We start from the raw sequence: 72089 nt of genomic DNA, 5'->3' as shown, positions 1-72089 counted from the left end.
CATGTTCTGGTGACCTTAAAAATTAGCCAATGGAAAAAGGAGCTTTCAGAAATCTGTTGTATGCCGATATTGTGGCTTTCGATATAGCTTTCTCTCACTCTCATTAAGACGATACAAACTGATTGCTTATTACAGTGCTTCTTTGCTGCATTCAGAATTTGCGTTCTTATTTCAGAAAGAAACCTCTAAGAAAATAAGGATCTCTTCAATATATGAATAAGCTTAACATAAATATAACAAAAATAAATAAATAAATAAACACACAAATGAATTGAAGTATTTATATACGTACGTATTCTCCTTTAAGACTTCATTATATTCTACTGCAGAATTCGACAATAGTTTCAAAATTCTTATATATTTCAAATTATATATTGAAAATTATTTCGTAAATTAGACTTAGAATTGAAACCAGAAGTAATATAAAGCACTTGTTTTAATTAGTACTCTATAAAGATCATAAAAAAACTGTAGAAGAAACCGTTTTTAATAAGCTTTCAATTTTCTACCAAATCCTACGATATTACATCGTTTTGAATATTGTGAAGTTACCTCGAATAATTATTATTTAAAGTACATATATTAACCGATATAGTTTAGCCGCACTCATTTCATTTTGCCAATCTCTTTTTCAAGTTGTTACCGTGCTTAGCATACATTCATTTTATATCTTACAATAAAATACAGGTTTCAGACTGTACTCTTAATTATAGGTAAATCATGTCTATGTATATGCCCTTTTATCTTTTTTGTCGCCGTTTTGAATTACAAAAACTTCAGCCAGCAATTTAAACTCAGTCCAAGGCAATATATACATATTGGCGCCAGTTTCGTATTTAAATTATTGCAGAAAAGAAATTAACTGCGGACAGCGTTTGACAATATTTGAAGTTCCCCCGTCCGTTTACACAACCCTTGATTCCCACACACCGACAATAAGGTTTATTCCCCGTATCATTTGATACATACGTGATAGACTTTGTAATTCGCATTTGTGCATTAATTACTGGACAAACTAACTGCTGTCACAGGACTATGTATGTAAACATCCAGCAAGTAGACTAGTAGAATGATGTCTAGAGTTTAACATGCCTTAAATGCCATATATTGACTAATGTAGGTGACATGCGTGTTATATTACCTTCAAGCAGCCCAAAATATTCCGAAAACGAGTTTCTCCATAAAGAATTATATGAATTTAAAGTGGAAATTGCATCTTATCTGTTTTCATTAAACATTTTTTCCTTCTCTGCCATTTTCTTCATATGCTTTTCTGGTTCATCCACCAAGATGAGAATGAAAACAATCATTGATTATTGTAATAATTTATATTATGTTTTGGCAATAGCTTTAAGAAGCTGTTTAAAGTTGTGGGTTTTTCTTCTCCTATTATCTTATCAATCCAATTATCGTGTTTGTTGTTGTTGTTGTTGTGATGATGATGATGATGACGACGACGATGATGATGAGCAGTAACAATAGCAATGTAGCTGTTGTTTATTATGCGAATATCAGACTTGTTTTACCATTGCAGTTCAGTTTTATAAAATACTTAAAGGGTTGTTATTAGTTAATCATTTTTTATATTAAAATAAGTCTTCCTGACCATGTGAGCAGTTTGTGTCGTTTATTGATGCTATAGAATTCATCCAAATATCAAAATGACAGCTTTTTAGAAGTAAGTGGTGTTATTACTCGCTAGTCGAGCGAATGAGTGAAAGTTGCATCTGACTGGTTCCTGGATTTGATGGAACAGCCAGATGTGGCCATGAAATTCGAAATGGTGATAAAGGGTAGGGTCGTGTTCGTTTACGTGGATTTACAAGCTGTCAAACTGGGAATTTGATTCATACATATTCTGTATACATTGCCGAAACTCCCTTTCAACCATTAGTAACTTAAGGGCGCGAGAAGTCTAGTCTAACGGTGTCTAGAATCTACGCTGCTTTGTTGCGGACATACTTGTCTGCATCATTGGCATGATTTTATCGAGATAATATCGTGATTGTATTAAACTTAAGAAGGACTTACATTTCCTCCAATCAGATCGTTGGGTTCTAGTTATAAATTAAGAGCTAAACAAAAATCGTTCCAGATGTAATGAAACAGTATTACATTTTAAAGATGTGACGATGGGAGCGAGTATTATGTACCTTCTACATCAATATTATACTAGTACAGGTTGATGAATGGCAAAGATATGACCTACCTTCTACATTACATTGTTTCCATTTCATGAAGGAACAAAGATTGATCTATCTTCTATATTACTCTGTTACAACTTGATTTAGGAACCAAGTATGATCTACCATCTACATTATACTGTTACAGCTTCATGAAGGAACAAAGTATGACCTACCTTTTACATTACACTGTTACAGCTTGATGAATGACACACATATCACCTACCTTCTACATTACACTGTTACAGTTTGATGAAGGAACAAAGTATGACTTACCTTCTATATTACATTGTTACAACTTGATTTAGTAACCAAGTATGATCTACCATCTACTTTACACTGTTACAACTTGATTTAGGAACCAAGTATGATCTACCATCTACATTACACTGTTACAGCTTGATGAAGGAACAAAGTATGACCTACCTTCTACATTATACTTTTACAGCTTGATGAAGGAACACATATCACCTATCTTCTACAGTACACTGTTACAGTTTGATGGAGGAACAAAGTATGACCTACCATCTACATTACACTGTTACAGTTTGATGAAGGAACCAAGTATGATCTACCATCTACATTACACTGTTACAACTTGATGAAGGAACAAAGTATGACCTACCATCTACATTACACTGTTACAGTTTGATGGAGGAACAAAGTATGACCTACCATCTACATTACACTGTTACAGTTTGATGAAGGAACCAAGTATGATCTACCATCTACATTACACTGTTACAGCTTGATGAAGGAACCAAGTATGATCTACCATCTACATTACACTGTTACAGCTTGATGAAGGAACCAAGTATGATCTATAATCTACATTACACTGTTACAGCTTGATGAAGGAACAAAGTATGACTTACCTTTTACATTACACTGTTACAACTTGATTTAGGAACCAAGTATGATCTACCATCTACATTACACTGTTACAGCTTGATGAAGGAACAAAGTATGACCTACCTTCTACATTACACTGTTACAGCTTGATGAAGGAACAAAGTATGACCTACCTTCTACATTATACTTTTACAGCTTGATGAAGGAACACATATCACCTATCTTCTACAGTACACTGTTACAGTTTGATGGAGGAACAAAGTATGACCTACCATCTACATTACACTGTTACAGTTTGATGAAGGAACAAAGTATGACTTACCATCTACATTACACTGTTACAGGTTGATGGAGGAACAAAGTATGACCTACCATCTACATTACACTGTTACAGTTTGATGAAGGAACAAAGTATGACCTACCATCTACATTACACTGTTACAGTTTGATGGAGGAACAAAGTATGACCTACCATCTACATTACACTGTTACAGTTTGATGAAGGAACAAAGTATGACCTACCTTCTACATTATACTTTTACAGCTTGATGAAGGAACACATATCACCTATCTTCTAAAGTACACTGTTACAGTTTGATGAAGGAACAAAGTATGACCTACCATCTACATTACACTGTTACAGTTTGATGGAGGAACAAAGTATGACCTACCATCTACATTACACTGTTACAGTTTGATGGAGGAACAAAGTATGACCTACCATCTACATTACACTGTTACAGTTTGATGAAGGAACAAAGTATGACCTACCATCTACATTACACTGTTACAGTTTGATGAAGGAACAAAGTATGACTAACCTTCTACATTACACTGTTACAGCTTGATAAAGGAACCAGTTATGACCTATCTGCCACATTAATATTTTACTGTTACAGTCTGATGAAGGCACAATTATGACTTACCTTTTACATTATAATGTTACAGTTTGATGAAGGAGCGTGTGTGCGTGTGCATGATTTATATTTTTAGCGTAGCTTTAAAAATTGTCCAGACATATCGCTACGATATTTGCAGTGTGGCAGTTTAAAGTGATGTCTAGCAATGGGACTACATGCCGCAGACATGTAGCATGATGTCCCACCCAGTCACATTATCCTGACACCAGGCCGACATGTCCTAAAATTAACTTCTTAATGCTGAACGCCAAGCGAGGCAGCTGTTAATACCATTTTAGACGTCTTTGGTATGACTCGGCAGGGGTTCTAACCCACGACCTTCCGCATCCGGGGCGGACGCTCTAACCACTAGGCCATCGGAGGCTTTGATGAAGGAACCAAGTATGACATACCGTCTAAATTATACTGTTACAGTCTGACCAAGGGCCCAAGTAGTACGTGCCTTCTACATGACCCTGTTACAGTTTGACGAAGCATAAACAACTTTCTACGTTCCACTGTAAAGATCCTAGAAAGGGCCCAAGAATGAAAGCCTTTTAATAGTCGAATCTAATGAGAAGAAATGTTCACCCGAAATGTAGACCAGTGGAGAAATCTTTCAAACTTCACTCGATCAAATTCTGTGACGTGATTCCTACAAACATATGGCCATATTGCCTACTGCCCTTCCAGTTTCGTACGAATCCGTATCCATTAGAAGCACTAGCGATTGTTGGTGGTAATCGTAGTGAGGATATTTCCTACTTGTTGAGAGGATGTTGGTGTTGATTCTTATGGCCAAAGGTTTAGTTTGTAATTTACCCAGGGTAAGAGGAGTTGCACAATGTTACAAGAGCAAGCACTAAAGCACATACGGTCGAACATGATGGCAATGTATATTACTCGTGCTTCCTCTAAAAAAAATAAAAGTCAGACCATCAGTGCAGCTGGGAAACGAACGGTTGGCTTTGCGCATGCATTCGAATAAGCCATCCTTATTACACGTGCTAATATGTCGCTAACTACATGTCGGGAACCAGTATTGAGAACCAGACCTGAGTGTAGGATGTATAGTCCTCTATGAGGCGCCGTAGCGGACAAAAGCTGGTCTAATGAGAAAGTTGCAGTAGAAATTTCGATGTCGTATGTCGAGAAATTCAATATTACATGTTGGATCAAATTGCATTTCCTTAAAGTTCTATTTTCTAGATCGAGATTTTAGATTTTATATGTTGAATTATACAGTAGTGGTTTAAAGTTATATTTCCTGTTACAGTGTATGTTTTGAATTACACAGCGGTAGTTGAAATTTCAAATATGTCGAGAATCCCTAATTCACACGTTGAATGTAATTGTTTGTGATGAAAGTTTCATTTCATGCGGCTAGTATTTAGATTTCATCTCTTAAATTTCACAGTAACGAGAAGCAGTCTCCTTGTTTTAAAATAACGCGGTCCGTCCATTCACGAGAGCGACCTCTAGCGAAGAAATTCATAGTAATTCTCGACCTATGAATGGTAACTTTCAAACTGTAAATGCACGAAATGTAATGGCGCCTTATAAATGAATACATGAATGATCTATCTTAATATTCGATGTTATTTTGACTTGTTAAAGTGGACATTGTGTAACGATACTTTTAACACCAACAAATCATTTCACCATATAAAAATAACAATTCTGACAAGCACAATAAAATGTCCAATCACCGGTGTAATTCAACAGATACAATCTAAAAACTCAACATATGAAATGGAACTTTGAGCACCACCAATGTGATTCAACATGTTAAATTGAAACTCTTGACATATGACATTAAAATTTCAGGAACCGCCGTGTAATTCAGAAGATACAATCTAAAAACTCAACAATGGACTTATAATTTTCAACCAGCACTGTGTAATTCAACAGATGAAATCTAAATACTCAACATATGAAATGGAACTTTCATGATAAACTCTTTGAACCAATACGTAAATTAGGAGTTCTCGACGTATGACGAAATTTCAACCACCGCCGTGTAATGCAAACGACACAGTCGAAAACATCGACATAGAAAATATAACTTTCAACCACTACTGTTTAATTCAACAGACATAATCTCAAATCTAGACCTAGAAAATGGAACTTCAAGGACAAGCATTTTTGATACAACATGTGAAATTGGAATTCTGGACAGGTGACATTAAAATTTCGACGGCAACATTCTGGTTGGACCAGCTTTTGTCCGCTACGGCACCTCATAATTCCTCCTCACTGATCCGTAAGTATGATTATTTTATGAACGTGGCTGCTGGAGAATATGGTCGACATTGCTACATTTTGTTTTATATTTGGTTTATTTGTGTTCATTTGAAAAATAATAATAACAATTGTGTATTTAGTAAATGTTTATGTACAATGTTGTGAACGTCGAAGTAGGTTAAACAATTGACTTGTTTACAGAATAATCCACATGTTGAAGAAAGTAATAAATTCCTGCGAAGTTCGTCATGGCGTACAACATGAAGGCTTTTCTTTAGATTTCGTGTATGTACTTCGATACTGGCGCCAACAGTGTCATTACAGTTATACTAATCGACGTATGGAACGGTTACATGGATATGTACGACAATATGTCTACTTTTTGTCGATACAGCGGGCGCATGGGGCGACAGTTTCTTTCAAATTACGCTAAACATTGACAACTTATGTCGTTTTTGCTAAGACCTCACACAATTGAAAAAGAGCGGTCATAATGGAGACCGTACAGGTTTTATTAAGTAGGTAAATCTTCGCTGTGTGGTGCTAGGGTTTTTATTAAATATTTTTTCACAAAGAAATAATATCAGTTGATACAATCAGCGTGGTTATCAGAAAAGTATTGTTTAAAGCCGATACTTTAAAGAGTTGCAGTTAAAGCTTAGTGTCTTGCAAAATACGGGAACAAAAATCACATGCACCTGAAATAGGGACATATGAGCATAGAACGAGTGGTTGAAATTCATGCGCTAACGTAATAATTCCACAGACAATGTTGGAACATACATGCATATGAAAAAGAAACAAAAAACGTGAATGAAAAAAGACCAACATCGGAGAATTTGGAGTCCGAGTTTGAGATTAGTCTCAACCCTTATTTTCACGTACAACGGTAAATAATTATATACCCACGTAACAGAGGTTTTGAAACTTTTAAACTCAAAACATCTGGGAAGAGCTCATATGTGTCACAGATTTTGATACGTCGCCCTGTTTCACAATTCCTTGCATTATGCCGTCCTATTTTATATGAGGCGCCGTTACGGACAAAAGCTGATCACCTGAGAAAGTTGCACTTGAAATTTCACTGTTGTAAGTCGAGAATTCCAATTTCACATATCGAGTTAAAGTGTTGGTGTTGAAAGTTGCATTTCTCGAATTTTGCAACTTCGTTGAATTACATTGCGGTGGTTGAATGTTCCCTTTTCTGTGTCTATTTGTAAGATTGTATGTTGACTTGCACATCGGTGGTTGAAATTTCAATGATGTATGTCGAGAATTCAAGTTTTCAATCAAATTGTTTGCGTTGAAAGTTCCATTTCATATGTCGTGTTTTAAAACTGTATTTGTTGAATTACACAGCGGGGGTTGAAAATTTAACTGTATATATTGAGCTTTTAGATGTTAGGGTTTGAATTACACAGATGTGGTTGAAAGTTTAGTGTTTTATGTCAAGAATTCCAGTTTCAAACGTTGAATCAAATGATTTGTGTTGAAAGTTCCGTTGCAAAGGACGAAATTTTCTATTTCTCTGTTGAACATCACAGCGGTGGCTGAAAGTTCCATTTCCTATGTCGAGATATCCCCATATGTATGGAAGACATTGTTTCATGTGTACTCATTCATGTATTTATTCTTGCACCTTTTTTATCTGAATGGTGTTGATTATATTACATAATATTTTGTAATGTTGTCATGGGACGACTCTGATCTGTTATCGGGCGAAATGACTGGCTCCTCCCCCCCCCCCCAACAAAACCCATGCCTGAAAAAGGTCTCCAGTGACTCTTAAGGTCTCCAGTGACTCTTGTTATATTTATTAATTTTTTTAAAAAAGTTTTGTACCTATACAATGAGAGTCTACTTTCGGTTGTTTCTTTATGTCAGTTCCTCTCGCATTGTTATTCCCAGAGCAATACAACTTTGTATGCAGATGCATCAAGGTGAGTACCACAACTCTGTATGCAGATGCATCTAGGTGAGTACCACAACTTTGTATGCAGATGCAACTAGGTGAGTACCACAACTTTGTATGCAGATGCATCTAGGTGAGTACCGCAACTTTGTACGCAGATGCATCTAGGTGACTACCACAACTTTGTATGCAGATGCATCTAGGTGATTACCACAACTTTGTATGCAGATGTATCTTAGTGAGTAACACAAATTAGTATGCAGATGCATCTAGGTGAGTACTATAACTTTGTTTGCAGATGCATCTAGGTGAGTACCACAACTTTGTATGCAGATGCATCTTGGTGAGTACCACAAATTAGTATGCAGATGCATCTAGGTGAGTACCACAACTTTGTATGCAGATGCAACTAGGTGAATACTATAACTTTGTATGCAGATGCATCTAGGTGACTACCACAACATTGTATACAGATGCATCTAGGTGAGTACCACAACTTTGTATGCAGATGCATCTTGTTGAGTACCACAACTTTGTATGCAGATGCATCTAGGTGAGTACCACAACTTTGTATGCAGATGCATCTAGGTGAGTACCACAACTTTGTATGCAGATGCATCTTGGTGAGTACCACAACTTTGTATGCAGATGCATCTTGGTGAGTACCACAACTTTGTATGCAGATGCATCTAGGTGAGTACCACAACTTTGTATGCAGATGCATCTAGGTGAGTACCACAACTTTTTATGCAGATGCATCAAGGTGAGTACCACAACTTTGTATGCAGATGCATCTAGCTGAGTACCACAACTTTGTATGCAGATGCATCTAGCTGAGAACCACAAATATCAACTAAAGTAGGTCAATGTAATCTTTTTTTTACCCTTCAGGACTTCAATCAATTTTTATTTTCGAACCAATGTTAGTGGGAAGCCAGACATCATCATCATCATCATCATCATCATCATCAGTCTCATGACCTAGTGTGGTCGTTGAGGCACTGTGCTGCTGAACATCTGACCAGTTCCCTCCACTTGTCTCGATCATGTGCCAATGCCTGTGTCTCCGCAAAACTTTTCCTGGTCCATTCTGTGATGTTGTCAGTCCACTTTTTTCTCTGTCTACCTCTCCTTCTGCCACCCTGGAAGCTGCCCTGCAGGACTGTTGTGGATAGACTGTTGGCTCTAGTGACATGGCCATACCATTTCAGCTTTCTCTTTTTGACGGTGGTGAGGAGGTCCTCATATTGGCCTACTTCGCGCCTGATGGTGTTACGCACTTCTTCATTTGTTATGTGGTCCATGTAAGAGATGCCAAGGATGGTTCTGTAGCATCTCATTTCAAGTGACTGGATTCTTCGTTGTAATTCTGCTGTCAGGGTCCATGCCTCACATGAGTACAAAAAGACTGAGATGACTAGAGCTCGCAATAGTCTGATTTTAGTTTTCAGACAGATATTCTTGTCTCTCCAGATGGGCCTTAGCTTTGACATAGCTGCCATTGTTTGTGCTGCTCTTGACAAAATTTCTGCTCTTGATCCCTCTTCAGTGATTATGGAACCAAGATATTTGAACTGGCTCACTGTTTCCACTTCATGTCCTCTGACTTTAATCTTGGCTGAGATTTTTTTGCCACTATTTGTCATCAGTTTTGTCTTCTCAGCGCTTATCTCCATGTCAAATCTGGAAGATGTTTCATCCAGGTTCTTCACTAAGGTGGCTAGCTCGTCTTCACTGCCTGCCAGCCCATCAATGTCGTCTGCAAAGCGGAGGTTGGTGATGTTACACCCTCCAATGCTGACTGTCCCACAGTGGTTTTCCAGGGCTTCGCTGATGATGCGCTCTAAGTAGATGTTGAAAAGCGTGGGTGACAGGAGACAGCCTTGACGCACTCCCACTGTTGTCTGGAACCAGTCTCCCACAGCACCTTGGGCAATTACTGCACTGGTAGCCTTGGCGTACAGCTGCTTGATGGTATTGGTTAACTTTTGACCCATGTTATACTTCTTCATTGTGGCCAGACATACGAGTCACTTTTCCAAGGGCGGCATCTTTGTTGTCAACAGTTTAGGGTTTTTGTTACACCTTTTAATCTGCATCCATTCCCAAATCACCTCTGTAGATTCTCATATACTTGGCATAAATAATTAATCACCTAAAACAATTCATTCTTTAACATTCTTACTAGCTCCTTTTTCCTTGGGTTCAAGTTCACAGAAAATGTGCGTTAAAGCCTTGGTTGTTTTTTTTTTTTGTTTGTATTTTTCTTCTTCATTTTACCAATATTTCCTAAACTCCATAATATATTTTCATCTCTTCCCGTTCATCGTTATAAAAATAAGACAATTCATTCTGCGACATGCTTGCTTGCCGATGTGAATTTGAAGGCAAGGTCCCAGGCGTATAAAGTTTACAATAAGGTGGTTGGAGCGTTTTCATTCGCTTTAATTTAGTAAACTCTTGAATGGATTTATTCGTTGGAATCAGATATAACGAAGCTAAGGATTTATTTGTTGACATATAACACATGCCATTTGACCTTACGGTTAAGGTCACAATAATAGAAAATTTGTGTCAAGTTTTTTGTTCAAGATGGGTTTGTGTGTTGGTTGGTTATACTTCCTGAAACAGTTTTCTTCATAACGCGACATATGAAATGGAACTTAGCTTCATTATTATTAACAAACAATACAGACCAGAACAAATCACCATGGTTACAAAAACCACCAAGGATTAACATTGAAGCTACCAAATTAGGCAATAAAGAAGGACAAGAAAACTTAGAAAAACCTGTACTGGTAAACGAAATCAACCAAAAATATCCGGACTATGTTAAAATATATACCAATGGATCAAAAACAAACAACCCACCAAGAACAGCAGCAGCAATAGTCATCCCTGAATTCAATATACAAACGGGATCCAGATTACCTGACTATTGCTCCATTTACACCACTGAATTCTGGGCTATACTTGAATCACTACAATGGATCAAAGACAACCAAATACCTAAAGCAGTCATTATAAGCGATTCCCTAAGCGTTATCAAATCGATCCAAAATCGCAATACACACTCTAGGGAACAATTCCTCGACAGAGCATGCCAATTAATCGACGATATCACCACAGTACATCAATTAGTCGAGTTCTTGTGGATACCGTCGCACATTGGAATCTCTGGCAACGAAACAGCAGACAAAGTTGCAAAAACCAAACTAGGAGATCAAAACTCTATCAAGCTTAACTATAGCTCTACAGAAGCAATAAGCTTCGCACAAACATATATAGACCAAACATGGCAAGATTTTTGGAACTCCTCCACAAAAGGTAAAAAGCACCATGAAACCCCAAAAAACGTAGATAGGAACATACAGCTACCTAAGGGTACCTATTTAGAACAGAAAACCATAAACAGGATAATAACTGAAAAAACTGAACTAGCAAGCAGTTTTGGAAGGTTTATAGGACCCAAACCAGCAACCATTAACTGCTTTAACTGCCACACCACCGAAGATCTACACTACGTATTCAATATATGCCCAAAATATCAACCAGCTCGGAAAATATTTATCAAAAACCAAAAAGAGATTGGATCACCACACACATACCCAGAGTTACTTATGGACTCTAATAAAAATAAACAATCAGCATATAAAAATATAAATCAATTCATAGACTCAGCAGGACTTAGGAACAAAATATAATTACTATCCCCACAAAACCAAAAGACCCAGTAACTAGCTAAATAAATTCAGAAACCACCACATAAAAAACCATAACATATCATTCAATTTTATAAAAGTATTAATAAATAATTCACTTACGAAGCACCTATAAAAAACTAAGGAAACCGCAAAATCGGATGTCCTAGATGTCCTTAACGAACCGAGTAATCAGCTAGGATTCCTGCCCTAGATGTCCTTAACGAACCGTGTAATCGGCTAGGACTCCGGTCTCTTGCTAAATAAAGTATAAATAACATTCAATCTCTAAAAACATCAATTAATAAATAACTTAAAGAGGTAATATCTAAAAACTTATAAATAACATAACGTAGGAAACACACCTTAAACACCTCGACTAGTAATCCCATAATAACCTTGAAAATCTCTCTTCATACATGATATCTACTAAGAACCTCTATAAACAGCATAGAACATCCCCCCTCCTTTTAGAACATTTTGAAGAAAATAAAAAAAAATCTCGAAAAAAAAAAAAACACCAGGCAAATGCAACAAGAAACCAGCGATGTAAAGCAAGCAGGACCGTTCCCGAGCTCTCCTTCCCACTAATGACAGCCAACCATTCAACTGTAGGGACCTTTATGGACCCACAGATTGAGGCCAAACTATCAGGGTTCCTTGAATCCATAAAAGCCTAGGGGAGGTGGCACCATCCCCTTCCCCAGGAACAACTAGCAGGCTGCGGTGCAGTCAGAAAAAAGTGGCACATGCACAATTGTGCGAACGCTACTATAATTAAACTCAACAACAAATGAAGGTAAGGCCGTTCTGCGACACGCACTCTCCCATTTAATCTTTGGATCACAGTCATACAGACAATTTGACTTAAGTCAGTTTTAGTTATTTTTTTCCCATTCACTCTAATTTCCTAAACACCTTGATTTATTTTGTTCATGCATTTGATGAATTATTTTGCACCATGCTCGTTCCACCTTTAGGGACTATGGTCAAGGTCATACGTTTAACCTCACTGTGTTGGCTTTCTTGTGTTTAGTTCAGTTTCTCGAGGATTGTATGCATCATAAGCATCCTGCTTGGCATTGATGTATGCCTTTGTGAGTAAATGCACTGATACCAAATATGACCTATTAATGAAAGGTTGCAGAGAAGTTGTGAGAAATAAATCAGCACCAAAAAGAATGTGTTTGATCGGCATATCTTTGTCTTTCCTTAGTGGCCCACCCACCCACCCTTCATTGACCCTGTCATTTTAGAGTAGTGATGCCGCAGGTTTTTCTTTTCCCTTTTTTTGTACTGTGTTAGGCTGTTTCTTTTACATCGTGCCAAGATTTTCTTCCCCCAAAGTTGTTTTTTGTTCAGTTGCAAAAAACCTCTTTCATTTCTCTAAAACCTAAGCGTTAATTTTTTGCAATGGAGGAACTACATAGGAAATGTTGGAATTTTCGAATTTTGCAAATCAAATACTCCGTTTCAAAATTACAACAACGACAGCATTAATAATAATAATAATAATAATAAATAGTACTTAACATAAAGCATCAACAATTTAGGAGTGCATGGGGTGTTGAAGAAAGCGCCCCCCCCCCCCCCCACAAAAAATTGAGCGCGAAGCAACCGGAAAGTTTTCTATCGCAAGTATTCTTCACAATTTTGCCATGGAAACGCTTAACATGATGAAGCTCTCCTAAACAGAATTTCTCATTACGGCCCTGCAATTCAGGATAAAATGATACCTATTTTATTATGAGATAGATACACGCTTAATGTGCCCATTTTTGGAGGATAAAATCCGTACGTAGTTAGATTATGGGAAATTGTTTATGAGAAACACAAGCTGTTTCTTGCTAGAAGTGTGCGAGAAAGTCAATATGATTGCTACGCGCATGCCCGACAATTACCTCGAAACCTTTGTGATAGAACATTTTGCTAAGTCATTATACAGCCTTGGAACTCTTTATTTGTAATGGAAGAAAAATGTTATTTTTCAATAACGGAACAAACACACCATTGGTTCTTTATATTTTGGTGACAACAATTAACTCTGCAGGACATAAAAGAGGAAACTTACAAAAATTGGCAGGTGGAAAGTGTAAACATTACGGAAGCGAATGGAAGAATTTTTCTTTGCTTAAATACTTGAGTAAGATGGAAGAAATTAAGACGAACAAATGTTGCAATATTTACTTGTGTTCTGATTGTAAGCAATATTTGGAAAATCATAATATCTAAACTTCAGACAGTTCTTGTATTAGATTCACATTTGTGGACAAAAAGAATATTGTGTCCTTAAACAATATATGCATGGCTGAAAGACAATAACAACACACACACACACACACAAACACAGAGAGAGTCTGACTCAGCATGTGAAATTGGAATTTTCGACATATGAAATGGAACTTCCAACAATTGTAAACTCAACAGATTACATCTGAAACCTCGACGTAGAGAACATAATTTCAACCACCGCTGTGTAATTGATAAGACAAAATCTCGAGATAGGAAATTAAACTTTCAGGTTTCATTCAGCATGTCAAGTTGGAATTTTCAACCCGCAATTTTATTATTTCAACGAAGCTAGGAAATTTTGGGCCTATAAGCGAACCCTTAGTCAAAGCTTACCGATGGGCCTCTGCTTATCTATTGTGTACCAAAAAAATAATACGTGCGCCTCTATGCTTTGCATACTCGTGCTATATGGCAGCTACGCCCGTGATTTCAACCACGGCTTTGTAATTCAGAAGTTAAAATCTTAAACCTCGACATCTGAAATGGAACTGTCAACGCAAACACCTTGACTCAACGTGTTAAACTGGAATTCTCGACACAAAACGTTGCAATTTCAACCACCGCTGTGTAAATCAGCAGACAAAATCTTACAACTTGACACCGAAAACGGAACATTCAACCACCGCAATATAATTCAACAGACGAAGTTGCAAAATTCGAGAAATGTAACTTTCAACACCAACACGTTGACTCAGTATGTGAAACTGGAAGTCTCGACATACAACACTGAAATTTCAAGTGCAACTTTTTCGGTTGACCAGCTTTTGTCCGCAACGTCGCCTCGTATAAGATAGGATGGTGTCATGAAATGGATTATGAGACAGAGCGACATATCAAATCTGTGACACATCTGAGCTCTTCCCATGTATTTTGAGTTTCAAAGTTTTAAAATCATTGAGATTTCAGCCACGGCTGTGTAATTCAACCGATAAAATTTGAAAACTCGATATAAAAAAATTGATCGTTCAACCATCGCTAAGTAAATTCTGAAAAACTCAGCATATGAAATAGAAATTTCAACAAAAACACTCGAGACATGTGATGTTGAAATTTCATCTGCTACTGTCTAGTTGGACCAACTTTTGTTTCCCACTGCCCGCTCACTTTACGGTTTCTGCGGTAGCTGTGAGAAGTACTATAACAGTCGAGTGTTGGAAAACAGCAAATGAATTCGAAACAGGTTGTTAAGGTAAACTATTCTTTGGATGATGCTGATAACAAAGTATATGTTAACAGACCGTTTAACCGCAGTTTCAGCCTCGTTTTGAATTGTTACTGAGTTTATTTTTCTGGTTAAATGTTTGAACGAAAGGTAATAGATAAGTTCACAATAACAGTGTCAGATGTTCTGGTTTAAGCCTTAAAATCTATATATTTCTCTCTGCTTTTTCAAATTATTTGATCAGTGAAGTAGATACATGAACTGGCATTTCTTCGGTATTCATCTTAGTGGTAGTAGCTTTCGGAGTTTATCGAGAGTTCCACGTGGGGGGTTGTTGTTTCTAATGAATAAAGCCTACTTGTCTCAAGTGAAATAAGTTGGTTTAAAATTAAATGTATTAGCAACATGCAAGTTTTATCTGGTTTTAACTGTTAACACTTTACTGCGAATGAACATATGCATGGTTCTATCGTGCCGGAGGAGATGGAGTATATTGCCGTACTCTTATGGTCGCATGCTGACCAATGAGCCACAAAAGCATATAGTTAATTGAAAACCAGTCTATCTAATAGTTTGAAAAAAGATAGATTTAAAAAAAAATACAACAGGATGGATATTAATTGGAAAACAACAGCAACGGCAACAACAAAATTAAAGAACAACAAACAGACAGCCAGCTCCACGCAATAACGTTTTTGTTTCATAGGCAAAGATGGTACACGTACTCCGTTGCGACAAATCCCCATTAAAACTTCGTAAGTTCCGGTGTTTTTAAAAACCGATCACTTCTACTGAAGCCTTCTGGGATTGCGGACTACATGCAAAATTAACTTGCTTCAGAAACTGAAGAACTTGAAGACATGCAAAACAATTCACCTCCAAAACTGAAAATTTGACAACGGAATTGTTTCAGTATAGGCGGGAATAATGTTATGTTGTTCAAAAACGCATGTTAATGCAATTTTACAAAGAATTTTACATGTTCTTAATTTTAATTGCAATCAGGATTTATATCAGACTGACCTTAGCAAAAGTCATGAAACTAAACTAACTAACGAAGCTTGACCTAACAATCATGAAACTAAACAAACTAACGAAGCCAAGTGTTTATGACTACTTTGTTACTCCTAACATACAGACTTATAGTTCGGCTTATAGATAATACGCAAAACTGGACAGTACATCACCAGATAGCATAATGAGCTTACGTAGAGGCGATGGCGCAGAGTGATCCCCTTTGTGTCAAACGGCAGGTCTGAGTCTGTGCAGTTTGCAGTTGGACTCTCCCTGTAAGCTAGTATATTTGGTATACGATTGAGTCGCCATGTACGCTAGTATATTTGGTATACTGTTGAGTCGTCCTGTAAGCTTGCATATTTGGTATACAACTGACTCACCCTGTAAGCTAGTATATTTGGTGTACGGTGGACTCGCTCTATATGCTGTTATATTTGGTAAACGATTGACTAGCCCTATAAGCTAGTATATTTGGTATACGATCTTACTATGAATCCTTTTCCTTTCTTCCACATGTCGTATTAGTTTTCAAATCCAATCTTTACAGGTGACATAATCACACGTGTAAAAAGTCAATAGTTACTTAGCATTCCCTGGCTCCAAATAGTGAAACAATGAGGTTTGTAATTTCGTTTAGTAAGTTTGATACATTCTGATAGACCATCAATTCCAAACGGCATTTGCTATATCTTGATAGGCCAACAATTCCAAATGGCATTTGCTATATCTTGATAGGCCATCGATTCCAAATGGCATTTGCTATATCTTGATAGGCCATCAATTCCAAATGACATCTGCTATATCTTGATAGGCCATCGACTCCAAATGGCATTTGCTATATCTTGATAGGCCATCAATTCCAAATGACATTTGCTATATCTTGATAGGTCATCGATTCCAAATGGCATTTGCTATATCTTGATAGGACATCAATTCCAAATGGCATTTACTATATCTTGATAGGACAACGACTCCAAATGGCATTTGCTATATCTTGATAGGCCATTAATTCAAAATGGCATTTGCTATATCTTGATAGGCCATCGATTCCAAATGGCATTTGCTATATCTTGAAAGGCCATCAATTCCAAATGGCATTTGCTACATATTGAAAGGCCATCAATTCCAAATGGCATTTGCTATATCTTGATAGGCCATCAATTCCAAATGGCATTTGCTATATCTTGATAGGCCATCAATTCCAAATGGCATTTGCTATATCTTGATAGGTCATAGGTTCCAAATGGCATTTGCTACATATTGATAGGCCATCAATTCCAAATGGCATTTGCTACATATTGATAGGCCATCAATTCCAAATGGCATTTGCTATATCTTGATAGGCCATCAATTCCAAATGGCATTTGCTATATCTTGATAGGCCATAGGTTCCAAATGGCATTTGCTACATATTGATAGGCCATCAATTCCAAATGGCATTTGCTACATATTGATAGGCCATCAATTCCAAATGGCATTTGCTATATCTTGATAGGCCATAGATTCCAAATGGCATTTGCTATATCTTGATAGGCCATCAATTCCAAATGACATCTGCTATATCTTGATAGGCCATCAATTCCAAATGGCATTTGCTATATCTTGATAGGCCATCAATTCCAAATGGCATTTGCTATATCTTGATAGGCCATAGGTTCCAAATGGCATTTGCTACATATTGATAGGCCATCAATTCCAAATGGCATTTGCTACATATTGATAGGCCAACAATTCCAAATGGCATTTGCTATATCTTGATAGGCCATCGATTCCAAATGGCATTTGCTATATCTTGATAGGCCATCAATTCCAAATGACATCTGCTATATCTTGATAGGCCATCGACTCCAAATGGCATTTGCTATATCTTGATGGGCCATCAATTCCAAATGACATTTGCTATATCTTGATAGGTCATCGATTCCAAATGGCATTTGCTATATCTTGATAGGACATCAATTCCAAATGGCATTTACTATATCTTGATAGGACAACGACTCCAAATGGCATTTGCTATATCTTGATAGGCCATTAATTCAAAATGGCATTTGCTATATCTTGATAGGCCATCGATTCCAAATGGCATTTGCTATATCTTGAAAGGCCATCAATTCCAAATGGCATTTGCTACATATTGAAAGGCCATCAATTCCAAATGGCATTTGCTATATCTTGATAGGCCATCAATTCCAAATGGCATTTGCTATATCTTGATAGGCCATCAATTCCAAATGGCATTTGCTATATCTTGATAGGTCATAGGTTCCAAATGGCATTTGCTACATATTGATAGGCCATCAATTCCAAATGGCATTTGCTACATATTGATAGGCCATCAATTCCAAATGGCATTTGCTATATCTTGATAGGCCATCAATTCCAAATGGCATTTGCTATATCTTGATAGGCCATAGGTTCCAAATGGCATTTGCTACATATTGATAGGCCATCAATTCCAAATGGCATTTGCTACATATTGATAGGCCATCAATTCCAAATGGCATTTGCTATATCTTGATAGGCCATAGATTCCAAATGGCATTTGCTACATATTGATAGGCCATCAATTCCAAATGGCATTTGCTATATCTTGATAGGACATAGGTTCCAAATGGCATTTGCTACATATTGATAGGCCATCAATTCCAAATGGCATTTGCTACATATTGATAGGCCATCAATTCCGAATGGCATTTGCTATATCTTGATAGGCCATCAATTCCAAATGGCATTTGCTATATCTTGATAGGCCATAGGTTCCAAATGGCATTTGCTACATATTGATAGGCCATAGGTTCCAAATGGCATTTGCTACATATTGATAGGCCATCAATTCCAAATGGCATTTGCTATATCTCGATAGGCCATAGGTTCCAAATGGCATTTGCTACATATTGATAGGCCATCAATTCCAAATGGCATTTGCTAGATCTTGATAGGCCATAGATTCCAAATGGCATTTGCTACATATTGATAGGCCATCAATTCCAAATGGCATTTGCTATATCTTGATAGGCCATCAATTCCAAATGGCATTTGCTATATCTTGATAGGCCATAGGTTCCAAATGGCATTTGCTACATATTGATAGGCCATCAATTCCAAATGGCATTTGCTACATATTGATAGGCCATCAATTCCAAATGGCATTTGCTATATCTTGATAGGCCATCAATTCCAAATGGCATTTGCTATATCTTGAGAGGCAACCAATTTCAAATAGCATAAAAAAGTGCGTGTCTAGGGCCCGGTCAATGTGGTACGTGGGAAAGCTTGCCACTAGCTTCCCGTGGGTCGGTGGTTCTTCCCGGGTTTTCCCGGGTTCTTACTCCACCAGTTATACTGGCCGCCATGTATATCCTATCATGTGTTGAAAAATGGCATTAAAACCCATAACAATAACAACTTTTACTATTAGCGTTTACAGGAGAACGACTTCTCAGTCTGACTCATTTTTATGTTGTTTTTTTTATTCATTCTTTCTTTCTTCTTTTTCTAGCAGACTGAGTATTTACTAATTTCATCCTCTTTTTAACATGACTATTTCCTTGTCTAATTGTTTTTAGACCTGTAAATGAGTTTAGATTATCTTCAGCTATTGTAATCCAATTACTATTATCCGTTAATCCAAAGAAAAGTACATGTCTGTAACAATCTGTGTTAATAGTGTCCCACTACTTCATCATTATGCTTTTTTTTAAATAACGTGTTTTGTACATCCATCCATTATTTTAATAAAAGTGTGCTTATATACTACTTACCTATCGACTGAGATGACTTTTACAGAATTAAAATTCTACTAACATAGCGCCTGATATGATTTTCACAGAATTAAAATTCTACTTATTATATCGCCTGAAATGATTTTCGCAGAATTAAACTCATGTTCTCTTCTGTTTTGCTTCAAAGAATTCGTAAATTTAAAACGCAATAGCATGTATTAGACCTTTATTCTCTGTCCTCGGTATTTTTCAATTCATCCATTACAACTGGATTTTCCAAGAGACCTCACTCTTTTAAAAAATGAATTCTCAGACTGAGATGTTGCATTATCTAGCTATTTCTACTCATGAAAATATTGGGGGTGGGGGTGGGGTGTTATTATTGTTGTTTTTTAAAGGCATGAAAGTAGAGAGGAAGCAATACAACACTATAATCTACAGTACACCTCATAATTATTTTATTCTTTAAAAACGCGGGATTCCTCAAATTTTGAGGACATCCTCATATTTGCCTCAGATATAAACAAGATTTATTTCAGGCGAATATAGAATAGTAGGACTAATACTTGCCTTCAATAAACTGGGCAATAGAAGAATTACTTTAAAAAATCTGCAAGTGAGGACGAAAATTTGACATTTAAGTGAATCTGGGATCTGAACAATAAAAGTGCGAAACTATATTAAATTTGTAATGAATTATCCTTCACTGCGATTTGAAATACTGACGTCATGGCTCGACACACTCATGTAATTGCACCAAGAAACATTCTGTAATGGCAAAAGAACAGGAATATTAGTTCGTAGAGCCTTCGTTTGACTATAAAAGCTCTTTTATTCAAGATTTACAACCAAGAAACTGTATCGACTTTGCAGTTTTGTGAATGATTGTTGACTAGGAGTGGAGCTTTAGTATGTGTTAAATACTACCGCCACGTGCCTAACATGGGATATTGAGATATTTTCTATCTACACTGTGTTCATTATTCTCATGAAAATCGCCATGTGCTCAGTGACTTTTTATTACTGAGGAGCGATGACTCATGTCTCGTTTGCATTTTGTAATATTTCTCTTGCTTCCATCCTATCTTTTTCAATATAAGAACGGCCTGATATAGTCATTCAAATGAATCGTCGGTATATCAGTATGATTGCTAATGAGAACCAGTCTACTCAGCCTTTTCACTGTTAGTGAATGATTCATCCGCCGATCATATTTTCGGGATTGATATTACTCTTATTGTAATGCATAGTGCCTCCAAACTAAGCCTTTATTAGAAGTGACGTATCAATTTACTATTGTTGATTTATATAAAATCTTTGTAAGAATCGCTCATTCAAATTTTAATAACACTGCAAAAGATACCGATAAGCAATTACGATTTTCATAACCCGGTGCCATTTGTTAATTATCAAAGAAGTTAAAAAAGGTACAAGAATAATTTTATACCTGACAAAACTACTTAAATAGCATGATTCAAAGAAAGCATGTGTGAATATGAATCACAGAAAAATCCTAAGCAATACATGTACCGGAAGTCTTGATTTTTATTTGAATCTTATATGCGTCTGTCGGTATGTCGTTACAAATCTCTACCTGGTAGTTCAACTAATATTTGTTATCATTTAGGACTTGTTAATTATATAACGTTGCACAACTTCTCAATAAAAGCTCACTTTCTCTGGACACGAAGAAGAGAAAAAGAAGCCGTGACTGATATGAACATAAAATTTTTCGTTTAATATAATCGATATCAAATTATATCACTTTGTAAAATATACAGCTCGTTGTCAATATTTCACGAAATAAATATGGATCACGATAACCCACAGGTCGATATTCCAGGCGAATTGACCATACAATCTCGATCGTTGGTCAATAAACAGATATTGCATCTGCTTGCAAACCAATCCGATCGTTGTTGTTGTTGTAGGGTTTAACTCCATGGTGCAGGATGAGCCCGGAAAAAAAACCCGGAAAGAACCTCTTACCCACGAGAAGCTACTGACAAGCTTTCTCACGTACCCACATTGGCCGAGCCCGAGACTCGAACCCACGCAGACAGATCTGAGACGGCAGTGATCCGTAACGGTGAGCGCTTTAGACCAATCGGCAACTCGGGGCCCCTCAAATTCGATCGCAAGTCAATCCAATCCAATCCAATCGCAAGTCAATTATAAATCATTAGGCAAACTCGTATAAAACGGAAGTACTTTGAAGGTTGGGAAATAGTGAGTGTGGGTATATACAGAATTCCCTATGTAACTTATATATTTTAAGTCTTGATAACCTTTGTTTTCGTTAAATTTGTATTAAATTTACATCCAATACATTTACACAAGTTTTAAAAAAGAGTACAGATTTTAAGCAAAATAACGCTGATAAACAAGAGGGAAGATTTTCCTCTTGTAGGGTCAGCTATGTACAGTTTCAACTCTGTCTCTGATGAAGGTAAGCAAACGGAATACTAGTATCTCATAAACGCCTGTTTTACACACTTTTTTCCTTAAACTATCAGTCAACATTTTCCTTCCATCCCACTTCCTCACAAATCGCTTCAGGCGTTAAATCTATAACTTTTATTAAAAAACATAATAGAATAAAACATTTCAGACCCAACCGAAATTCCCTTAAAGCCGACATAATTTTTTTTGTCCGGAATTTTTTCTGCTTTCATTTCACTAAAGTAACTTGAAAAACTGAAGTGAAATTTCATTGCTAAGTTTCATTTATATGTTAATCAACCCGATGAAATCAAACTGAACGTATACTTAAAATTTAACCCGGCATTTTTAAGTAATGTCAAATTCAATACAATCCATGCTCTAGGTAGAGTTTGGTTAGTATGAACAAAATACGTTCAGTTTACGTCTGCCATTCAGAGATAAGTATTTAATATTTGAAACAAAACTGATTAATTTTAAAGGGTACGCAACCATTATATGACATTAAAAATAAAATAAAGTAAGCATTAGGAAACAGATACTAATGTATTTATGAGGGCCATAACCGGTCACGTTTCGTGTTTCTGTCCAAATGTGAAGAAGAAGAAAAAAACCTGAAATAAGTGAAACCCAATATACCTTTTTTTCAGGATGACAATTGGTGTTAATTACATGCGGGGATTCACATAAACAAGGCTTGAAATAGCAAGGGGGCACACCACCGAACTTAGCAGCTGACGACTACGTTCAGCAGCAAGAACTATATGTAGCCAACTCAGCTGCATGGGCAACACTAAAATGACCATTCAGGCACCAAGAAGCCAGATGTACTAAAATTTTAGAATGGTTTATCCAAAAACTATGTCTGGCTTTGAGGAATGATATTACATATTTTGATAAATTTCGCTTTTATTCAGCTCGAGGGAATGCAAACAGTTTCGTCCAGCCGTCTTGAATTCTAGTCACGTTTCAAAATTTTATCTTACTCACCTCTCGTCTGGCTCCAGTTCTCTGCAAGCCCGAGTCTGAACAATGGATTTATTTTCCAATCAGGGAATTTTTGTCGTAGTGTTAAATGTTTGATTGTTTCCGTTTAAGTATACCGTAGAGTACAACATATTCGAGGATGTGCGTCATGGACGGGGGTAACAATCCGTAACAGATAGAATCAATCGATGTATGTTGCTCTCGGTTGATTCTCGCTTTTTCTACGAGAACATGGTTTAGGAAAGGTGGTTTCATTTAAATAACCCGATAAATGTCAAATCTGATTTAGAAATCTTATGTTTGGATATACACTCGGGTAAACATACATGTTAATACTCAACAGAACGGGAGAACAACCACATGAAGTGGAACGCTAGACAATCAGTGATGTAACACCGGTGAAGAGGCATTCCAAATGAACAGCGGTCTAGACAATAGCGCTCCTGGCGGCCATCACGGGACCACGTGGAGACGAATTTCTCCAGATCTAAGTGTTTTAAGTTACAAAGAAAATAAAACTAACCGATGATCAATCAAAATTGTAGGGAACATGTGTTTACAGCCGAATATCTCCTCCCATTTCAGCGAAAAACAACATTGGAATGTAAGTATTACTGTGGGCAGCAGCATTCCGACAGACAACTTTTTCATCGTCTTTCTTGAAACTGCTCGAGATTTGAAATTTCTGTTTAATTTTATCGTTGTATTATTTCTTTTTCATGCAGGAGAATGGTTCTTTCTTCTCATCTATTTATACATTTTTTAATTAAAAAAATCCATATATAATTGGCATCCTTAGATTGTTCTAGCTATGTTCCAATGAAAATTTAAAATTGTGTAATGTTGCAACGGTTATATAGTTAAAATGATAAAATATTATTTTTTTGCAAATATGGTACAATAAACTGACTGTCTGGATTACTACGACAGGTACAAGAGAGACTGAGTATGGAAACAAAATCTATCATAGTGTTCCCTTTATAATATTTCAGCAACTGGGCGAGTTTAAAACATTTTTGTTTAAAATAGGAGAGAAATGCATCAAAATTTAGAATAAATATAATCTTGCAACATATTGCCTTAAAATGGACATAAAATCGTACATATTCTTCCCTTTTTTAATTTTGCATTAACTGGGTGATTGTACCGCTCCGGTGGCCTAGTAGTTAGAGCGTCCGCCTCGGATGCGGGAGGTCGTGAGTTCGATCCCCGGCCGAATCATATCAAAGACTTACAAAAATGGTACTTACAGCTGCCTCGTTTGGCGCTCAGCATTAAGAGGTTAGTGTTAGGATTGGTCGGCCTGGTGTCAGGATAATGTGACTGGGTGGGACATCTTGCTACATGTCTGCGGCATGATGCCCCAGTGCTAGACATCACTATAAACTGCCACACTGCAGACATCGTAGCTATATGACTATATGACTGAAAACTTTTTAAAGCTACGTTAAAAATCCAAATCACACACACACTGGGTGATTTTAAAACTATTTGTAAAAAAGAGAGAAATACATCAACATTAAGAACAAGCCTCATTTTGCCTCAAAACCACGAAGATTTATTTGGCAAGATGATTTGATATATTTTTTTATTTAAATTATCAATGCTTCATTTAAACCTATTTTTGAAAGAATTAGAGATTTCTCAATGAGAAATTATTGGATCATATTCGCAATATCCTGTCTTGCCGTGGTTGATTTTACCAGTCAGACTTCTTTGCTTGTAAATAATAGGTCTTCTTAAAAATAAAAGAAATTTTTAAAAGTCAGGTGGAAGTTTTGACAACATAGTTGGCAGGGAAAAATACAAGCAACTAACAGGGCATGTAAATACATTATCTTTTATCATCGGAGATGGTGTCGTTTGAAAACTGAGTTTCGATATCCTTAGATAAGGCTTGACATCATTAGTACATAAAACATTTCAATTTTGAACGATTTTGGCATTCATGACTTAGAATCAATAGGTTTGGAGTAGGTTGTCTCTTATCTTCTGCGAATTTTTTTTTGTTGAAAAGAAAATAAATAAAAATAAATTGGAGCCTTTACAAGCTTTTTTATATATTAAAAAAAAACAACCACGTTTCAGCAATTGCTTAAAAATAATATACAGTATGAAGTTAACTATTAAGTGGTATCCACAGGGCCAAAGTACAACATAATTATTTACGCTTTGCACTTTATATCTACGCCTACGCTAGTAATTTATGCTAATTACATTTAACCGTGTATTATACCCATTCATGTGCAAACAGAGTGGACTCAGATCTGATGTTGCATAATGAGAATGCAACTCTGGGTCCAGGCCGTTCGTTACACCTAGTATGTAAAACAATAGATGTCGAATATGCTGTGCCGTCTCGTCCAGGCTGTTCATTACATATAGCATGTAATACAATAGGTGTAGACACCCTGATCTGCCGTCTGGTCCAGGTTGTTAGTTTCACCTATTACGTAAAGCAGTTGGTATGGACCCTGATCTGCCGTCGCATGATCTAAAGACATATCTGTATCGATACTGTTCATAGGAAGCCCATTGTTTCACGTGGTCAAAGAGAGTTCACGTCGGAATAAAAATGCTGAACTCGAGATCATTTTAAATTGCAATAATTAGTGATTATATATACAGCTGCAACTTATTAGTGAATAAATAATGTATCAGTTTTCAATATACCTTAGGAAATAATATCGTTGAACATTCATACTTTTCTTATTTAATGTTATAGGTCTGTTCATGCTTTATTCCAGTTAACTAGTTTCTACGCCCCCCCCCCCCCCTTCATATCAGACCATAAATTTCAACCCAAAGACCCCAGAAGATTACTCTAGATTTTACAAGATGCTCTCTCCCTCAACATTCCAACACACACCGGCTTCAAACTCCAGTTAGTATATAAGCAAGGCGGAAACAGTTTTACCGAAGGTGCCAAATAAATAAACAAAGGGCTTAAGCCCATCTCTCTACACAGACAAGACAAATGGTTGTATATTTTACTGTCTAATTCGTCCCGCGACTTTGTAATTGAGATATTATAGCCCTTTGAGTGCTTGATTACACTAATACGGAGAGTTAGTTATACAGTAAGTATATTGTCATAATAGACATGCATGTACAAAAATAATAGTCCGAGTTTCATCAAATATGGATGTTAGATTTAAAAAAATCTAATATAACTGTGAATAGAGTATTGAAGAAGCAAATGCAAATTTGTATTTTGACATCAACAAGATAAAACGCTGAACGAAATACAATTGGTAATAAAGAGGCTATCTGACTATTCATTTAGCGACTTGGCTTATAAGAAACACGATCTCATGATATGTGGATTAGATAGCATATGACATGTGGATTAAATAATCAATGATATGTGGATTAAATAGTCTACATTACTTATTTTATGATCTGCTTAATATTTTAATCTCTTTTTCAGGGAGTTGAATGTTGCAAAAGGTTAGAATAGCTATGTCCGTCATGCATACTGATTTTGCAATTTTTTTAAAATTTACTTTTAAGGACAATATATCTCGTTATTTCATCATAGTCAGGCTCTGCTTGCAAATGCACGTGGTGGGAAGATGTATCTCTGGAGACTGAAGACTTAAGTTCGATCTTCATGGTCATCAGGAGGAATTGTTTTAATTTAGGTGGGTGGTCGTTGATTAAGTCTTTTGGATCTGCAGTGTAGCCTATAAATTAGTGCCGTGGATGAATTTATTATCACAAAATAATGGTATTTAAATATTGATACTGGTGTGGAGGTCAAAGATCAAGATCTCAATAGTAAGATTGTTATATTTTGAGATAATGAAGTTTGTATATGTGTCCAAGGACTGGTGTCAGGCTTTTAACTCGATTCACCAGTGTACACGGCACATCCTTGTATATAAAGTCAGTGTTACTTGATATTGTTAACTTTTTAGATGTAAATTGTGAATAGATGCATGATGAGGCTCTATCGTCTGCTTCCACGCAGGTAATGTTATAAGATTAGCAGAGAAAGTCTGTGGTTTAGTTTCACTTATCTTTTTTTTTTTTTTTTTTGGGGGGGGGGGAGGGGTACATATTCATCCGACATTGACCTATTGCAGAAAAATGAGAATAATTTTACATTACAGGTATACTTTTTTATTTTTATTTTTTTGTAGAAAGCATTCTTGTGAGATTTTGACTAAGGTATTGAGGTTAAATCCTTGTACAACTGGTGGCTTTTATATTGAACCGACACTGGCACCATCCCCTCTTTTTTACATTCATATTTGTCAGCAAAGAGCTATTTTTCATATTTTCCTGTGACAAAGCGGCTAAAAGAGTCAGTATATGCCTTATGCATGAATAAAGTTCACTAGTACTATGACAAATTAGCATACTTTTCATCACCTCTCAGCCATCTCGATTTTTAGATATTTACCTCTGTAGCAGACATACATAAATACGTAAGCCAAGTCGGCTGTTCATTTGCAGCACTAGTAACGCAGTTGATCTCCGATGCTAGTCTAACTGTACAGGCACTCAACAAACAAGCAAACCCATTTTCAAGCCTAACTCAAAGCGAATGTAAACCACATTACAGATTTAGCTTCTGTGTGAATTTATAAATACTAGATTTGTGATAATCAAGGCTTCTGCCTTATAACTTAAAAATTAGGGAGGTGTGTCAGAATACGAAACTATTCGGTGATACCTGAAAGGTCAGATGTCACGGTCACACCTTCTTATTCATGTGTTAGAATGGCTCTAAGAATATCGTGGCAGGGAGACGATAAATTTAAATACATTTTTACATTCTAATGAGATATTATTAATCCGTGCACTTACACCATTAGGCATTGAGCCAGAGACCGCAAAAATACCAAGTGATTGTTTTATTATATGCCCTACACAGGCAACGATTAATTTCATGAAATAAAATAATACTGACTGTATATATTTTGCCGTATAGAATAAAAGCACACATGCAATAAAAGGTCATAAATTCAAGTCTTTTTTGTGTGTAGTTCTAAAATAGTTAATAATAATAATAATAATAATAATAATAGTTACTGAGAATTATAACAGGGAACACTATATTGACACCTTGCACTATAGCTAATACCCTTGCACTATAGGTGACACCCTTGTCCTATAGCTGACATCCTTGCCATATAGCTGACACCTTTGCACTATAACTCAGACCCTTGCGCTATACTGACACCCTTGCACTATAGCTCAGACCCTTGCACTATACACCCTGTGAAAAACATTGTGCTGACATTAGAGAGTTTGTTGATAGAAATTGGAAGTGTTGATAGTGAAGTCTGTAATTTGCTAGCTACGCTATTGGAAGTGTTGATAGTGAAGTCTGTAATTTTCTAGCTACGCTATTGGAAGTGTTGATAGTGAAGTCTGTAATTTGCTAGCTGCGCTGTTGGAAGTGTTGATAGTGAAGTCTGTAATTTTCTAGCTACACTACTGGAAGTGTTGATAGTGAAGTCTGTAATTTGCTAGCTACGCTATTGGAAGTGTTGAAAGTGAAGTCTGTAATTTGCTAGCTACGCTATTGGAAGTGTTGATAGTGAAGTCTGTAATTTGCTACCTACGCTATTGGAAGTGTTGATAGTGAAGTCTGTAATTTTCTAGCTACACTTTTGGAAGTGTTGATAGTGAAGTCTGTAATTTTCCAGCTACCCTACTGGAAGTGTTGATAGTGAAGTCTGTAATTTTCTAGCTACTCTATTGACATACTAGGCAGGGAAATGTTGAGTGAGATGCCAACACTCGTGCAAGACATTTATCAGAGAGGGCTGGTAAATATGAAATACACTTACTCGTCAAACGAGACAAAATTTACTGGACTTGAGAAATAACGTAAAATTCAAACAGAAAACAACTGTTATCTTAGAAAGCTACGGCTGATTCTAAAATTACAAAGGAATATGTGTACTTTAGCGCATTAGCATACGATAGTAAATAACTACAAAATTATATTTGTTTTCCTCCATAATCGGAATTTTTTTCTCATCTAAAGTTGGATTGGTCCGAATATCTTCACAAAATCCCGTTTGACCATCACGCTGACATGCGTTACAGGAACAGTATCAAATGTTATTTTAATGGATCCTAAATATAATTATACTAGTAATAGTCAACATTATATTTCCGACAAATACAACTATTTTGTAAGATACTAAGTAATAATTTGTTGAATTATTTTATCAAGAAAATGGAAACATGATGTTAATATCATCAATATATAACAAGATACTTCAAAAAAATTTGCATACTGGCGGAAACTAGCGAAGAACCGGAACAGTGAAAAAGTACCGTCACACACGCACACGCACACACACACACACACACACACGCGCGCGCGCTCAAGAAATTTGATGAAGACATTCAATGAAATCTTAAATGAAATCATACAATCATTACATCAGTTTCACCCGATGTATAGCTGTATAATGGTTGCAGTATACAAGCTTTTAACCTAACTCCAGCAAAGAAAGTCTTCCACTGTTTAAACGAATATAGTTTATATACAATATTGGCTCTGTGTTGTAACGATTTGGCCCTTTATTTACCTTTGCGTCGTGTACATACATACATACATACATACATACATACATACATACATACATACATACATACATGCATGCATGCCATATATTCTTACATTTGACTCCAGTAGGGAATAACGTTCTCTTGGCAGTTTCAAAACAATACGTTTACAGCGAGATAAATTATGATGGATCATTTCTTCGTACATACATCTTCTGTTTAGCATCCTGAATATTTTGTTAGTTATTCATTAGCCATCATTATTATTCTGACCCTGCGTAGTCTGTTGTTTTTAAAATTAAAATTTTTTTACTATATTTTGAATTTTTTAAATATTTTCCTGTTGTAAGTAATACGTTTAACTTCACACATAACTTTGTTGCACTAGTTTAGCTTTTCGATATACCGTTGCATTGCAGAAAGTTCTGAGTTGCAATTGATCAATAAAACTGCTGAGGGAAACAAAATCAAAGATGCAGACGACGTTTTGAATGAAACGAGAAACGTATGGAACACATGCCAATAACAAGAATACACAGCCATTATCGGTTTGTGATGTTGTGGGAAACATTAATAGGATATGTATAATTTCTAGAAATTTTAAGAAAAGATTTGGATACAAAGATAAAGAAAAAATCTGTTACTAATAATTTGAGGTTAAAATAACAAATCTAAAGGTTTGTCGGTTTTATTAAGTTAAATGTCGCCTTTACATACATTTTTATGGCAAATCGACAAATATTTACGATACAGTTCAAATAACTTTGGCCTTCGGTCAAAGTATATTATTACAGTGCAGAATGAAGTTACATATGTCTCAATGTGTTGCTTAAATAACCGTTTCATTTTTGCATTGTATTTTTTCTATTTTGTAAAATCATATTTATTAGTGTCATCACCTGTATCAACCAAAAGTTATACTGCTACAACACTGACACAAACAAGTTTAACATCATTGTCGCTACAATTTTAACATCATTACCTAACACAAAAACGAGTCAGTCGACCCGGTCTGGCCTGAACGAGTGTCAAACCCTCAACCATTGGATTACGAGTCCAACTACTGCCGCTTCTTCATCAACACAGCACGTCGACATTGACACCATCGTTAAATCACAAAAATCGTCTTTTACATCGTCGTCATCCTGCTGACGTCTTTTAAAAAAAAAAGATTATTATTATTATTAGTAGTAGTAGTAGTAGTAGTAGTAGTAGTATTCGTTGTGGATACGATGATTATTTTACTTTTCCAATTTTTTTGTGACTTTCGATATTTCGCTATTAATGCTATTGGCTTTTACCTGAGCATTCTATTTCAAATGGATCATACTTAGACCGCAGCTACGTCGCTTTCAGTTAATTTCTCAGGTAGAAAATTAACCTTACAACTGAACTGGCGCATATAATAAAAGTCACAATACCGAAAACCGCAATTGTAGGTTCCCATATACCACACCTTGACGCGCACTATCTAGCTTCCAAGATTCACAGACACTGGCAAGCGTACTGTGTGTAATAGAATGCGTACTTCATAGCTAATAGTCGCCAGTCGCGCGCCTGTGGCATTGTGTTAAAATAGGGGAAACGAAATATAGTCGAATCAATTAGTGGTGTATCTGTTCCAAAAGATATAAATCGTTTTCTATTGGGAGCGACATCTTGAGTTTAACGAATCATTGCTGAGATCGATTCGCGGGCCCGTCTATAGCGCCTTCAATCTGTCACGTGACTAAAGGAGAAAAGTGAGGGGCAATAATAAACGTAGATCTGAAAGATAGCAGTAACTTCATATTAGACGTGGTCCTGAAAAGGTTGTACGTAGAAGTCTTTACTATCATAGTAAATTAGTCAAACACATGGAGTATACTGTGTTAATGTGACAGAGAATGTCTGGGGAAAATAAGTGAAAGAAAGGGTACAACGAAACATGATAATAGGAAACACCAAGGATAGCTATCTCAGCTGAGTTTCTAAGTTTGAAAATTAGACTACACTGAATTTGCAATACCCGAAAAAAATCTGTACATGCCCACATTTTGTTGAGAATATTCGCATGGAATCAAATAGTTGCAGCTGGAAAGCAAATCGAGAAAATCGCTGCTGCTGATGAGGAAATGGATTTTAAATGTGATTACGTGAATTCAAATTTATAGACGTGAATCACCGCCCACATCTTCTAGGACCCCTAATTATCTATTTCATTTGGAGAGAAACTTGACTAAAATATAGGATTTGATTAAATGATAATTTCATGATTATATAACAAAATAATGACTGAGTCCGAAATGATTTCATGAGCCGGATTTTTCTGCACCGTCGCCCAATCCGTGCCCGTGTTGCTGAACATGAGGAGTATGCAAGGACTGTTGTACGTCTTCCACATAGCTGCGATGATAGATGTAATCAAAGGTAAGGTTATTTCGTTCTTTAAGAAGTGTTTAACTTTCCAGGTGTGCGGTTCATTTATGTGTTTCAAAACCGAGTTAGTCTAATTATTTGGAAAAAGAATTAAATCGAACACGTGCTCTCTCTCTCTCTCTCTCTCTCTCTCTCTCAATATGTTGAGTGCTTCTATCTAACTTGATATGACATGTACAAAAACATACCTGACGGAATCCATACAATGCAGAAGGATATCAGAGTTCGGGTAGATAATATCATTGATAGCTATAAGTTGAAACAATCTTGTCCTATACATATTTTTCTTGCATGACATATTTTTCATGGTCAAGCCAAGATAATGAACACCTGCTAATAAAGATAATTTTTAAAAAATTCCAATTGTTTAATGTTTAATGCGTCAAATTATATTCTCAAACCCAAAGTTTGAATAAAATTGAAATTATGGATATTTCAGAGCTATTCCATCCTTGCGCACTGCACATGAACATCAAATGTTGATGACGCCGACTCACTCCATATATGTCTAGTCCCGATTTCTTGACACTACTCAACTTGAGCGTGCACTCGACTTGATGGTTGATGATGAACAAACTGATTTAGTTTCAAGTAATGGGAAAGTACGATTTATTAAAACGATGTGGTAAATTCTGAAGCAAAAATTATTTTTAGGGAAATAAAGCGAATAAAGGTTAAATATTCTATATAATCTATTTTAGTTGCCCATATTGCACATATAGTAAGTTGTACCTTTCGGAGAGTATTAACTGATTTATGCGAACGCAGAAGCAGCTGATTTTTTTATATACTTTTTTTGTATGACGAACGAAATATATATGACTATGTAAGTATGATAAGCAAAGCGACTTTGTTATTACAATTAAGTAACTTTTTAAAAACAAAAAGATAGGTGTGGATATCAAGGATGGTAATTAGTGTTGTTCCTTTTTCGGGTTTGGGCGTTGCTGTTGTTTTTATTTTAGGGTTTAGGAAAACCCGAGAAAACCTCGGTAAAATCCAAAGACCCATTGGAAGCCTCTAGCAAGGTCTCTCATATCCCCACATTGGCCGAGCCCGAGACACAATCCCACGCGGACAGAGGGAATAAGGCAGTGATCTCTGAAGGCGAACGCTTTAGACCACTCGGCCACCCGGGGACCTCGGTAGTTCAAGTACTTCAAAATTTCACTATGATTACCGTTATTTATTTTCTTCGACAAAGATAAAAATATTTTCCCCTCTAATATCAGCGTTATAGTAAACAATCCGATGGTACCATTTATACTCGATTATAAGTCGGGCCACAGTGCAAATAACATCGACCTAAATCCGCCGACGCATACTGTACTGTGATCGGGTCCAATGCTGTTCTTTTTTATCTTTCCCTTCTATTAATGATTCCTTAGAAGGTGCATTGAACCAGATCTGCCGGTATGCTATGCGATGGCAGACCTGAGTTTTTGCAGTTAGTAGCTGGACATGAATTATATATGTGAGTATAGCCGATATGGAAATAGTTACTCCTCTGGTTCCGCCTGCATCTGAGTTAGGTTTGTAGCCTGAATCTCAATATCTCGATAAAGCTTGGCAGCTGTAGAACTGTGGCAATTCCCCATGCAAATAGATTTCTCAATAAAGTACTTTTAACCCTACTTTGGGAGTAGTCAACATTAGCTGGAAGGAAGGGGAGGGGAGATGGAAACTTCAATTTTGACCTCTCCCCCGACGCCGTTATACACACCACTTAATTGTATGATACCCATGGTTTGCACATTTGTACCATTTATTATTTCAGCGCACACAATTATACCTACCCCAAATTGCCACCACTCCTTTCATAAAACATGTACCACTCCGTTAGTTATATTATATGTGAGTGTTTATCCATAGGGACCTTATTTAATATATAAGGATAATCTTCGCAAATAACGATCTACGTGTACACACAGTGACAATGGTGGAATATATTTTAAGGTTTTAGAATTTTTAAACGGGGCCTAATACTGCCTATAGTGTCCCGCATTTCCTAAATCGTCAACTCGAGTGCACACTCAAACTTACATTTAGATATTTAATCTTGCATATAAAGGAAACAAAAATTGTATATTTTCTTATTTTGATGAATAATATTTAGGCCATAACGTTTCATTACTTTTGCTGAAAACGTTTGAAATATATTATCGTACAATATACGCTGGTACATAACGCGCACCTCTGAAACAAACAGCGTCTACCCAGATCTGTTGTCGCATAATGTGCCAGCAAAGGAAGATCTAAGTTGATTCTACTCCTTATGATTTCACAAAAGAAACACTATTCCTATCTTTGCCTAAATCAAGTGTGGTCCATCCATTTCGTTCCACATCGCCCCATGCGATATGTGGCTAGCCGAACCTGTATCTACCATTCCGCTTTTCTGATTGGATGTAGCGGAAAGATGATCATGTCAGATTGCCCGTTACATTTACCGAGGAAGATGCCCGGGAATAAACACTGCGATATCCCAACAGACAAAGTTAGTTTCTCGAATTGAAATTGTTCACAAGCAATCGTTCTTTCGAAGTCGCCATATGGAACGCATAACAGATGCAACAACCATCGGTCATTTGAGTTCGCTCGCTAAAGTCAAGTAACTTCGCCAATCCCCCCCCCCCCCCCCCACCTTACTCAAGGACATTTGTTCAACACTATGTTAAGTTACATATGCCATGGATCAATATGGAATGAAGTTGATAGACGACCCTTGGCCCACGAAGATGCGTTGATCCTACCTGCCGGCGTATGATATTACGACAGATACGGGTCTGTGCATTCATAATTTCTGGGCGTTATATAAGGGTAAGTACGGTTAGTGAAAGCTCGGTCTGAAGAGCTTTTTGCTTTATATAAACTATCTGACAACAGTTTGGTGAACAGTTCTCTGACATCCGAACCAGGTTGAGCGTCACTCTCATAGTATTGTTGTTGTTGTGGGGTTTAAAGCCATTTTTTAGCACGAGATAGGCTGTACATGGCAGCCAGTATTAATGGTGGAGGAAGAACCCGGGAAAACCCCGAAAAGAACCACCGACCCATGAGAAGCTACTGGCAAGCTTTCTCACATACCCACATAGGCCGAACCCGAGACTCGAACCCACGCAGACAGAGGTGAGATGGCAGTGATCCGTAACGGTGAGCGTTTGAGACCACTCGGACATAGTTAGTGCATTTAATACCAGCAACGTCTAGTTACTTTGGTAATCCAAAGCTTACTGATCCTAAGGCACAATATATTGTTATACTTGTTTTCGTAATCATTATGGCAGAGTAGAATGATTCTTGGAAATTACCGCTGAGGAATGAGCCGATGACTATTTTTTTCTTTCAACCTGTGCGTATTCTTTATTCCAAAGAGACTTGTTGATTCGTTTCAATCTCTCGTTCACCATTGATTGATGGCGAAAAGTGTTTAATCTTTGAAGTTAACACGAACATGATAATGTTAGTATCAAAGGGCTTTGGGTTTAACGCCATATTTCAGCATATGATACATGACGGCCAGTATAACTAGTGGAGGAAGAACCCATTAAGAACTAACGACCCACGGGAAGCTACCAGCAAACTTTCTCATAAGACCACAATAGCCGAGCACGAGACTCGAACCCATGCGGACAAAGGTGAGACGGCACCCGGCCACTCGGTGCCCCCAGGTATGAAAAGACTGTAAAGAACGTCTCCTATTAGCGGCGGACCAAGCTAGAAAACGTTGGTGTTTACTGTGGATATAAGCTGCAATACTCTAGCAAAAGTGATACTTTTCCTGAAACTACATTGAACGTAGCTTTAGACTGGCGCGGAATATTGTGGAGAGAAAAAGGCACAACAAGATCCGGTGTCAAACTCTGGACCGTACTACTAGTTGAGTGTTCTGCCACACGAGCTTTACGAACCGAAACTCCAAGTCAATATCTGCAACAATCAGACCAACCCTGGGATTTCACAGATACGTTAACGTCACTGTATCTCCGTTTGTTCATCACTTAGAACTCTGTGAGCTATCGGTACTCTCCACCCTTAATGTTCGCAGGTCGAAACATGGTTTCACTACATGCGTCAACTTTCACAGGGGAGACAAATGCGGAGGTAGACCTAGGAGTCGAATCTAGGAACTCCAAAAACCTTGTTCAATCTTTCATCACTTAACCCGTTCTTTTGCTGTAAACCAAGCCTTGCGGAGGGCTTAGCGTCATTACAAAAACTAGGGCTACTGTCTCAGTAGTCCTTGTCAATGAATACAGGAGTAACCTGGATCCACGTTAAAGTCTGATAGTTCTTACTAGATGATATAGCTACGGTCCTTTGTTTTGGGATTATTTTTTTTAATACCGCTGACTCTTATTTTGCATATTGTAATCATTTCAGAATTTTAATGTGACACTCGGAGGACTTTCGACAATTAATTCACTCTATGACTAATGTTTGTATGGCCATCTTGGCGATACGTGCATCCGCAATAATCTCAGAATTTTGACATTTCCAAAATAACAATTTTGAGTAGGCGAAGACACGGTATTGCGTAAACTGTTCTTGGTCGAAAAAATGTTTCTACATGGAGCACCGTCCCTGCTCGTATATAGTACTCATTCAGGCGCAGAACCAGATCTTCCGTGGAATACCGTGTAACAGAACATCTTATATGCTCTTCGTTGTACATATAATATACTTCGGTTTATTATATGACGGCTGATTGCGGTCAACGCTGTTTCTAGATGTGTGCGCTTTGTTATACGGTAGTAAAGAAATACTAACGACTTGTGACAATATTCAACTCTTATGTAAAACGCATCACCTATTTAACCAGGAGAGGATATTTACTGCTATTATTTTTAATTCTAAGAAGACAAAAACTATTAACCGTTTCATCAAAGGAATTGTATAGCCATCCGTAATGCACTAAAATGTTATGTCACTAATATGTCAACTAATAATTAGCTAAATTTGAATGACGCTAAAATAACGTAATTTAAGGTTTATGTTTGTACTCTTGGGTGTTATAAACTGTCGCATCTTTTATGTTGACTCAAGGTTGAAAGATGCTATAATAAGAGCATGTCTGAGTATGGTGGATGTGGGTGGGGTGTATTTTCCAAGCACTCGACGAAACCGAATGATGAATAGAAAGTCATAGGTTTGTTGCAAGCAGGGCCGTAGAGAGCGACCACGGGCCCTGGGGTAAGAAATACCCGGGCCTCTCCTAGTTCTTGTTCAAAAAAAAATTTTCTTTTTTAAAATTAAAAATTGTTTGGGCCGGGCCCTCTTAAGGGTCCGGGCCCCGAGGATCCCCAGTTGCCCCCTTCCCTCTTGTCGGCCCTGGTTGTACGAATCACGAAATACAACAATAAAACATGAATTAGAAACACCTTGATTTCTTCTTTGGTAATCGTACGAATTTTGACTTGAGAAAGAGCATCCTTCCTGTGTTCAGGATTAAGACCTTTGAGTATAAGTGAAGCAAATATTCCTGTTATTTAAAAATGTTGAAACGTCTGACCCATTAAACCCTGACACAGCGATATTAAAGACGCCGAGATTAAATGAACGCACATTTCTTCGTCGAGAATAGTTAACACTGCTGAATGCACAAATTTTGGCCTGTGTTTATTGTAATCTTAATTGCTGATAGTTTTACGCACACAAATAATGCAGCCAGCTTTTGAAATCGTACATTAATTTATCACTGGTATAGTGATGAATGAATTACGTCACCTCACTCTGTCTGTTGTAATTTAATTGAAAATTTAGCCCGACGTATTTGGCTTATTCAACGATTAAGCACGTACGGTTTTAATTTCAGTACATACATGCAAACCCCTATTAAGACCCCGTAGACCGTACAAAAACGAGTGCAATAAACTTAGAACTTAGATTTTTTTAATATATAAAATTTTTAGTATAAACCTAAGACCTTTCATAACTAGTGTTAAATAATATATAATGCAGATTTTCATTCATTCGTATATAACGAACATCCACGAAACATTATCCAACGATGTCATCTGTTTACTCCCAAGTGACGAAATTTGTATCTCCGCGAAAGGATTCTGATTTTACTGTATTATTACGGTTAACAGTACAAAACTGTGGGATTATATTTCACTGTCCTGACTTTTTCTAATGTAGATTCCATGTTTCCTCTTTTTGATTTCGGGATCATGCATTTGTATATCGTAATTGTGCTTTAAAAAAAAAAGTCCAACCTATTTTTGTTCACTGCCTATAACTGCCTATGTGTCTATCTATTGATTTGTTTTTGGTATGATCCCCCCTTCATTGAAAAGGATGAAATGAGTATAGTCTCTTACAAATTCACATAAATTTATTTTATCAATCTTGGCATATATTCAAGAAAGATAGAAAGTTGTCCCTTACAATAATTTTACATAATTGAAAAGAGAAAAAAAAGAGTATCATGCGAGAGAAAACCGTAACAGATCATGTCAAAACTTAGTTCTTTGCTAAATTATACAAGAGGTTTCGCCACATTTTAATTCTATTTAGAAGTACAGAATTACTAGATTTTTGCTTACGAAACTGTCAATGAACGAGCTGCATTTCACCACTGTCACTTTTAGATACATACATACATACATACATACAGACAGACAGACAGACAGACGTACATACATACATACATACATACATACATACATACATACATGGAAAACGATACATAATTATCTGAGGGGAATCCGAGCTCCAATTTAAATTTACAAAACCTAAATGATGTATTACGGTATTGTAACTCTACTTCAGTTGTAACCAATGTATAATTTAACCACAGTATGTATCTTGTTTCATCCAAAGATTAGACAATATTTTTATCGACGTTTGCAACACTCGGGTTCCTATTTTTGTAACAGAAAAAGTGTTTTAGTAGGTAAAAATCTAACGAAAACTGTACGTCATATTTCCGCAAACACCTGCCACTTCGCATTGAAGCAGTTGGATTTATCTCCCTTGCAGTGATAACCCGTATGAATACTGGCGACTGCCACCTTCAAGAGTTTGATAAGAGGAAGGTAATGGCGTTTGTTACTCTAAGATCAAACGAAGGGAAAAGCAACTTTTTGTCAGACATCTCACAGAAGTTAATCATGTAGTAGGATTATCGGTGATAAGTCTGTCTCTATGACTTTAATAACTACTTGTACGAAACTCGCCTCTGGACAATCGTCGGACACTTGCGACACCAAACTCAAGATGGCTCTCCCCAGTCTAGGAATCTGATAACATCACTAGATGTGTGTAGATAAACGAGATTTCTCAAGATAACTACTTGATTTTGCTTTGTAAAAGATACCTTTGATTTCATTTCAAATCTTTTTTCTCATTTTTATACCCGTTATTATTTTACAAAACCGTTAATTTTATGAAGAAAAGAAAAAACTATAACTTCGGCAAATAATCTGAACTGTTAAATATTCGGTATCTCTCTCTCTCTCTCTCTCTCTCTCTCTCTCTCTCTCTATATATATATATATATATATATATATATATATATATATATATATATATATATATATATATATATATATATATATATATATATATGGGATATAATATGGATATTGCATTTCCTAACCCGATTTTTATTTGCATTTTTTCGATCAATGCAGCAGAGAAAAAAAAAATTAGTGCACATTAAATTGGAAGCGAACGTATTCTGCTGTTAAAATGCCGTTTATTAACCTTTCGCAATTGTTACTTTTAATTACCTTTTGGTCCAGATACGCCAAGTTAGTGAATACCGTATTTACCCCTGTATGTAGCAGAACTGACTGCTAAGAGCATAAATTCAGCTCTGAAGTGGATAATGAAGTCACAAACAGACCGCTCGCACACTCTCACGCTTTTCAAAGGAACTGTATTACAGATGTGTGTTTTTTGTTTGTGTGTAACGGTACATCGTAGTCTAATTGTTAGCAACTATGTACGCTCTTATACTCCAGCAAAGACGTGTACTATATTCAGAACTGTCAATCATTCATGCTAATGGCGATCCAAAATTAAATTGATCAACGCAAACTCTTAATTATAAGTTTTTGTTTTCAGGCTTGTGAATATTTTAGACAAATGCGGAAATTATACCACTTCTTTTGGTCTTCTTGTACAAATCTTACTTTTGTAGATTTTTTTAAAAATCAAATGCACTGAAAGTTAAGAACCAGAATTACATTTCAATAAGCAACAATACATTTCGTTCCGCTGCCACAACTGTTTGCTCCAGGCTATCAGAGACCCGATCCCGGAGAGAAAGGCAAGATTTAGTTGCCGATCACGCAGATCCGATTCTAGCTCATTTGTCGGGCATAATACATATTAAACTCGTATCTGCCAGAGTAGTATGGGACGACAGATCTGGTTTCATTGTGGATGACAGCATTACAGGTAAAACCGTGGATATACAAGACATGTAAGAGTTCCATTTCGACTAAACTTGAACTAAAAGCATCTTATCATTTCATCAATGCCCGAAAAGGTTCCACTTGCTCGAATTAAAGAACTGGAAACATCTCATAATTCCACTGATGCCCTCAATAGAAAGCTGCTGACGCATAAAATATAATCTTGCTGATATTACCGAGTAAAACGAAGTTTCCCATCCCCATATAAGGTATAGTTTCCTACCCCTCCCCATCTCAATCTTTTTTCTCATCATGTTTATTCTAGGTAATCATTGGGCATAAACTTCAGTGTACTCAACCGTGTAAAGTTTATTGACGGAGATTAATCCCTTCTGCTTGTTATCAATCCTTTTCATTCGATAAATGGGAAATATTAGGCAAAAATCATGACAGTCGCCATCGTACAACTTTTTCCTTGTTCCTGTATAAACCGGAACGATCCGTGCGTCGGCACGTCATCGTATGATTGACAACCTTGCGCTGTTGGCGCGTCAAGACCAATCGAGGCTCCCAAATGTAATGGTCCTATTTAACGGTGATTATTTACCTTTTAACATTTTTTCCATGATGGAGCCAGGCGCTACGTCAAATAAAACATAAATAGATTAAATGATCAATACATTTGCCGATCTAGCCTGCGGGGGTGTTTTCTATTTTCTTAATATTTCCAACTCCCATAAAGATTTCGGTTTTGGTAATTTATTTTGCAGTTCAGTCTTTTCATTAACGTTTAAAATTACTACAGAATAACTGTCTCTGCAAACTTCGGAGTTATGGAGACATGCTGTCCGCTATCATCTTATCCTGTTTAAAGACGAGCAGATGTATTTAGTTTACATCTTCCTTATTATGTTCTATCCGTAACGGGGGTAGTGGTGTGTTATCCTATTTTCATTTAAACAACAAATAAAGAAATGAAAGAACCCACACATTTTACTTGAATATGATAACAAGATAAGGATTGAATATGATAACAAGATAAGGATTGAACATGATAACAAGATAAGGATTGAATATGATATCAAGATAAGAATTGAATATGATAACAAGATAAGGATTGAATATGATATCAAGACAAGGATTGAATATAATATCAAGATAAGGATTGAATATGATAACAAGATAAGGATTGAATATGATATCAAGATAAGGATTGAACATGATATCAAGATAAGGATTGAATATGATATCAAGATAAGGATTGAACATGATATCAAGATAAGGATTGAATATGATAACAAGATAAGGATTGAATATGATATTAAGATAAAGATTGAATATGATATCAAGATAAGGATTGAATATGATAGCAAGATAAGGATTGAATATGATATCAAGATAAGGATTGAATATGATAACAAGATAAGGATTGAATATGATATCAAGATAAGGATTGAATATGATATCAAGATAAGGATTGAGCGTAAAACTATGTATGTATGTATGTATGTGCGTACATACGTACGTACGTCTCGTGGGTCGGTGGTTCTTTCTGGGGTTTTCTCGGGTTCTTCCTCCACCATTAATACTGGCCGCCATGTATAACCTATCGTGTGCTGAAAAGTGGCGTTAAACCCTACAACAACAACAACGTACGTACGTATGTATGCTCCGGTGGGCTAGTGGTTAGAGCGTCCGCCTCAGACGCAGGAGGTCGTGGGTTCGATCCCCGGTCTAGTCATACCAAAGACTTATAAAAATGGTACTAACAGCTGACTCGCTTGGCGCTCAACATTAAGAGGTTAGTGTTAGGACTGGTCGGCCTGGTTTCAGGCTACCCCAGTGCTAGACATCACTATAAACTGCCACACTGCAGACATCGTAGCGATATGACTGAAAAATTGTTAAAGCTACGTTAAAAATCCAAATCACATACGTATGTATGTATGTATATGTACGTATGCACGAACGCACGTATGTATGTAGATAGGTATAATGTTGTCACATTTATTATTCAGATTATAACTCTTCGCTCGTTTAGATTGATTCGAGTGTACAAACCAAGTTCATGACTACGAGAAGCATAACAAAATTAATTTATTTTGTAAGTATTCAGCATATGGAGGGAAGCTTTTAATTTATGAAAATTTAAGAACAAATATTTGGGTTGGTGTCCGGTACCATGACCCACTCTGCATACCACAATATTTGTAAGTGGCAAGTGTGTTAGACTAAGCACCACAAGGTGGATGTAGGGTGTAGATTGGGAGTACGAACACTAAAGCCGAGGCGTGTATACCCGTGTCAAAGGAAGGCTCATAGTGAATTTGTTCACTATTAAATCCATTGCATCACTTTTATAACATCCACATATGACATGGAGACTGTAATGGATCCGTATGTCAGGAATATTGGTCTCCAGACACTTTTAGATTTTACAAATGAATATTAATTCTCAAAGGAATTCAGTAAATAAGTAAGTACTAGATCATATTATGACCCAAAATATATGCCATAAGCCTGCATATCCAGATAACCACGCCATGTTTGTAAGGCATATATGTCTGGATTCTTGGGTTCTTGAATACAAATTTAAAGTCTTTACCCAGATAGTAATTAGTAAAGCAGTTCCAGAGTTTTAGAATTTTTTCCCCTTTCAAAATTGATCATCCATATACATTGTTTGATAAATAGTAAAAACAAATTACAAGCTGTCGACATATTTATAACCGTCGTTGCAATGGCGTCCATTCATATCTGTAAAGTCAACAAAATATGATACTGAAGTCGACAGTCAGAAAAATTGATCGAATGCAGCAGAGGCAACCCAATGACGGACTGCAGTGTCTTTCAGACATTAGGGGAGTGATAAAGCATAAATAAAATATCTTAAAATTGCTTCACACCTGTATACACTCAGTTTTAACACAATGAGATGAATATTTAATTAATTCTCCACCCTCTCTTTTATAACACCCAATGATTACGAACATTTCAAGCAATTGTATCACTTGCGGATGCTTAATCCGTTTTCATTGTTTATTTTCGTTCTCAATATATAATTTAATTTTCTTTTTTTGCATGAGCTGGAAATGCTGCAGTATTACTAAATTTTATTTTATTTGATTGACATTCATCCATCTGTCATCTGTCAATCTGTCTGATGAGAAGACATGACTTCATTGCACTGTTTGTAGTTTATTACATATGAAATATATAATAAAAGAACATGAATGTTGCTTGTGATATAATAACATGATGCCTGACAAGGAGAACGCAATTTGTAAAACCGTCTAAGAACTGCTAATGTTTTTTTTCAAGAATCTGTATTACATGTATTCATTTACTGGGTGTATTCATCATCGTTATTCCTAGAAATGTAATATGAGGTACACATATTTTGTCTTTCATCATGCTAATATGAACACGAATATGTGACTGACGAGTATTTTTTCATGATTGAGATGCATTAGTCTATGTACTAGATTTAAAAAAAAAAAAAAACATGGGTTGCAGTTTTGAACTTACTTATAGATATATAGATTTCTACCGCTCCGGTTAGAGCGTCCTCCTCTAATGTTTTAGGTCGTGGATTCGAATCCCGGTCGAGTCATATCAAAGACTTATAAAATAATGGTACTTGCACATGCCTCGCTTGGCTTTCAGCATTAAGAAGTTAGTGTAAGGACTGGTCGGCCTGGTGCCAGATAATGTGATGGTTCAGCATGCTCCATGTCTGCGGCATGATGCCCCAGTTCAGGACATCGCTATAAATTGCTACACTGCAGATATCGTAGCGATATAATTGGAAAATTGTTAAAGCTACGTTAAAAATACACACACACACACAGACACACACACACACACACACACACACACACACACACACACAGAAACATATTGGTTCTAAATCCAAACTAGTTTTAATATTATGTAATTAAGACGTAATGATGACGTACGGATGTTAGCAGTCGAAGCTTGCCTATATTGATCTTGTAGTCGTAGTTCTACAGACTTTAATAACCAGGTACCTAAGACAAAAATGATTTCTCAATACGTAGCTACACCAATGATCATCTAATATAGACTTGGCTTCTATTATCCATTTATTGCTAGTATTTGGACTTAACCACTAACTGATCTAACTCAATAGTATATTGTGCACCGAGAGGTACATTTTATGTCATTCAATACATTTCTAAGGAAAGACAAATGAGAATTTTCAATTATATCTGATCTTATCACCTTCAAACCACATACCTGATTTTCTGCGATCGCATATAGGTTTAAGTTGACATAGACGATTTCCCTATTTTGATTAATATTGCCCCTTTGGTTGTCGTCTAGAAAACATGCACTTTATCGTAATTTGATTGGCTATTAAACTACATGAAACGGAATAGACAAGAGAAACTTAACACGTAACTGACAACATGTCAAAGAATATTGGTTAATTATCCCACAACATCAGGATACTAAGGAGAGTGACTAACGGTCAGGTAAGCAGAGTTTTACAAACTCGACCAACCATAATTAATATTTTGCTTGCGTTACCTAGCAACAGACCAATTTCGATTTTGACCTATAAGGAATTGACACTCTAACCCATGACACAGTCCTTAGCAATGAAGCCGCATGCATGCAAGAGTACTTTCCTTTGCCTTAAAATGGTATTGGGTTCGATTCATGATGCAGATATATACAAGATAGTAGTTGCCCTTGCGTAATGAATGATCCATAATTTTATCACTGACGACATCTTCGATGCTTACCATCGTGGTTCGCACATTTGTTACGGCGATTTAGTAATTTAATTTTAATGACAAATTAATGACAAATGGTAATCGTATAAAACGAAGTATTCTTTGCATTGCATGAAATGGGTCTGGAAACGTCTCAATAACTACGATGACGTTCTGTTTTGGTTTGGTTTAATTTTATGTGGTGTAACGCCATCTTTCAACACACTATAAACATTGGTTTGATGAAGAACCCGGGAAGAAACACTGATTTCACGGGAACCTGCTGGCAAGCTTTCTCTCTTATCCAAGCTGGTCGAGCCGAGACTTGAACTCGCGCAGACAGTTGTTAGATATGTGATCTGTGAAGATGAGCACCTTGGACCACACGGCCACCTGAGGCCTTAGACCACACGGCCACTCGTGGCGCCTCTCACTGTTGACATTGCTCATAGACTAATAATAAGAATTGTGTATGTCAATATTATTGCTTTATTTTGAGTGGTTTTATTGCCAATATCTAAATATCATTTTCTTTGTGCATTCAAGAAAACGTTCATTTATGGTAGAGTACAGTGACGCAAAATAATATCGATTAACTTTTTCTTCGTGGAAGAGTGCCATCCTCTACTCACTTATGTTGAATTTTCGAGAGAGAGAAAAAATGCTTGTCCAATGATTCGTAAAAATTTATTTTAAAATATTATTTTATCGCACATGTATTTCAAATTAACAATGAAAGTTTTACATTTGGTTAAAGCTACAAAATATTAATCGTGTTCGAATGAAAGGCAACTTTCAAATACCAGTTTTTAAAAGTGACCTGTTTGGTCTAGCTGTACATTTTTTTACATTTGTATAAATAATATTAGCGACATGCGTTGTTTACACCAGGAACGGGATATATCTTCATTAACTAATACTAAATTGCCATGAAAACGCTTCAAATAACAACAAAAACAAAACAAACATACAAACCAATAAAAGCATGGCGTCAAGATGTGTAAGGCAAATTTACGCCTAGTCATTCCGAAATGTAAGACTTGAGGCTTCTGGGCGAGTCCAGATTGCCAATATATAAGATGTTATCAGCGTCAAACTAGTGTTACGGTTTCAACGTGCGCCCGTCGGTCCGGCTGGTCGTACAAATTTACACGTCCTGGACCCGTATCTGTTACGGGGTCTCCCATGAGTCTGGATGAACCCTGTTCAGGTAAATAGTCTTACCTGTAAACATGAGCCCAGTGTCAAAATTTAAAGCAAGCAGGAGTCAAAGACACTTAGAGTTTATCGCTTGGGCATCGATCAGCAGACGTAAAGTAGCCAGCATTGGCTAAAGGGCAAATTCAAGTTGGCCATGTTGTACCATATATCTCCGCAGATAAGACCTGACTTATTTAATACATCGTAAGCCTTGATCTTAGTGATGAGAGGAGGAGAACCCATATTTTAATGATATATTATTAAACTGAGCAAAACACCATATATAGGTCTAGTACATGTATGAAGTATAGGCTCACGCCGCTCGTGGATTGTAGGGCGTGTTTAAGACGGCATGTACGGTAATAGTTAGCTAGGCGTAGACTTTTGATTGTTGTTTGACAATTCAAGATATGTTATTTACAATACATCCAGCATTATCGGGCTTCTGGGGGACGATTTTAATGAGCATAATTAAACTTATCACAGACTAGATTACTAGAAAGTTGTATATCTAATATATATCTGGTTTATAGAGTCAATATATCAAAGATGAAAAGTCCATGGAAATATGAATAAATTTTTTACACTGGGAAAGAAATAGGCAAAAAATAAAGAACTGCTTGTACGTGTGTTCATGTATCAAATTCATGAAGCTCTTTTGTAATTGTGAAAACATTGATATAATGCACTGAAAAGGTGAAGGATTGTGGGATTGCCACATAAATATCAAATGGCTCTCCGAAAACTATATAAAGTAATCAATTTGTTGATACCTTAGGATGAACAATATTTTCTAAACTAATGCCCTAATATAGTGCCAAATAGTTTTTGTTTCTTTACATCTTACAAGTTTTTAAAAATATTTATTTCGGCTATATAGTATAATTGAACAGTCGTGCTTGCGATTTCTCACACACACACACGTACGTACATACATACATACATACATACATACATACATACATACATACATACATACATACATACATACATACATACATACATACATACATACAGAGAGAGAGAGAGATTCTGACAATATGATTTTTACATTAGCTGAAAAGAATTAACCTTCACGTTCCTATAATGAGTAGCTTTCTTTGCATCGAGCCGTTCAGGCGGTGTAAACTTATTAGCTTTAGTCACTTTATTTTTAACGGAAGAGGACAGTCAATTGTGATCAAAGAGAAAAGAATATACAATAAATTCTAGACTACAATGTATAAGAAGGCACCAGCCCGGTTTCGTCCTTGAAATCCTAAAGACATAAATCTTGGTTATCCCCCTCCTTTTTTTTTTTTCATACAAAGCAAAATCAATTATCTGTCAATTAACAACACTTATATACCTGGTGTGGGGGTACCGTAGCAATCCCGATGATTATATATAAAACATGTACTAGTCATTGAAAGACTACGCTTAAGGTTTACACTTTACCAGCTTTCAGTTAAAGTAAAGCTTACATTTAAGTAATATTTAACATCATTTGCTGCTTTAGAACATACTTTGAACTTTCCGTAAAATTTGCAAAATTCCAGGCGGGGACGTATGGTAAAGGACATGTAAAAATACGGATAAAACAGACATCCCCGTCCCGGTCAACTGGAGTCAACAATTACGTTTGAACAATTTTTCGGCTAGCCGAAAATACTTCTGGCCACTTTGTCGTGTAGGTTGAAGTGCAAAACACTTAGTTCAGCTGGTACGGTAGTGTTGGAGAATAACTGATTATATATACCACTTTTGTGTTTTCTGTCATACAAGCTTATCGGTATGTTCCTAAATCGACTTTGGCTCCAGAAATGATTGAGATTTCATGTAAAATAATGGGCAATGCACCTGTATCGCTCTGTTTATCCAGTCATCAATAACTGATACTGTCTTCTTTGATAAAAAAAAAAAAATGAGAAGAAAATTATAATAATTAATCTGTGACAAACGATTTATAAGTACCAATAAAATTATATTGCACGAATCATTATCTATCTATCTATCTATCTATCTATCTATCTATATATATATATATATATATATATATATATATATATATATATATATATATATATATATATATATATATATATATATATATATATATATATATATATATATATATATATATAATAGAGATATACTGCCGTGACATTCTTTGAAATGCAAAATACAAATGTTGGTGTTAGAAATTGTGTTTACTCAAATACGTTAAGACAAATACATTCAGATTAGTCAATGATGTTATTAATTACTATCAATGAATAAATCTGAAGAAAAAATGCATATTTTTGCATTTTTTTTATATAGTGTGATGTATACCTAGTTTTACTCAAAGCTATATAAATTTGTAAAACATGTTTTCATAACAGCAGAAATGTCATTAAAGAAGTCCCAGAAAATAACATTACGTGTGCGTTTTCAGTGTTAAAACTTTTCTCTGATGAGAATAAGTTCACCTGATGTAACATTTGTAGATGATTGTTACTGGAGATTTTAAGTTTTAGAAGTTAACAGTAGCAACGATAAGACCAACACCACCAACGCCATTAATTCTTTACAGATTTATTTAACTTTATTTCAGCCAGTCAGTGTTTGTTTAATGGTAAGCTTTACGGCATTGGTGAAACGTGGCATCCGACTGTAGAGCCGTTCGGTCCTCAGCCTTGCGTAAATTGTACGTGCAAAGCTGGAGAAAAGGTAACCTATTTTTAGTCCATTATCATGTATGTTTAATCTTCAATATCTTTTTCTGTTTGCTTGACTGAAATGCATGGACGTATCTTGAACTGTGTGACATAAATTCTCCAAAACTAGGTCACTGTCGCTTGGTATTTTTCAATAAACATTTTCTAGGTTCTGTTTATAGGCCAGTTTCTTACATAATTAAGCTACTAAATTTTATGACTTGTTGGTGAAAGAAAAAGGTCATTTTAAATCATAAGTGTCTGAGTTTGTCCCGACTGTCTGCCTTTGTAACAATATCGCACGCCATTGTCTGCTGATTAGTAAATATTTCCGGAGTTGATGTTGTGTGATCCCTACGACGATGTTCAAAGAAGATCAGTGTGACCTGCTTTTCCTATCACGATGAATTCGTTAGCTTTTAGTGGAGCTACGTTATCTTCGCGAAATATTTTGCTTAACGGTTGTTGAAACTTTATTTACAGTTAATTTAAACAGCACTATTATTCCAAAAGGTTGCTGTGACTTCATTTTTATCACGCACCATTGCATAATATTTCAAGATATAAGGACAGCAAAATAAAGCCTGAACTCAGTACAGTCTAGACAATAGGTTCCCATGACCTAGTAATTCCTTAATCGCTGTCGCTGTCAGATCTTCACGTAGGACAGCGGAGATCTGATTTTTAATTAGCTTGTTGGAGAAGTAAATTACAAATAGTAGTGTTTTCGCATGCGAACAATTAAGAGAAGATCCGAATGTTCAGGATCTTTAGGGCAAACCCATTTAATGTTCGGTAGGTGTTCTTCGAACCGACACATTTTTCCTGTTTATTTTTTAAAAACTAATATAATGGATATAATTAGCTTTTTTTTCCATTTCCAATACCAGAGTAGGAATATTTTATAAAAACCTTATTGGGGCCGGAGATAGTTGTTTTGTTTTTTTTTTTAAATTCAAGACCAGCTCACAAATCCCTCGTGAAATTTAAATGGTCCGTCCTTTAGATTTGTCTAGCCTGGCATCTCATGGGACTCTCTGAGATCTCTGTCAAACGTATGGTAGACTATGCGTATTGTGTTCTTGGTACGCCATTTTTTAAAAACAAAATCCTCACAAATGTACTCCAGTAAAATTTACTTCTCATTGCTACTCTTCTTATAAAAGATATAAAACTTTCTTATCTAAAAATTTTGTTGTCAAAATTTATATTTTATTACAGTGTAAGGAATCTTTTTCAAATTTTATGGAACATGAAATATAGCAATTAAGATTAAAATCACGTCAAACATTATTGCTATTTTGCCGTATATTGCTAGGTTTTCTTTATCTGTTTAATGCTCGGTGTACGACGCATGAGTAAACATCATTATCACAAAAGAAAACGTTTTGGTTACATTGATGCATAACCGACATACTGGGTCTGCCCTAGTGTGTCTCACTAGTACGCCTCACAAAAAAAGATACTCAGTTGTCTGCGCTGGGAATCACGTGGTGTTGTGATGTGATGTGATTTGGATTTTAACGTAGCTTTAAAAAAAATTCAGTCATATCGCTACGATGTTTGCAATGTGGCAGTTTATAGTGATGTCTAGCACTGGGGCATCATGCCGCAGACATGTAGCATGATGTCCCACCCAGTCACATTATCCTGACACTAGGCCTACCAGTCCTAACACTAACCTCTTGATGCTGAGCGCCAAACGAGGCAGCTGTTAGTACCATTTTTGTAAGTCTTTGGTATGACTCGGCCGGGGATCGAACCCACGACCTCCTGTATCCGAGGCGGACGCTCTAACCACTAGGCCACCGGAGCGGTAGAATCACGTGGAGACACGTGAATGTCAAGTTGAACGAATCTATGGCTCCTTTAAGACTGTTATTTCCGTTAGTCATTTCACCATTTTCAAAGCATACGTCACCCCTCCCCCAATCCCCACCATTACATTAACGTTTTGTAAATTCACTATTTACGGACATAATTGTGCAATATCAAACAACATCTGGAGTAACTAATAATATTCAAACAATAATGTTATCACCTGAACAGTTAACGATAAGGCATATATCCTGTATCGGAACCACAAATAGCCGCATAGTTCCGGAGTGTCGGATTTTATTGAAAATTTATCAGATCGTCGCGCCTGCAAAAGCGAACTTATGTCTAAAAATAAGTTTATTCTACCCACGAGTGGACATAATCTGATCTAAACCCGATACTTTTATGACCGATTGATTGTTTTCGTTGAATAAATCAGATATTGACCAATATAGCATATGAAAATATATACTATTTTCTAAAGCAGGTGTTAGCTTTTCGATGAATCATCTATTTCCAGCTCTAAAAGTAGATGGATTTGCCTTTTTTTCATTTGACCGACATCTTTTTGTGATAAAATTGGCAGTAATAATGTCCATTCTTAAAAATGTCGACATATGTGCATGAGTGAAAACTGATATTCTCATTAATTTATTAAATAAAGTACTGCTTTTTTCCCAGGAGCCTTCAGTAAGTTGTGTAAATGAGCTGTGCCCAAAGCCTGATTGTCGAAATCCAAAAATGACGGTTGGAAAGTGCTGTCCAATATGTGAAGGTAGGCAAGAAAGGAGTATGAAATAATTCTAATTATATCTATCTATGCTGTTAAAAACGAAAATGGCATATAGTTTTTCTGAAGTCATTGGATTTCATGTCATTATAAAAAGCATCTTGTTCTATTAAAATTATATACTTGTATGAATCAATCAATCAGAGAGTCAATCAATTAATCAGTCAATCATATCAACCATGTTCCTTATTAGTATTAAGTTCAGCCACCCATCCCCGCTTTATAAGCCAGCGTCGTCATAAAGTCGTTTCGTCCAAGAAAGAATATTGCATTATAACGAAGTTGGACTGCATGTCCGAGTCTGATTCCATGAAAAACTAAATATTTACCGGCCAATAAATGTCTTCTATTAATTGCTTTATGATGAATAAAGTTAAAGGTTGTTGTTGGTGTTTTGGGGTTTAACGCCATTTTTCAGCACGATAGGCTATACATGGCGGCCAGTATTAATGGTGGAGGAAGAACCCGGAAAACCCCGGAAAGAACCACCGACCCACGAGAAGCTACTGGCAAGCTTTCTCACATGCCCACATTGGCTGAATCTTAGACTCGAACCGCCGCAGACAGAGGTGAGATGGCAGTGATCCGTAACGAAGAGCGCTTTAGACCACTCGGCCACTCGGGGCCCCAAAGTTAAAGGTAGTAACCTATGGACAAATTTTTGTCCATAGGTTTTTGTCCAAAGGTAGTAACCTATGGACAAAAATTTCAGAATGTAGATTTGTCACATGTTGAAAAACGCGTAGATCACAAATCCGTTGCTCGGTTAAAATGCACGTATCTGAGACATTTTTTCAGGATATATTTATTTCACTAAAGACCCTACTTCGGGTAGTTTAGTAGAGATGAATGCATACAAGTGTACAGTGATCGATATACAGTATAAATTGGTAAGTGTAAGATAACATCATCATTTGAAGTTTGACAATGCAAATGTACAATATTTTGCCAAACTAGTTAGTATGCATGTATGCATGCATGTACGTCTGTCTGTATTATTTTTATCTATGCTTATGGTTTAATAGCACATCAACACAATCGAGGTTATACCCTGCCACGTACGTTTAGGCAAAAGGTCATGCATGAAAGGATGCAGAATAAAGGGTAAAATCCTTAAAAGACAAAGTTAAAGTTTGTATATAAACCTCACTTTCTTAAAAGTCCAAGACATTCTCTGTGTGCTGATGATCACGGAACTACTGCGGCCATGGGCGACATTTTACAACAGGCGGGAGGTTGCAGCAAACCTATTCTTCATCTACGAGCCTTCAAAAGTGGGTGGGGGTAATCTGATTAGTACCTAAGTCTCTATATTGATTATGAGGGTCTTAATGTCAACAGTGATTTAATTACTAAGCTGGTGCATTAGTAAAACTGTACATATTTCCCTCTATAAATAGGTACAGTTAAAACAAAATAGTGAAATTCGTTTCCCGTTACCGCTTATCACAAAAAGGGCTAAGCCTATCAGTCCTATCATTTATGTAAAATCTACCAACTTTTAAGTTCGCGACCACTACAACAAAAACCACGAAATTATGATAGTAAGTCATGTGGAAGTATATAACAAATAGGTCTTTAAATATTCAATAATTGATAGAATTACATGACCTTCTTTGATGTATTAAATTTTGATCTATTTGCATATACTGTTGATCCCATTATTCAGTCAGAATATTCGTAACAAAAATCAACCATCTAGATTTGAACAATATCTCTCTGATACAACTGATACAAGATTTCACAGATAAAGTGTGAAACTTTATCTTTCTTACTTTAAAAATATTCTCTACCAAAATCCAGCCATTCTTGCGTTAACATGAAAACTGACTGCTACTCTTACATTACTGATGCAAGGTGATGATTTTCTTACCTTTAAAATAATTTTACAAAACCAAGCATGTAACGCCTTAATGAGATCACATTTGTCAAGTTTCCAGGTCTTTGTTACATAAAGTATTATTTGAAAAAAGTCACAGTATCAATATATATATATATATATATATATATATATATATATATATATATATATATATATATATATATATATATATATATATATATATATATCACATTTGCGAGCTATTCTAGCGTTACCTCAGTTCCGCGTACATATCAGGGGCAGATAACCTTTGTGATGATCATACTTATCAGCGCAATTATTCATAAACTGTACAAAAGAAGTTTATAAAATAACGATTGTTTTTTTTAGCTAATGAAGATAATTAAATAAATTTAAACAGAAAGCTCCATATATGATCGTTAATGGAAAATATAATAAGAAAATGTAGTCTTGTTGTAACATAAATCGAAGTACGACATAAATTGCCGGTCCTCGTGTAAAATCTATACGAATATTCCGTGCCTTATTTTCTGTACATATGTGTTCTTCAAAGAAGACGTACACTAAATGGAGTTTAACCTCTAGCTATCATTTTTATTCCTCATTCCAAACAAGCATCATATATACAGGTTATGCTTTGTCATCTTCACCCGATTCACAAGACCTGTTTCGTCCAATAAGTGTACAAACTTCATATCCAATTGTTATTATCAAATCAAAGTAGACATTTGATACAGACAGTGAAAAAGGGTAATTATAGTCTTCGGTCTGTAACATTTTCAGACTGGCACGGTACTGTTTGTGATAGACACTTGGTATTCTTTTTCACAAACAAATCCTTTTTTCACATTAGAACCTTCGCAATTATAAAAGAAGAAAAACTACTAATTTTTATAATGCATAAATTGCAAGCTTATGTGTATTCATCTAGAGCAACACAAATAAATTTAAATGACCATAAGATGATAAAATGCGTCAAACTGTGGATAAAATGAACGTAGGGGTGTGACATAACAATTGTACTAGATACTATTATTTCGAGTATAAATGTACAAAACACATGGAAACAAAGTTTTTGCAATTAAATATTAAAAAGTAAAATTCAGCTCAAAATCATAGATTAGATTGCATGTTTGCATTTTACACCGGGGTGAAACAGGCGCACTATTTTATTTAGATTTTGACAACCTTCCTCCTACAGTAACGGCGGCGGAGAAAAACGAGACAAAGGTGCAAGCCGCCGGATGTACGTTCGACGGAATCAAGTACCGTCACGAGGAAAGGTTCACATCAAATAACACTGGAATTCGACCAAACAGCGAAACCCAATGTGTGCTATGTGATTGTCTTGTAAGTATTACATCACATCCAAATTACCGATAATGATAACAATTATTCAGTTATATCTCTTACAAAACATCTTTCTTTAACAACGAGGAAAAAAAATACTGTATCAAGACATGGGCAGCGATTCAATCTATTCGCAGATTGTTATGTCTTTCGTGATATATTTTTGAAAAAATAACTTTCATATAATTTGGATGCCATTGTGACTTCCTATTCCTTTTTCTAAGCTGGTGTCTTTAGAAATGCTTCATAGCAAAAAGACTTTCGTTCTACTCTAAATTTTAATATTTTGAATTCCATGGTAAGACATCTTATTATTTCACCATTATTTGTCTCTGTTGCCATAATGATGTAGTGTAATATTTTTCTCATTTCAGGATGGTAATGTTTTATGTCATTTGAAAACTTGCAGCATTCCGCCATTTTGCACTTCTTTCGTGAACAGGTCAGACGATTGTTGCCTGCAGTGTGCGGGTGAGTTATATGTGGTTCTCTATTGTCCTTGAAAATATTTGGCTTGCTAGGGGTCTATCGTTTATTCAGATTCAAAATTATAAAATGCCGCAGTACGATAATAAAAAATAATGACTCAAAAGAAACTCTTTTGGAGAAAATATTAGTTATGACAAAAGTTTCGTCTTCAGAAACAAACCTTGCACAATCGAAGGATTTTAATCTTCAAAAGTAATTAAAATGAAAGGGTCAAAAGTTGTTGTGGGTTTAACGCCATTTTTCACATACGGTAGACTTTACATGGCGGCCAGTATAACAGCTGGAGGAAGAATACGGAAAACTATGGGGAGCCGTAGGGGACAAACGCTGCTCCAATCAGAAAGTCGCCGTTGAAATTTTAATGTCATATGTCCAGAATTCCAAGTTTACATGCTGCATCAAAAATCCTTGTCCTTAAAGTTCAATTTTCTCGGTCTAGATTTGAGATTATGTCTGTTGAATTAAACACTTGTGGTTGAAAAGTTATATTTTCTATGTCGATGTTTTAGACTGTGTCGTTTGCATTACACGGCGGTGTTTGAAATTTCAATGTCATACGTCGAGAACTCCTAATTTACGTATTGGTTCAAGGAGTTTATCATGAAAGTTCCATTTCATATGCTGAGTATTTATATTTCATCAGTTGAATTACACAGCGCTGGTTGAAAATTCGATGTCCAATGTCGAGTTTTTATATTGCTTCTTCTTAATTACACGGCGGTTATTGAAATTTTAATGTCATATGTCGAGAGTTTCGTTCCATTACGCATGTTGAGTGTTTAGATTGTATCTGTTGAATTGCACAGCGGTGGTTGGACATTTTATTGCGCTTATCAGAATTTCCATTTTTATATGGTGAAATGATGTGTTGTTGTTAAAAGTAACATTACACAATGTCCACTTTTACAATTCAAAATAATATCAAGTATTAAGATACATCATTCGTGTATTCAATTATGAGGCGCCATTACACTTCATGCATTTACAGTTTGAAAGTTACCCTTCACAAGTCGAAAATTACTTTGAATTTCTTCGCTAGAGGTCGCTCTCGTGAACGGACCGCGTTATTTTGAAACGAGGTTGCTTCTTGTTGTGAAATTCAGCAGAGGAAAGCTAAATATTCCCCATATGAAATGGAACATTCATCACAAACAGTTACAATCAGTGTGTGAATTAGGGATTCTCGACATATGATATTGAAATTTCAACCATCCCTGTGTAATTCAAAATATACGCTGTAAAACGTTGACATAGGAAACAACTTTAAACCACCACTGTATAAATCAACATATAAAATCTAAAATTTCGATCTAGAAAATGGAACTTTAAGAACATACAATTTGATCCAAGACGTTTTATTGAATTTATCGACATACTACATCGAAATTTCAACTGCAACTTTCTCATTGGACCAGCTTTTGTCCGCTGCGGCGCCTCATAGAAAACCCGGTAAGAACCACGACCCACGGAAAGCTACAGGCAAGTTTTGGCCGAGCCCGAGACAAGAACTCACGCGTTTTAGATCACTGGGCCACCTGAGGTCCTTGTCAAAATACCACGAAGCTATGAAGAAAAACATTTTCAAATATACAAGCAAAATTAATTAGCGGTTTGTGCTTTGATAAATGACATTGATGGCGTAATAAAACAATATTTCTGAAGTTAGTTCTGTTCATCTCAATAGACAGGATATACAAGCGCATTTGGATTATGTGAATGTCCTTTGAATGATTTTTACATCCGATTTGACGTACCGTTTGTTTAACTTTCTTTTGAATTGTACCATAAACAGAACTAGGTTGGCTATTTCTATCTGTGAAAATTATAACGTATACCTTTGATGTTGCAAAAAAGGTGTACTGTGATAAAACATGAATGCATTTAAAACTCTAACGTTTTATCGAAATAATTCCTAGACTTTGATCAAATCATGGATAAGATATCTTCACATTTTTTGTTACATTTAGCGCATGACTAATTAGAGCTTGAATGGTTTTGATGTTTATCTATATTAGTTCAACTGTGACGCTTTGTTAGATATATATAAATGAGCAGGGCAGTATTCAGCATTTCAAGGTTCCACATACCGCATTTTTATGAAATATTTCCTTTACAAAAGATCGCCATATTTGACGCAGTGAAAGAACTCGGCTGTCTTCCACATTCCTATTACATTTTGGAACGACAGGAAACATTTTGCAGAAAATTATAATTTTTATACTATTCGAACAAAAAGCATCATTTTAGTGTCGAACCTTTTGCCTTTCAAACTGAGGTACTCAACTTGATGAAACACCATACAAAAGTACTGGAGCTTGTGGACCAGTAAAATGAGGACCACGTCATAAAACCCGAATAAATAGAACAACGGGGTGGTGGTGGGGTGGGTGTGTGTGGTGTAGTACTCCGATAACTGACATTGATGGCGTCATATAACAACATACCAATAATTTATTTTACATTTGAATTGCATGACTGACCATGTAGGTTAGTTTGATAGGTACCAATATGCAGGCGGGATAAAATAAAAAAAGTGTCATATTTGAAAATAATATTCTCACGTTTTCCTAAACCGCTTGTAGGGTCCATTCTAACAGGCCAGATTTAATTTTGTATTAAAATGCGCGTCTTTTTTGGCACTATTTTGGTTGTTTGTTTATGTGCAGGTGGGGTGGGGGTGTTGTAAGCACATGGTTATTATTCTGGTTTTTTGTTTCTTGATATAATAGTAAATACATGTCTAATCACAGCAAGTTTACTTCTGTATAAAAATGACAATTTTTAAATATTTATGAAACTAGTGACAAGCAGAAAATGAATATATCCTTCTTCACGTACGCACATTTATACGAACTAGCACTCGTAACTCTCGAACTATCGCCGAGTGCTGTGTTCATGTATCGTCTTAATACACGAACTAATTGGCAAACATGACAGAGGTCACGTGTTGTCGTCTTGCACAAACTAACCAGGAAAAATCAGGGACGTGTTGTTCTACTGCACGAACTAACAGGTGAATTGGGCACACGTTGCATGGTGTGTATTTTAAGTATTTTTATTGAGAAAAACAAACGGATTGGATATTATATTACAGATGACACAGACATATCACAGACGGATTCCACGATTCTTCAAAACTCGAGTCGCGATGGCTTGCAAATTGTAGAGGATGGCGGTAAGAAATTGAGATTATGTGATTAAAAATCTCATTTATAGGATTTTGGCCACATAAAACGACAACAATCAAAGTAAAATTAGGAGCAAAATTAAAAGACATAACAATATTAAAAGAAAACTTGTATGAAAATCCATTACAATGTGACCCTTTCCGTTCCAAAGACAACTCCTTTGTTACCTCATAAGACATTTTGATTGTCCCCCACCCGCACCCTCTCTCTTATCAAGCAAGCTATATTGGACACATCAGTACACTAGTGATAAGCAGCATATTACCAAGCACTGTTTCCTGAATCTCTTCAAACCAGGTTACAAACAAGCAAATACACAAACTTCATTTTAACTTATTGCCTGACAATTAGTCAATATTTAGTCGAGAATAATGATGTCCTATGTTCTTAAAAGCACAATTTCCCGATGGCATTGCTTATGATCCGCATAATGGTTAGGACATGTCAAAATTGTTTCCCTTTCACCACTCAGTGTCATGTTGGTGCTTTAAAACAGTAAAAGGTGCTAAACTTTTTGTCGTCGTTCTCCTCAGTGACCTGGATCTGATGAGCACTAATACAATTATTAAGATGCAGTTTTAGATTTGTTTGCATATTAATACAAACAATAAAGCTATATTCCTATTTATTAAGACCAAAGGGTGCATGCTCACTGTCTAGAGAGATTATGAACTACATTTAATTATATACAATCTGAACTTAAACTGATTGATCCGTAACAAAATGAACATGGTGCAATAATAACAATAGCAAATAATGTCGACCAAATCTGTAAATTTAAATGAATTTGGAATATAGATTCCACATCTAAAGGTAATACGTGGGAAGAAGCAAGATTCATTAATACATAGAACAGATATTGTTAACTTTTACCGAATTGTTTGTTCAAACACACCAGGAGAGCTGAATCCTTGCTCGTGAACATATGCATATCTGGTTTAACTTAGTGCCTGATGTGATTAACCTTAATGTCTCTCAACTCTTCTATTGTTAATTTTCTTCAGCACCAGCTTCATTTTGTTTCGTAAATCTGTATAGTTAGAGATGAATTATATATGTTAGTTCAATTTAATCGTAAGAATTAGTTTTATTTGGCATTCTAACACCCAGCTTAAAATGAATAAGGTCGGAAAGTGACTGAACAATCATAACTTAACACAGTAAGCACGATCTCTCTCTCCTAGATATGTACATGTCGGTACTATAATGAGAGAATTATGTTTTTACGTTTTTATTTTTCAGACTGCACGTGGTCAGGTGGAATTAAAAGAAACGGTTCTGTATGGCATCCTAGCATTGCCCCATTTGGCCTCAAGGAGTGTATTACTTGCACGTGCACGGTAAATTGAACTCTCTCTCTCTATCATTATGTCATGGTCGCAAAGTCATGGACACTAATCCTTTATCACCCACTGCTGCATGTGTAGAGATTTCCCCTTTTCACACGAATATACATAAACCTGCTTTACCAAGCACTGGGATCGCGAGTAAATTTTTCTCGACCTTGTGACCCAACATAATCTTTCACGCAGTAAAACAATCAAGATTTCCATTGGTCAGAACGTAACCATGTGATCAGATCTGGTTACTTTTATTTATGTATAAACTGTACGGAGAACTACTGCATACCAACTTCTGTCAACAGAATCACATGCAGAGCAGATAATGTAAACACTGAAAACTAACAAAGAATAGACACCATTGGCCAAACAAACAAGACACAACTGTGAAAACCGTCTCGTTCGCGAGTGAAGACAGTTGAGTGGAAACAAAGGTGGGGACTTCGGTCATCAGATTGCTTTATTTTATATACCACGAATAAATATGCGACCCTTCGCTGCAGTTATCAACTAATGCAGTTGCAGTTATTATCGTGTGATGTCATTTGCGCGACCAAAGCTCAACTGATATTTTATCCTAAGTTCGACAAAAACAAGATAACTGAACACAAGTTGCTCAGGTTGAAATTGCAAACAACGCCGTTGCTTGCACAAACTATCTAACCTCAGGTTCAGCTCTGAGTTTCCAGTTGCTGTTTTTTTTTTTTTTTTTTTTTGGGGGGGGAGTGTTTTGTTTTGTTTTTGTTGTTTTCTTTTTGTTTATGTTTTTGGGGTCATGTTTGCTTTAAATTTGGCGAAATAAAGACAAGTTTACAGTATTTATGCAATGTCTGCTGGATCAAAGCTTGTATTGGCAGGGGAATGTCGAAGCAACTGAGAGGGTTATCTGAATAGCACTTTAAGTTGAGCACTAGGAAAAATACCAAAGATCTCCTGTCAGTTATATTGATCTCAATATCTACTCAATAATAAAGCAATATTGCATAAATAGATACAATCAAGTCATAAATAAATACAGGAAATTATTATTCACAAAAATGCACAATACTCTACCTAAAAAAAATCAAAGTATATATCGTGTAATGTAGTTTAATTTACTTTGCACTAACAACGCTCACATATCGCATTACATTAGATCTGCATATTTTCACGCAATAAATCATTCAGATAAGACATGACACCATGAGAAGACAAGCAGCGGCGCGCGTCTTAGACTTTGCTTATTTTATATTAATCCAAGGTGAGACTTCAAATCCACTAATATTCTTAAGGTAAAATCAAGTTTTTACTTAACCCAAAACGAAGAATGCACTTTTGAATACCCGGATATTAAATTACCCTTTCCGCACCAGAACCTAGTTAACAGGTTCCCAGTGTGTAATTGGCCTATATTTATTAGATAACGAAAGTATTATGTGAATAAAGTTCTTTAATTCACTGTTTGGCAGGGTTTTTCTCCATCATCAGGTATTATAGATTGATGAGTCTGCTTTAAGTACGCGTACTGCATCTCTATATCTTTGACTCAGCGGGAAGTCCACAAAAGCAGATCATTGACGAAGAATAGGGGACTATCTTCCACAAGGAAGTTATCCTCATAGAGTATCTTTGTTAACTTCAGCATAAGTGTTGTATGCACTTTGCTAAAAATTAAACTGCAAAAATCCTAATTGAAATAAGAGAGAATTGTACTATATTTTTTTTTACATATAACGCTAGGACTCAAGGTACTATTGAGATGGACGAATGTGAACCATTCTATAAATGGCTAAACATACAATAGAATATACATGGGTTTGGCCGGCCAGGATGGATTAATAATGAAACTGAAATTTTAGTCGATGAATCCGTTCAGAGCTTATCGAAGTTGGAACTTATAAAAATAGAGACAATGCTTGGTTGATGTAATTTCAGTCCTTTTACAGACTTGAGTTTGGAAAACTCATTGCTGAAATTAGCATCTGACTCTTTGGTAATGAATCGAAAAACATATCTTTCAAATATATGTAGATCCAAACAATGTCGCGGTTTTGTTCTGCACGGAAGCGTGCATTAAGGATAAATCTATACTGATAAATACAGGTTTCTTCATGAACATCCAAAAATTCAGAGTTATTGAATTTCTAATGTCATGATATTTCCATAGGTTTATTATGGGAGCCTACTTAGCACGGTCGAGTCTTCTAACAATTAAGTGTTTCATATATTATATTGCTTGTTATGATATGGCGCAAAAGTAGAATCTGACTACAGCATGTTATACATACATACATACATACATACATACATACATACATACATACATACATTGTATTTACTGTGGAGAACACTCAAGCTTCCATATATATTAATACTTGGGACACCAGAGGTAATTTCTTTGTCGATTATAACAAATGACTTATTTAAGCAACCAAATGACAGACTAGCTTTTCCTGTTTCAAGGTCTGATTTGATTCAGCGGACAGATGACAGCAACTTTATTTATCTAGGCGATGTCGTTAGAAACCTTAATCTTCAAATTATAATTTAATTTATATGCCCCAAAAGATTTTATATTTTTTAAAATTAATTGTCTCATTTAATGGATTGTCTTTCTTCATATTAATCATATGCGAACATTCGCATCTTCACGCTCTACCGTGGAGAAACAATAGAATGATGCATTGTATTACGCTGAAATCGAGAAAAGAGATGAACATGACGCTCTGCCAGCAATCGATGCGATATTTTCAAAAAGTATATTCTACTGAATAATATAATTTAGCCAAACAAGATATAATAAGAGTAACCGGTACCTTTTCCTTCAAATTCTGAATAATATTTCAACATGTGAGCTTTAATCAGGACATGCTCGGTATTTTCTGTAATACGACATAAATCAATAAATTCTTTTCCAAGAAACTTCTACCAGGGTTGTCGCATCGATATTTTTTGTAAAATAGTTTTATTGCATAACGTGTCAGAATATGATCCATTATGTGCCTGATTGAATTTTGTTTAGGTAAATAAAAAGGGATGATTATGACCGGCACCGATGCATTTGACAATGAGAATGAAGAGTTTATGCTGTAATGCAAGATTGCGCTACTTAATTGAGTTTATTTTACGCGTGTCAAATTCAAATTTTGACATAGTATTGCCACATTAGTGGCATAACAATGTCATGAAAAATCTCGTCATTTGCTAATGTAATAATCACTAATGTGAAAGTACGAAACCACTGTTTCAAAATGGACGAAGTTTGGATGAGAAGGGTAAAACAATCGGAACCGCCTTAGATTTTTCCATCATTAGAAACAAAATTGTCTCTTTCTGATGACCGGAACATCGCTAGGCCATTTCCGTCAGCTCGTGAAATAACCTCGAAAGTAGTTTTAGGAATATACATCAAAGATTGTAACTTTGTCACTTTCCGCCGCCATATTACTCCATTTGTACGAAAGCAGGCCAAATATAGTTTTCAATAGCGATGAATTACATCCGAGATTTATATCACGACTTACAGAAGTGGCCGAGCAATTTTCCTATCGTCTTTCTGCGATTCGTTGGTACACGTCTAAGAAAGGAACAAGGTTCCGAATGGAGTAAGGGACGTGCTCTTTGTTATTTTTGTTATCGGTTGTATCTGCAGGAGATACGACTAGAGCGGAGACTGGATTTGCCACATATTCTTATCTACATAATCTAAACATTAATACTGACAATGCACGAGCTGAGCGTTAGTTATATATTATTTCAATTCAGCGTCAATTTAACTGCAAGGGATTTGTCATTGTTGTATTTTGAGCCAGATGTGTAGCTTAATTCATTGTTTGCATGGTAATGTCGTGAGAAATCCAAGAGGTAAAAGATTAAACATTGTCAGATGGAAATAAAATACCTTTCCATAAATGCAGTTCCTTGTAATTTTAATCTGGTAAATAGCTCTCTGCATTTCTACGCAAGAGGGGGTACATCGTTTATGATTGCAGTAACTCAAGGTCTAGACTAAATGTTCGTCTGAATGACTTATCCCCCATAAAGGACTCCGAATGTATGCCTGATATTGCACTCCCCGCTGGGACAGACGGGAGAACAGCGTAATAAATACCGTTTTTGTTCTGTTTTCATGGTATTGTAATTGACAATGGATCTTTATGTCCGACAATTAATATATTTGTCTTCTTTAAATTTCTTGAACATCAAATTAAGCCAGTCTTTCCGACATATATTTTCATTAGGTTTTCAGATATAGTGTTCAACTCCAATTTGAAAACATACTTTTCATAGCGTTCTTCCTTTGATTTCTGTTTTATGTTCCAATGTTGTTTACTCTCCCTGCCCACTTTACTCGTTCCAAAATCTTCCAGCTGTCTGCCAGTATTTGATAAATATCGATTCAAGGATATTTTCTTCTTTGTTTTCAAACTAAATAAATAAATAAATAAATAAATAAGGATATTGTTATCTTTCAAACACTGGTAAATTTGTGGTATAAATTACAGTCGTATTCTAAATAATAGTAGATGTGATTAGTATTGTCGGCAGTGGCAGTCGCAGTAGTAGTAGTAGTAGTAGCTACACCAGCAGTAGCAGAGGAAGGAGCAGAGTAAAAGAAAAGAGATTTTTAAAGATCTGACTTTCTCTTTCTATTGTTGTCGAGTGTGTCCACTTCCATTCCGTTAGACAGAAGTCTTGTATGTTTACTTCTTGAAGAACCTTTATGATCTTGTTCCAACAGGGACAATCTTGGATTTATATAAGAAACTTTGCTATATAGTTTCAGGATTTTATTTATCTGCCTTCAAATTGAATTTTTAATAAAGTGGTAAATAACATGTTAACATTTTACTATTTTTATTTCTTGTACTTCATGTTTACATTTTTTAAAGTATTTGTCTCCCACATTTTATGCGATTCATTTTTACAGGGGAGGTCGTGGATTCGATCCCCGGCCGAGTCATACCAAAGACTTACAAAAATGGTACTAACAGCTGCCTCGCTTGGCGCTCAGCATTAAGAGGTTAGTGTAGGATTGGTCGGCCTGGTGTCAGGATAATATGACTGGGTGGGACATCATGCTACATGTTTGTGGCATGATGCCCCCGTGCTAACATCACTATAAATAGTCACACTGCAGACATCGTAGCGATATGACTGAATTTTTTTTAAAGCTACGTTAAAAATCCAAATCACACACGCATACACACATAAACACACACACACACGCGCAAACCAGTAAAGCGCTCGTGCTCTTAAAAGAAGAGAAATTGTTTTGAAAATATAAACGTTTCATTTTCAGAATGGAAAAATTGATTGTGAAAAAGAAGAATGCATTCCAGACCACAAGCTTAAGTGTAAAAGACCAAGGAAAGAGCCTGGAAAATGCTGTAAAACATGCCCTAAGAAAAGATCGCATTGTAAGGATAAAAGGAGGAAAGGAAAAGGTAAAATGTGCCTATATACCTTTCGTTCTCTTGTAAAAATCGTCAGGCAATGAGGCGAAAATACCAACCTTTTTATCTCTCGATTATTTTCTTGTTTACGGTTACATAGGTAGATATGTTGACTATCACAGCTATGTTAAAACCAAATTATTCGTCAGACATACAGAGTGAAAAAGATAATAAAGAGAGTTTGAAAGACAAGAAAAGACTCCATATTTCAGAACTTTTTTTTATATATAAAAAGTCGGTGTATTTCTTTCTCCACAGGTACAAAATGTCCAGATAAACACGCAGACGAGGCTAATACCGATGCAACAACTAAAAGCACTAACAACGTTTGTCTCAGCACTAAAGACGAGTACCTGGTGTATCGCCACATTGGCAGGAAAGATGGTTTTGTAGCTTTTGAAGATATTGGAAAAAAGACAGTGGAAATCTTTAGATGGAAAATAACTAGATGTAAGTAGTTTGCTGGCTACTCCCTGCTTGAAAGCGAATTTTATTATTAATATCATGATTAGTATTATGTCCTAAGAACTGCTTTTAAAGAACCCTTACTATTGTGTACACATCAAGTCAAGCATGTATGTGAACTTGTGTACGCACGCACACGCGCGCGCACGTACGCACTTACGTACATATGTATGTATGTGTGTGTGTGTGTGTGTGTGTGTGTGTGTGTGTGTGTGTGTGTGTGTAATTACTGCCAATATTTGTCAAACCAATATATGCATATAATCATATAATCCGAATATATAGATACCACGTCAAGTTCTGTAATATTGATTTATATTTTTTTTATAACACTGGCATTATTATTATTATTATTATTATTAATATTATTATTATTATTATTTACATTAAAATGTCACGTTTGATCTAATTTTGCTTTAATTTGTTTTCACAGCCGGTAAAAATAAGGTTCTGACGTCAAAACAAGAAACGGCGCCTTCCGAGCAGTTTAGACAACAGATAGACAATACAACTGTACTGGGAACGACTAGCACAAGTAAGCAGCTAATATTTCCTGATAGTCTTGTACATTTGTATGTAAATGTCCGTACAAGTCATCACACAATAAAGTAGACGTGAATGTACATACATAACCATCTTTCATACTGCCAAATTCCATCCATCCATCCATTCAAACATTAGTATGTATGCACAGACACAACCATACATCCGTCATTCCCTCATATATATATATATATATATATATATATATATATATATATATATATATATATATATATATATATATATATATATATATATACACACCCCATATATATCTAACTATTAAGAACAGTGATATAATTCATGCCTAAAGAGAAAGCTACAACAAGACTAAAACACAAATAGAAGGAAAAGGTTGTTTGGATGAGGCTACGTCATGTTTGAAGAATTAGAATCTCATCCTTATTTATTTTTCTCTATTCATTCTTTTCCAGAAAACTACAGGAAATTCAAAAAACGTCTGAGACAAAAACTTCAAAATTGCAAGGACCCATGCAAATCAAACCAGAGTCTTAGACTTATCAAAAGACTAAAAGTTCGTGATTTAAAATTTGGGCCGGACTGCAAAACATGATGGAAACTAAACGACCTGACTTGTGGTGATGTTTTCTAAACCTAGCTGTGATGAGAAAAGTAATGTGCATAGAAACATTTCATAATTAATCTTGAGTGCTGGAAATGTAGACCAAAGTTTTCCCCAGACTTGGAGGACAAACCACTGATCTAGCGATATTTTTGCAGTGTTTCCAATGTTATGTGAGAAAACAAAATTTTAACTCAGTGCGAAGTGAACAAATTCGTGCTTGCAGTCAATGGATATTATCTCCATTTAGAGTCCTTTACACTTCGGCATGGAATCCATCATCTGATCAAGTTGGTCTCCATTCTGACTACCACTGACTGCTGGCGTGGAATCCATTTTCTGCCAATGACCACGGTTCATTTGCAAGTTTTTCTTTTGATTGTACGATATTTCCAAGTTGAGTTTCATGAAATGAGGCATGGAAAATGTTCGGGTTCAATTTGAGTTACGAATATGTCCATTAAGTTGTATTTATCTTTGACTTCGCATTTCAGTGAAACTGCAACTTTCCTTATCCGGAAAGTGTGGACGTTTCATATGGTTTTGTCATACGCTGACGTTAGTGCTATTATGGGTGTGTGTGATTTCAAATGAATCAAAATTCTTTAAATATTTTCTGCTTCACTAGTACTTTAAAATACATGTATATTGAAGTTGCATTAAATAGCATTTGTCATCGGCAGTCCCTTCGAAGATGGACGTTTTAAACGCTAGGCTATGTAAGACATATATCCGCATCCATTTTCAGCTGATGCATTGTGGGGTGAGGAAAACGCTGGTAACTTGTCAATTTAACGGCATCTTGTAATTGCGCTTTGTGAGGTACAGTTTTCTTAATTTTCTGCGCTGATCTCAAAAAAGGCCAAGTACATATACAAGTTTTATGTATAATGTACGTACATAATTGTATACATACATACATACATACATACATACACACATACATATATGCATGCATGCATGCATGCAAAGGAACAGTGGTTTGGCACGATTTTTAATCGTAGGTAAAACAGGTTGTTCCATTTTTATTGTTTCTGTATATTTTGTCTTTTCCGTTGTTTTGTTTTGAAGTGCTGAATGATGTTGCATATGACCATGAAAAATAAATTCGTTGCATTTGAAAAGATCAAGTCGTATGTTGCTTTATATATAGTTTACAAACACTATCTATAACTTTTCTCTCTTTCTGATAATAGACTATTACTACATGTTAGAAACTTGCACACAGTGCCTGATTACCCATTAAGCTCACTGAGCACGTGCTTAGGTCACCAGCCCAACAGGGACACCATAAAAAATTCAAATTAAGCGTTGATGATAACTTAAATAAATTATATATGACCATTTCGATCTGCATATACGGGTATTTTGATTTGGAATAATGGCAACACTGGTATTTTCCCACCTTCTTAGCTTTTAATATTGTTTTTTTTTGTTGTAGTTTCATTGTGGCGGGGGGGGGGCACCATCATATTTTCAGTTGTTAGGCCCTAAAAGGTCTTAATCCGGCACAGATTGTACAATGAAAACAGACGACAGGACACACACACTCACAGCGCGCACGCTTCCACCGGTACGAAACCACTAGTACGAATCAAAAATTGTAAAGTATTACGTGCTTTCACAGTCTATCCCATTTCTCTCTCTCACTGAATTAAAACTCGACTACTTTTTTACTTTTTTTGGAGGGGGGACATTTTGTTAGTTCAATGACCATAAAGTCAGAACAGAAGAACCTCAATTATCTTTTAAACTTTGGTTGGTCCATATGCGTTTTAAATTTTGGCGACATAGATGTAAACAGAGTACCACTTTCTGTTTTGTTTTTTTCAGCCAGTTCTTAAATTTCATGCTAATGGGTTTCGAGAGTACCAAGCAAGTTCAAAGAAATGTTGTTTGTTCTAAGAAAGCTTTAATTTATATTTAAGTAATTCAGTTATTTTTTATATATTTGTAGCGGTCATTTAATAAATTTTTAAATTTCACAACTGTTGAAAAAATTTTAAGATTGAAGTATAATACATATTTAGGCCAATAATATAGCAAATGTTTCAATACATTCGTTTTCCTATTCACATAAATAGGTCAAGATCGATCCCTCTTAATGACAATCATCACCCAATATGAAAGCAAACGTTTTTGAAAATAATCAAGCTTTATCTTGTAGGACATAATTCACCATATAGACTTATAAAAGTGGTACCTACAGCTGCCTCGCTAGCCGCTAACATTAAGAGGTTAGTGTTAGGAATGGTCGTCCTGGTGTCAAGATAAATGTGACTCGGTGGGACATGATGCTACATGTCTGCAGCATGATGCCCCGGTGCTAGACATCACTATCAACTGACACACTGCAGACATCGTAGCGATATGACTGAAATTTGTTTAAAGCTACGTTCAAAATTCAACACACACACACACACACACACACACATTCATCCAATCTTAGACCAGAATTTGGACTTGCATATTAGTTTGAAGAGGCGTTTTACTGGTAACATATCACTGTCATCATTCTCTAGAATTTTTGTGACTGATTTCGAGAAATTCTACTGAAGCTTTTACTGGTTTACAGTGATGATAAACGATGACAACAGAGTAACCCGAATATCTGAATCGCTGGAAATAGCACTCTTCTTATTTGAAACTTCGAGATCAGTCATACGGATCGTACCTTAAATGTATGCCAATAACTGCCGTTCGGACCACCTTGGCTATTTACAAAACAAAGATTAACCGAGAAGTTGCGAATGCATGGAACTATTCGTTTAATCGTAACATGTTGGTTGCTACTATCAAATAGCCGAAGTTGTCTGAATGGATCGTGGGTTCTTTCATTCGGAGCATCCTCGTCTCTTCCGATACGAGTCGAATAACTTCGACTCGCAGAAAGAGACTCGCAATAATCGTAGTGCTACATCTCAAACTGGTAAGGTTTGGGCGGACGATATGCAAGTACAGATTCTTTTTTTAAAAACTGATAGATATCTTTTTAAAAAATACGAGACGACGTTGCAACAATCAGCGAAGTAACTGCACTTTTTTTAAAATGCTAATCATGCAACTGTGTGATTAAAAATTTAAGAACTCGGTTTCAGTATCCTGATAGTGTTATATTTGTTGCTATTAGTGATGACAAGCCATCTAGTTAATTTTCGCATCATTGAAGTTATTATGATGCTTTAACAACTATACTTTCAAGGGTGGTTCAGAATGGACAGTATATACATACGAGGAATTTTTTTTGGGCATCCATGCCAATGGAAAGGCGTAGGATGTTTTGTGGCTGACAAATTTCCAACGAACAAAAGGTATCATTATTTTGTAAATTATTACTCGGACATGCATCCAAGGAATATTTGTGTCTCGGAGAAAAACCTGAGGCCTTCCGAGCAGACTCTTTTCTATGACAACAATGGAAACCTCCTCGGCTTTATCCATCGCATGATAGAAAAAGAAAATCGGATGTAAATAATAGCCATTTTGTAATGCACTAAACTCTAGGGTTACTATTACGTCATAACAACTTCATTGACGTAACAATGACTACATGAAGTTTCATCACTAACAGCAACGTAAGCGATAGTTTCAGGCCATTGAAACCGGATGATTTCTTGGATTTATTCATTACAAAGCTGCAGGAATAACAATAAATTGCAAGTGCCGGTATTTTATTAACTGTAAAAATGTAGAGTTTTATTTTCAATATCTATCGTTTATAAGAGATTTGTTATTTGCACATCTAGCCGGATGTTATTCGACTTGCACCGGAAAGGAGACGAGGATATTCCAATAATCTGATAACTGCGTCACACTTTCATGTGATCGTGAGACCGCAGACAACTCTAATCGTTCCATCTTAGTGAAAGTACGTAATCTCGCGCTCCTCATTGCTTATATTCTTTCAGAACATATCGTTGCCGGAAGGACGTTTTTACCCCTGAGTCATTTAAACAGTATGGCATAGTCTCCGCTCCTAAGTTAGTCATTTGGTTTGCAGAAGAACATCAGGCTAGATGTGTGAAGAGCGGAGTCTTGTAACACCATAGATTCTGAAAATAACAATCGACGACATTTTAACAAGAATATAAATACCTGCACATTTTATTTTGAATATTACTCATGCAAGTTTGTAACGACAAAAAATCGAAGAAATTCCTTTGTTTTATTTGTTTGCAAATACTGCTTGCATTGCCGTTACTGATGGCAAGTCATGTATTAATGGTGACGTTATGAAGTTATTATGGCGTAATAACAAGCACAGACGTGAGGGCATTTCAGAATTATAGGTTACTGCATTCGTATGGGAAAATATGGACGAGTTTTTCGGATGGAATACTGCACGACCTTGGGAGTGAAGTATATTCATTGGACAAAACGAGTTCATATTTTCCCATACAAATGCTGTAACCTTTTTATTATATGCTCATTTTCTTATTCTACCTAATGCTTAAGTATATTAACAAAATACACTACAACAAACAAAGTTACAGAAAGTATGCCGTATTCCAAACTAAATACACAAGCACAGATTCATCATTACACAACAACAACATTATTACTGCGCACATAACTCCGCCCAGATAAATTTGAACTTAGTCGCGCGCTAGACATAACTTTCGAAGGAAAATGGGGTTTTGGTCTACTTAAAATTGAAATTTGGAGTCATATTGTGAATGAATGCGCATTGCAACAGCTTTTCCATTTGATCTGGAATGAATAGATTTCGGTATTTTGACGATTCTACGAAATTTTGTGATTATGGACTGGATTTATATGTGACAATTCCAGACGAAATACACCGGATTGAAGAGAAGCAAAGGCAGAAGCGTGTTGACATCTGCAAATGTGTTTCTGTTTCTGTCAATGAATGTTGGAAATCATAATGTTGGAA

General features: G+C 36.0%; 1 protein-coding gene across 3 annotated transcripts; it reads left to right on the top strand.

Annotated features, from left to right (window-relative positions):
• Nucleotides 1–31407: 31407 nt before the first annotated feature.
• Nucleotides 31408–68321, top strand: LOC149798984 (chordin-like protein 2). 3 transcript variants are annotated; one of them, XM_089957903.1, is made up of 11 exons: nt 31408–32356; nt 49249–49364; nt 51851–51944; nt 54980–55152; nt 55527–55623; nt 58736–58816; nt 60072–60169; nt 65451–65595; nt 65863–66054; nt 66503–66604; nt 67047–68321. In XM_089957903.1, exons 1-11 carry the CDS (start codon nt 32293–32295, stop codon nt 67184–67186), a joined length of 1302 nt encoding a protein of 433 aa, XP_089814029.1. In that variant the 5' UTR covers nt 31408–32292; the 3' UTR covers nt 67187–68321. The 3 variants fall into 3 exon arrangements, with proteins under 3 accessions (XP_089814029.1, XP_089814030.1, XP_089814031.1); XM_089957904.1 differs by having other exon boundaries at nt 31409–32356; nt 55004–55152; XM_089957905.1 differs by lacking the exon at nt 58736–58816 and having other exon boundaries at nt 31409–32356.
• Nucleotides 68322–72089: the final 3768 nt, after the last annotated feature.

Source organism: Sinohyriopsis cumingii, chromosome 5, assembly GCF_028554795.1.
Source record: "Sinohyriopsis cumingii isolate HCF-2022 chromosome 5, ASM2855479v2, whole genome shotgun sequence".
NCBI classification, from domain to species: domain Eukaryota; kingdom Metazoa; phylum Mollusca; class Bivalvia; order Unionida; family Unionidae; genus Sinohyriopsis; species Sinohyriopsis cumingii.
This window is presented reverse-complemented; position numbering and strand designations above follow the sequence as displayed.

What these genes read in the sequence shown, in the direction of transcription:
- LOC149798984 (XM_089957903.1), top strand. Translation starts at nt 32,293, where the DNA reads ATGAGGAGTATGCAAGGACTGTTGTACGTCTTCCACATAGCTGCGATG. An exon ending in GTGCTGTCCAATATGTGAAG is followed by an intron (nt 51,945 to 54,979) that starts GTAGGCAAGAAA and finishes TATTTTATTTAG; the next exon opens with ATTTTGACAACCTTCCTCCT. An exon ending in ACTGGGAACGACTAGCACAA is followed by an intron (nt 66,605 to 67,046) that starts GTAAGCAGCTAA and finishes ATTCTTTTCCAG; the next exon opens with AAAACTACAGGAAATTCAAA.